General features: G+C 43.5%; 1 long non-coding RNA gene across 1 annotated transcript; it reads left to right on the top strand.

The window, feature by feature from the left end:
- The first annotated feature begins 48,671 nt into the window (after positions 1–48,671).
- LOC128331971 (uncharacterized) lies at positions 48,672–62,702 on the top strand. Its single transcript, XR_008310493.1, has 2 exons — positions 48,672–48,785; positions 62,464–62,702. It is a non-coding gene; the product is annotated as an uncharacterized LOC128331971 (long non-coding RNA).
- Positions 62,703–65,225: the final 2,523 nt, after the last annotated feature.

Below are 65,225 nucleotides of genomic sequence, written 5' to 3'. Positions count from 1 at the left end.
TAGGTTCAGATGCTCAATTTATTTTGGTTCCAATTGATATATATATTTATTTTGTGACTGCAGCACATTGAAATTGTAAGTTCCCATTACAACAAATGTTGCAATGCATAATCAAGAGAGAATAATATGAAAGGTAACAGAAAGATAAAGAGAATTTAGACAGGATCCATTCTCTGAAATACTTTATGTATTGTTTGGGTAAGCAAGATTTTTATAGCACAATTTTGAACAGCAAAACCAAGTCCCCTTCCAAAACATGTTGGCCCTATTTAATGACAGAATCATATGCCAGTTTGTGATATAATTCATAAAATCAGCATCTGCTGATTTGTAGTTCACCAATTGTAGTTCAGCAATTTGTAGTTCAGCAATTGTTGCAGCGATTTGTAGTTCAGCTATTGTAGTACACCGCTCTGGGCTCCTTGGAGGAAGAGCGGAATGTAAAATCATCATCATCATCATCTGCATTCCCAGTGAAGATGAAGTTCTGGCATGGGGCACACTCATGTGACCTGGAATACCCACATGATCAAAATGTCCATAATTACTAGGGCTGTGTGGTTGTATCTGTCCAACAGGAATATCAGGCTGATATGCCCACTATCAGGCATTAGTGGAAGGATTTAAGATACGACAACGTTTCCAAGCCAGCTCTGATGTGGACTTAAAGGGCTGCACCCTCAAAATGGGGGAGGGGCAATGGTAAACCCCCAATGAGCACCTACTGGCCAAGTGAGTGCTTCCTGGGGTGATTACCTTTTCTCCCCACCTCTTGATTTTAGGGGCTGCAGTCTTAAAAGCCCATATCTACAGCTGACTTAGAGAGACTCTCCAAGTCAACTCTGGGCTGTTTTTTATCAGGTGTTTTCCAATAAGAACTTTCCATAAAATATCAGGTCAATGATACCCAATACTAATGCGATTGTGTCAGGGAGGCCATATTGGCCTACCTGGATTTGATTTTGTTTTGCTGGGGTTTTCTGCAAATCATTGTCAGATCAGCATTGATCTGCTATTTCTGGTGATGCATGGGCCTACTAATTACCGATATGGACTGAAAATGTTATATGGACTAAACAAAAATTATTGATGGCTGAATATGGCCTTTTCTGCATTGACTTTTTTTAGTACAAATAATCAAGTCAAGGGACAGATACTTTTTGTGCTATTTCAGCTATTCATCTATATCACACAAAGGAAGGAACCTGTGAAACTTTACAAAAGCAATTTTTTAAAATTCCATTATGGTGGAGTGATCACTTAAATGAAAATGCTTTGTTGTATTTCCATACTACTAAACTACCAATAAAAGCCACCTAATGGCACAGCAGGGAAATGACTTGACTAGCAAACCAGAGGTTGCCAGTTCAAATCCCCGCTGATATGTTTCCCAGAGTATGGGAAACACCTATATTGGGCAGCAGCGATATAGGAAAATGCTGAAAGGATTCATCTCATACTGTGCAGGAGGAAACAATGGTATTCTGCCAAAGAGAACCACGGGGCTCTGTGGTCGCCGGGAGTCGACACCAACTCAACAGCACACTTTACCTTTAAACTACCAATAGTAGGGTTTTTATTAAATGCTATCACAAACTGGTTAGCACATTTAACACCTATTGCATTTGCAATCATACATTTTTGTACTACAGCAAAGTATACTGTGCTGGGTAAATATTCCTAAGGGAATGTGCTGTCAGAAAATTCTCCATGCTTAAGTGCAAAAATTAATCACCTAGTAAGACATAATAGCCCATTGTTATTTTAAAGTCATTTGTAAACATTGATAAATAGTGCCTAAGGTTTGCATTTAAGCAGGCGTTGCTGAAGACTGCTCTACAGCTGGAATTAAAAGTTTGCATCAGAAGGATGTGCACTGTGTGAATTATCATGTGATCCTATATATGTTTACTCTGAAGTAAGTCCCGCTGCATTCAATATGGCTTCCTTTCCAGTAATTCTGCATAGGACTGTAAGCATTCTTAGAATTGTGTTGCAAAGGGCCATTGTACAATTTCAGGCCAGCCGCATATGCCTTACTGGCGATAGTCAGCTCTTCTATTAATAAGCATAGTATTGATGGATAGTGAAGAAGAAGCACAGGACTTTAAAGCTATAGGACAGAAGAAAAGGATTGTGGGTTAAAAGAGTCTACCCCCCAAATTTCCTCTAAGCTGGGGTTGAAAGCTTAATACAGCATTACTGGGGCAGAGATGAAAATAATTCACTAAATAGAGATTCGTTATGCTATCTGTATCCAAGGCGCCTCTCAAGAAGCCAAAGGGAAAGCAAAAATTCAAACCTTTCCATGACATAATGCTGTGCATTTAATTGCAGGACCTAGCAGAAGATTCCCCATTCCCCACCCACTTGCTGCCAAGGGCTATCCTTATTGTAACTGCTTATCTAGGTCACAAGGAATACCTCCGTGTAATTTGTTTTTCCAGGCCAATGGAGATTTGTGTGTCATTGGAATGCCCTGCTTAATATAACCTCCCTAGTATGTATTTTCAATTGTTCTTTCAATGCAGCATGAGTAGACATAAAATGCCTGTAGGAAAAAGAAGTATTTTGTATAAGACTTTCTGGAACATTTATAAAGATAGTGTACATAAAGCAAAAGCCAGATGACTTACAATAAGAATAGGCAACTGAATATGGCTACAGCCTGATTTCCCATCTGGGCTCTGAGCAGTTTTATCTCATGAAACTACAGATCTGACAGTTGGTCTTCAGTACCAGAGAAGATACCAGAACAGGTAACAATGCAGTGATTAGCAGAAGCCAGCATGGATTTGCCAAGAATAAATCCTGCTAGACTTATTGTATCCCCCTTTTTGATAGGATTAATTGCTTAGTGGATTGCGGGAATGCTGTGGTCATAGTTTATCTTGATTTCAGAAAAGCTTTTGACAAAGCTTGTAATATTTTGATTAACAAACTGGTCAAATGCAGTCTAGATCAGGGCTACTCAACTGTGGCCCTCCAGCTGTTTTTGGACTATAGGCCCCAGGATCCCCAGACTCAGTGGACAATAGTCAGGGACAGAGGCACTCTCACCTCTGGACTTTAGGGCCAAAGTCCAGGGCCTCCAGTCCCTGGCGCCCCCCTATCCTCTTTAGCCTGCCCTGGGTGGTATGGTCACCCGGCAGAGTATGATGATGCTTAATTTGCAGGCTCCAAAATTACCTAAATGTACCTCTGGTCAGGGATGACGGGAGTTGTAGGCCAACATCTGCAGTCAGACTGAAGTTTAGCAGCCCTGGTCCAGACTATAACACCATCAGGTATGGTTGCAAACCCATAGTCAAAAGAGTACTCACCAAACCTCTTCAAACTGGAGGAAGGTTTCAAGAGAGGTCTTCAACATTGTTATCAAATTCTTAGATGAAGGAGTAGAGGGAATCCCCAGCAAATGTGCAGATGATAGAAAACTTGGAGGGATAGCTAATACAACAACAACAAAATATTTATATACCACTTTTCAACAAAGGTTCCCAAACTGGTTTACTTAGAGAAATAAAAATAAATAAAGGTGGATCCATGACCCCAAAGGGCTCACAATTGAAAAAGAAACATACGCTAGACACTAGCAACAGCCACTGGAGTGATGCTGTCTGTGCTGGGGCTGGATAGGGCCAGTTGCTCTCCCCCTGCTTAATAAAGAGAATCGCCACTTTTAAAAGGTGCCTCTTTACTCAGTTAGCAGGGGAACTGTCTAATACCTTAGACAGGAATAAAATTCAAAATAAAGCACATTTCTCTAATCAGAAGCACATAACAAGAAGAATCTTGTCTTAGAAGGAAGAAGGCCAGTTATAATGTTGTAGTTGGACTTTGACTGGTGTTCATGGACCTATTTTGGAATGCTGGTGAGAGACTACTCTTGGGCTTGCGTGGAGACTAGAGTAAATTAGTCCATTACAGTGTCCATTTGTACAAAACCTTGGTCTGGAAATAAAGGCTTGAAAGAGGAATATGGTACAATCAGATTTATTTAAGGATTATTGGGGTACAGGAAATGAAAAATGTTTAGGCAATTGATAAAAGTCAATAAAACTTTAACTAGCAATGTAAATCAGAGACTCGGTAAGAGGCATTTTTAGCTTAAAGGTCTGAATCATGATTAAATCAACTTGAAGCTTGCCATAGAGAAAGGAAATGGAGTGCAGAGTTCAGATTTAGGAGGAAGGAGGGGTGGTGGTGGAGATTGTTAGTATACTTTCTTCCAATTCTGTCAGGGTGTCTGTCACCCTTGCAGGATGGGGAATTCTGGGGACCTCCTTCTCAGGGGCCAAGAAAAAGGACAGAGGAGAGGAGAGGCAAGTGTGCCACTCGCAAGCCAGGAATCCAGGAAAGCAGTGGGTTCCAGGAAAAATCCAGGAGAGGTTGGCTCTCTAAGGCACCCAAGCATGGTGCGTGGTTTGGATCAGGAGACAGGTCCAAACCAGGAGCTGGAAGCCTAGCTGCAGCAATGGCCATGATAGATGGAATTGCCAGAGCCAAAGCACACGAAGATGGTGGGCCCGAAGGAGCACACCAATGACTGGGGCTTAGGGTTAAAATAGGCACAAACGTCCCTTCGGGCCAAACACGGGCCACACCTCCTGGTTGCAGGGGATGTTATCCGTGGTTAACAAAAGAATACATGCTGTATGATTCAATCACAGGTCTGTAGAATCTTGCAGGACAATAGAATGAAAAGGTTTGAAAAACCTGTATGGGACAAAGCAAATGGGTGAACTCAAAGCTTATCTCGTGGGTCAGGAAAACCTTCTAGGTGTGGAAACTGGAATGCTTTTCACACTAAGGAGCATCTTCCCTGGTCCGTGCCATACCATTAAAGCTGCAATAGTGAGGTGGGAGTGATACAGCCTTATCTGAGCTCCTTTTGAGGTGATTAATTGGACTAATCCTTTGTGCCAACAGCAAGAGGAGTTTGACTACTCTTTGAGAAATAGTCCTTCTCCTTCACTCCTGTCTTACTCAGCCAGCACCCTACTCCATATTGCAAAATAGAGAAGGGCATGGGGGTACCTTTCTGTCACATGTCATACTTGACTGGGATAAAATTGCCCCATGCTGCTTGTGCTAAGCGACTAACTGAGACTTTGCCAAATATGGGCAGGTGGAAGGCTCGCAGTCCCGCAACTCCTGGTAGCCAAGATGGAGACTGCAAGCCTGTAGGTCTTAATCATATAGAGGGGAGCGGCTTGTAGCCCCCAAATAGGCTGTTCTTGTAACACTGGAGTCAAAATCCTCCCTCAGCCATGAAGCTCACTGGTTGACCATGATGCCAGTCACCCTTTCAGAGTCTAACCTACCCTATGAGGTTGTTGTGAGGATATTTGGGGGGGGGGGAGTGGACTCCGAATCATGCACACTACCCTGAGCTTGTTGAAGGAAGATCAGGAGGCAAATGTGATTAATAATGACTATCACACAGATCCTGGTTAGAAAATTAATCAGGAATAGAGAGCCCTATGGAGCTGATCGTGTGAACCAAGAATTTCAGGACAATTGTGGTCAAAATGCTCCAGTTAACCAGCATTTAGCCAAGATTGAATCCTAGTTATCTATCTTGGTTAAAGGCTGTTCACTGGAGTGGTTTGATCAAGATTGATCAGGTGGGCAAAGGGGTGGCAAGCATTGGCCACGATCCTTGAGGGAGCATACCCAGTATGATCAAGCCTTTTCTGATCAATCAGCCACCCTCAGCATGGAAAAGGCATTTAAACCCATTCCTCATGCCACTTACACCACTGTTCTTCCAAGGGCCCCATAGCCATACATTCTTGCACAAGCACAATTACTGGCACTAGGGGATGGAGAGGGGCAGTAGTCTCCTTTACTTCCTGGAAGATGTCATGATGACTTTCTAGGAGTGAACATGTATATGAGGGTGGGCAAAGGATCCTGGGGTCTGGCCCACTCTAACAAAGGATGTTCTTGGAATGGTAGACCTGGGCCAAGCAGTCCAGGAAGCCCCTACACACTCCTGCCTTCATGTCAGCTTGCCATCTGGGGATTAGCCCTCTAATAAGAGGGCCTGTCCACTGAGGAGGATCAGAGGCTCCATGAGCTTCAGGTCTCCATCAGACTGTGCTCTCGTTAGGTAGTCCATCCACCTATAGGAGCCCCCAGTGATGTGGGGCTCCCCAGAATCTCTGGTTAATAATAGAATTCACATTGTGCACCTTCCCCTCTTCCACACAACCCTTCCCAACTCACAAGGAGTCTGGCCGGCTCCCTATATCCAGGCAGGTGTGGGTGGCAGAGCTGGTAACAACTTGGATGGCATCTGGTCCCTGGGTTGGGACCAGCATTGCAGCGTATGTAGATCAGCCACCAGAGGGCATCCCAGGGCAGGGTGCCCACCCCTTTCAGCAATCCCTGCCAAGGCAGGTAGCCGTGCTGGGCAAAAGGGAAACATTGCTATGCGTTGCAGGGAGGCCAGAGTGCAAGAGGGATCGCTTGGACTGCTTCTACACAGCCATCACCAGGACAGGGTCTTGCCGGGGTACCTTTCCCTGGAGCTTGCATGGATTCAGCAACTGGGTTGTGCAACAACAGCCTTCCGGCCCGCATGCATGTCTCCATGGCCTTTCACTCTCATGAGAGAGTGGTCTGCTCCAGAACATTATCTATCATCATCACACAGGAAGAATCTCTTCTGTAATTGGATCGAATAATGCTCCAGATGTTCTTCTCATGAGTTTTGTTCTTCTCATGAGTTTTCTTCTCATGTTCTTCTCATGAGTTTTGCCAGAGACTGCATGCTTGCACCCAAGGGGAGGGGACTTGTTCCAGCTTCCCCTACCAAGTGGTAAAAAACATAGAACAAAAATTATTATTATTATTATTATTATTATTACATTTAATATCCCACTCTTCCTCCAAGGAGCCCAGAGCAGTGTACTACATACTTGAGTTTCTCTTTCACAACAACCCTTTGAGGTAGGTTAGGCTGAGAGAGAAGTGACTGGCCCAGAGTCACCCAGCAAGTATCATGGCTGAATGGGGATTTGAACTCAGGTCTCCCCGGTCCTAGTCCAGCACTCTCACCACTACACCACGCTGGCTCTAGGGGCTATCTTCTAACCTAAACTTGGGAGTACCCTGATGATAGACTTTCATCTGCCAACGTGCAACCTCACCAGTCTGGGACACCTTCAAGCCATGGAGCCAAGGCTGAACATTTTGACACACATATAGATGTGTTCAGTGTTTCGGGGAGCACTGTATGCAGTTGTTGGGAGCAGCACTGTCCATGGGCAACTCAATAATACAAGCACTGTTCAGACATCCAGGGAATTAGGTGAAGTGCTGACCAGCCACACTCCACATTCAACACCTTAAAAAGGATACCTTGCTGGGCAGCCACACTTAATCAGGTGTGTAATTAATGAAAGAGTTCCTTGTGCATGTGCTCCCTCCTCTTCCCCGGATGGAAGCTGTCAAAACATCTTGAATGGAAACTGCAATTAAAGTCCCTGCCTGCTGGGCAACGGATCAATTGCAGGTTGCTCAAGTAACACAAGCAAATAGACAGATGCAGACAGAAAATTTGTGGGGATATGTGTCAACTCTTACTTTATATGACTGGACAACAGGGCAACCTCCCTGTGGCCAGGCAATGGCAGGAGGAGTGCGGAGACTGCGTAGGGTGGGGGAAGTGATCAGAGAGGCGGCCAGTGAGAAGCGTGGCAGGCATGGAGCTGCTGCATTTCCGAGCTGGTCTGAGCCACCCTCTCTATGGTTTCTGGAGCAGCCACAGGACAAAACCCAGGTTACGATGGTGGCAGAATCTGGGCGACACGATGCTGCCTTGAAACCTGAGGTTTCAGCAGTGAAACTCACTGCAAACTGAAAGTTAAATTACTGTTTGGCAACAAAAACCTGAAGTTGCTTTTGTGATGAAATCACGGCTTCACACATTCAGACAACCATGAAACCAAACCTCTGGCACAGTTGCCTCCAGTTTGGCATTATGTCAGAAGATGGTCATTTATCTCAGAAATCCTCACAATTAGAGTTGCCATGCCCCCCGAAATTCCAGGTTTCACCCGGATTTTAAGCATCTCACTCAGATTGCTTAGCTCACCCAGATTCACCTGGATTTCAGCTTTCTTTCTTTCTTTCTTTCTTTCTTTCTTTCTTTCTTTCTTTCTTTCTTTCTTTCTTTCTTTCTTTCTCTTCAAAAAGCTAAGCTTTAAGCCCTGGTAGAAGCAGCGTTATGGAGCAAAACGTGCTCTCACTATTCTGCTCAAAACATATGTTCAAGCCAATTTACATAATATGCAAATTAGGCACCTGGATTTGGAAAGCCAGAATTTGGCAACCCTACTCACAATGATTCTGCAAAATTCTGCTCTCTATAGTCCAGATGGGATATTGAGGCCAAGAGACAGTGAGGACACAAGGAGACTGTCCCAGGCCACTTGAGATGTTGGACCCTTCAGAAAGAAACCACATCCATCTGGATTGACAGGTCAAACTCTAGAAGAGTAAATCACAGCTCTTTGCTCCTCGTTAGGCTCTTCGTTGCTTGAGGGGAAGGCTGCTTGTTCTCATGTGTGTTGCCTGCCAAAAGGGCAGGGAAACATTCAGGAGCTGAGTACAAGCACTAACCATACCACCAGAACCCATATTTAGGATTTTTAACAGTTGTTAATTGCTGGTGTGTATTCTCCATCTACCTGGGGGATATTAAAAGAAAGGACCAGTTTCACACAGAGCAGGAGAGCCATCTGCCTCCCAGCATGTTGGCAAGGTGGAAATTTAATTAATAGGCCTCTAAGCTTGGAGGATGTTACGCAGAAGGGAGGTTGGCATTTCCCTGATCAAACAGATATGAGCATTTGTGATGAATGGCTGAGGCTCCAATTGTGGTGGGAAATGTATGAGGCAACCTGGGACACATAAAAGGCAAAGTGATGTGTCAATTTGTAGTCAAGTGTGAGCAATAAAGCCTGACAGACCATTACTCAACTAGATGGTAGGAACTGAGTGGAGAATCCTGATTTTGCCTCAAGGGGGGATGACGAAGAGGAGACAGAGAAAGGGCATGTAAATCAGTCACATTCCATTTGTAAAGAGAAAGATCATAGTTACAATGGTCCTTTCCACTGCTCTTTACAAAACCATGTGGCTCACAGAGCTCGCTCCAGATGAATGGCTTCGGGCAATAAAACTCATCAGTGCTAAATCCATTAATGGGACTAATGCACTGGACTGACTGGGAGCAGGCAGCACCAGGAAAACATGGTTTGGCATCCACATAACAGCTGCTACAGTGCCACGACTGGCAGTCAATAAAACATTATGGAGTCACAAGCAAGAATGCGGCATTCTTGTTGTGGCTGCCTGTGCACCACAAAGATGGGTGCCTTTTGAGAGCAAGTGTGCCAACAGCCACTCGCTGTGACTAAATCAGAATTGTCTTCAGGCAACCAGGCAAAGTGGTTTTTGTTAAATGAAGAAAGCTCTTCCACAAGTGTAGGAGTCCCAGCTTTTCTTACAAAGAATAAGCAAGTGTTTAGCCAGTATCGTTGCTGGGAGAAATGTTAAAGAGGCTGAAGGGAACTTTTTCGAAAGGCTCTGAGGCAGGGGTGTGGGCCCTGGGACAAGAAGTGAAGATAGACACACACACACCCACACACACACACACACCTGCCCATCATTTTATTTGGAGAGGCAGGAGGGGGAGCAAAGAGCAAGCTGTCACTCACCTCACAAGGCCCCCTCTCCCCCAGGGGCCCAGGGACATCTGTCTCCCCCCACTTGTTCAATGATAGCTACACCCCTACTCCAAGGGTCAAGCTACACAGAATGCTAGAAGTGTGATTGTGCTTCAACCTGTCTTTTTAAAACAGGAAGAAACAACAGCCATGAGGACCCTGATACAGACTGAGACTTTGGCATGGGGCAAGGGAGCTTTAGCCCTTTCTCCTACACTATGCTTATGATAATAAAGATACTGTGGTTTATTAGTAATTATTATTTGGTCTCGTGGTAGCAAGCATGACTTGACCCCATAGCTAAGCAGGGTCTGCCCTGGTTGCATATGAATGGAAGACCTGATGTGTGAGCACGGCAAGATATTCCCCTCAGGGGATGAAGCCGCTCTGGGAGGAGCAGAAGGTTCCAGGTTCCCTCCCTGGCTTCTCCAAGATAGGGCTGAGAGAGATTCCTGCTTGCAACCTTGGAGAAGCTGCTGCCAGTCTGTGAAGACAGTACTGAGCTAGATAGACCAATGGTCTGACTCAGTATATGGCAGTTTCCTATGTTCCTATTATTAGCAATTAAAGTTGCTGTCAGCACCATTGGCAGCTTCCATCCCAGAAAAATAGCAACTTGGTGAGGAAATTTTTTATCAGGACCGCAATGTGGGAGGGAAGGATTTTTTTTAAAAAAAACCTTTCTCCATGCTATGGTCCCAATCAGGATCTTACCCTCCCAGCTGGCACTTGAAAGGAAGGCAAGATTACTATGAATTACATATTCCATAATGTAATCTGGGTATTGGAGAACCATCTGCACCACTGACAAGGGCAGATTAAGCTTTTTGCCGCCCATAGGGAACTTCTACCTTAAACAAAAAAGTTTGCCTTTTTTTAAAAAAAGGTAAAAGTGCAGAACCTTTTCCTCACCGATGCCCACTCCACCCTTGCTGCAGCAGCCAGTGCCTACAGAGAGGGCTGACAATGTTTTAGGAGGGGCAAAAATTGCTGCACCTCAAATTTTGCTGCTGCCGGCAAAGGCCTACTCTGCCTCTCCATTAATCCACCACTGACCACTGAAGGCTCTAACACACAAGCTGGTGGTGCTGCCCAAGAAGGCAGTATCAAAACTACTGGCTTCTTGCACAATCACACGTCCTGCACTGCTTCCATTGGGAATGATGCAACATGCGATCATGCAAGAGGCTGGTGGTTCTGGTACTGCCCTCTTGCATAGTACCACTGCTGTGTGTGTTAAAGCTAGAGGTGTACACGAACCGATTCGGCGCCTCCTTTGGGAAGCGCCAAACCGGCTCGGGCGCCCGCAGCCAAACCACAGTGCTCGCTCTAGCAAAGGCTGCGGCTGCTGCGGTGCTGTTCCCTGACGCCTGTGCATGTGGCGTTAGCATGCACGCAGGCTGAAGGAATCAGCGCCATAGCCACTGCGGCCTTTGCTAGAGTGAGCGTTGTGCCCAGAAAAACAGTGGAGCAGGTAAGGATCTGCTTACCTGATTCTTAAGGGAACTGACCCCCACCCCGCCCACGCCCACATGAGCCATTCGTGCACATCGTTAGTCAAAGCCCGGCCCCACAGTGGCACAGGCAGTTCTGCAACCCCCACATCACACTGTGTGAAGTGTATGCGCAGATATTTTTAGCATCACATGCATGTGCCGTAAATCATTTACGCACACAAATAAATATTCAACAGAGCTATCAGCTCCTGCAACAAGGCAGCATTTGGCAACTAAAGGAAAGATTGTGCTGTCGAGTCGGTGTCGACTCCTGGCGACCACAGAGCCATGTGGTTTTCTTGGCAGAATACAGGAGTGGTTTACTATTGCCTTTCTCCCCGTGCAGTATGAGATGATGCCTTTGCCGTTGTCACTGAAGTGAGCATCTGCCTCTAGCACCTTCCTATATTGCTGCTGCCCAATATAGGTGACTACAAATATATTTTTACTAGGCACAGACTGGGCAGCACACCGGCAGGGATTCGAACTAACAGCCTCTGGCTCCCTAGGCAAGCTGCTTTCCCGCTGCCCCACCGCAGCTACTTGGCACAGTATATACTGGCCCACATGTTGTGCAACTGTAGAAGAGCATAAGAAGGTCTCCCGTCTTGCAGGAAGGCTGCAATGTGTCTGCAGCAAAGGCTAGTTCTTCCACAACTAAGCATGGGCACAGAGGCATGGGGAAGCCATTTTTTGCTTCTCTTCCCTCCCTCCAAGTCCTTTTTGCTTACAGAAATATCTCCCTGAAGACTGTGTGACTTCTGGAGGGAGGAGAGAGAGAAGCAAAAATGGCTTCCCCCACCCCCTCCGCCCACACTCAGCTGTGGAACAAGCCTTTACCACAAGTACTCACTCTGCAGCCTCTCTGCGAGGGTGCATTCCTTCTTCCACTCTCCTCCAGTGTGGTTTCTTGCAATAAGCAGTACTAGGGACACAGCTATATGGTAAAGTTGGTATTCTGCAAACACAAAGTCCAATGTTCAGTCCTGAGCTGCCAGGTAGGCTGGGAAAGATTATCCTTGTTTATTAACATTTAACATAGCTTCTTCAAATGTATTCTTCCAATCACAGGACTGGAGAGTTACCAGGTGCTGAATTCAAGTTACCAGCATTCCTGCAAGTGTCCTGTTGTCAGACTTGTAGTAAAGTAGTCAGCCTGGCTTTGACAGATATGCTGGAATTTCTCCAAAGAAAAGCAGACTTGTTTTTATCCAGACATTAATAGATTCTATTTTTACCTCTAACCCAATTTTGAAAGAAAAATAATAAAGTCTTTTCAGTTATTCATTTAGATTTAAATATTTCATTTAATTAACATTTGGTAGCAACACATCTGAGGGTTCTTGAAGAACACCACAACGTTCATTACTCTTCCCTTTCTTCCTGAAATGATTGAGGTGTAGGAAAGGTTAGATGAAAGATCTGTGTTGAGGCGACTTATTACTTTTCTGTCTGTCACAGTGGTCAAGGGAATGGAAAGTCATTAATCACCTATCAAAACAGCAGATTAGGGTTGCCAAGGATTTTAAAAAGGATCATCAAAGCATGGCAATTATGAATAAGACAATGTCAGGCTGCTTTTTGAAAACCAAGGAGCAAGTGATGGGAAACAGATCATGGCCGATAGGAAGAAAATTGCGGTAAAACATTTCCTTGCCAAATACAATCGAGAAAGAAATAATATAATTGTATGAAGGTAGAGGCAACAGGCTCCATTGTCTGCAAATATTCAGCTATGCTATGCTTGTATAACTAGGTTACCTACAAACCAGGTAGGTTTCCATCATATTTGTAGAATAGTCTAGAGTAAGCACAATCACATGAGCAAGTACTATAGTGTGGAGTAAAACACTCACTTCAGTTTAATTCCTAATTCAACATAATTACCTCACTTCAACACACTGTCAGGTGACAGCAAGAAGATCTGCTTGCCTTCCTGAATTGAGAACCGCCTGCTTAGCCGGTGCGAGTGTCCATTCGTATTGCAATGCACATCTAGATGCCAACACCATCGGCACTGCAGGCATGGGTGTAGTGTCCATTGGACAAGGGAGGACAAATGTCCCCAGGCCTAGGGGGCCACAAGGCTTGGGGTACACCCTGCTGCCACCACCCTTTCATGCTGGGTGTTGGTGTCCTGCAGCTGGGGCGCACTCGCAATAGGAAGAAGTGCACTGGGCTTCCTTTCTCCACCCCCCATGCTTCCTCCTCCCCACACGCATCCTCCTCCCAGTGGACCACCTTTCACCGCCCTTGCCACTGCTCCGCCCCCTGAGCCATGCAGGGAGCCGCTGAAGGAAGAGATACCTGGCCCTGATCCACCACTGGTCCCAGTGGACGGTGGCGACCCCACACCCACGCTGCTGCTGGTGGTGGCAGCCACCCAGCAGATCTTGTCCTGCAGCCGCTGAGGCTTGATGTAGAGCAGGAACAGTGGCTGCAGGAACAGCCCCCAAAAGAAGGTAAGTTGACATGCGGAGGGGAAGTCTTGGGTGGGTTGGGTGGGTTAGGTTGGTTGCCGCACCCCTTACATCTGACATCAGACCCAGGGGGCATGCCTTGGGGTGCTGGGGTGCATATATGCTTTGCACGTGCGATGGAGGCCCCCGCCTGCACTTTGTCTCCCAGCCTCTGGGAAGCTTGCTACGCCCCTGACAGCAGGGACAGGTGTGGCTGCACATTCCCATCTGCCTTGAAATGTGAACATTTCCACCCACTCAAACCAACTGCATTCAGTCTGCAAATCTCTCTGAACTGGATGCAGTGGTTTAAAATCAAGTTAGGCTGCCCTACACAACAAGTATCTGGACAGCCTTAGAAACAGCCTATTCAAGTGGAAGCTGCAGGGACCTATTAGCACTCATTAACCTTTCAAGAGGATGTTGAGATTACAGGATGTCTTCAACTAAAACGCTCTGAGTTAAGCGGTTAAGACATTGGTAAATGGGCCACCTGGTTTCAACTTTACAGCACTCACTGTGGGGAGGGAAGTTCTGCTAGATGGCTAAAGATGTGTGAAGGAGAGGAAGTGACAATGGTGGCTCAGGCTCACCTTGTCATCAAGACTGGCAGTAATGGTGGTAGCTGCTGCTATATCTGTGGAGGGATTGGTGGTCCAAGAGCCTCCCCGCACTGCCACCACCAACACTCCTCCTCCTTCTCCTTCAGGCTCAGCTGTTACGTTGCGACAGCAAGAGGGAGACAGTCCAGCCCATTCCCAGCCCACACACTCTTCCTGCTCAAGCTCCTTCCTTCCCCATTTCTTCTTGCCCAGGAAGAGGAGATGGAGGCATCCATCCACAGAAAAGTGAGAAAGAGCCCAGAAGGAACTGGGAAAGGAGTGGGTGGCAAGGGTGAGCAACTTCTGATTATCCACCATCAGCTTCTCTGTTGCTTGGCCAGTGTGGTGTAGTGGCTAGAGTGCTGGACTAGGACCGGGGAGACCCGAGTTCAAATCTCCATTCAGCCATGAAACTAGCTGGGTGACTCTGGGCCAGTCACTTCTCTCTCAGCCTAACCTACTTCACAGGGTTGTTGTGAAAGACAAACTCAAGTATGTAGTACACTGCTCTGGGCTCCTTGGAGGAAGAGCGGGATAGGAATGTAAAAATAATAATAATAATAATAATAAAAACAATAATGACTGCCACACTACCTGTTTTGACAGCAGCAACATAGATAATCTTGCCTTGGTTCAGGAACCAAACCCCCCATTAGGTTCCAAATTAAGATGATTTGGTTTAAGGTATAGTTTTCAGGAACCAACTGTGTTGAAAATCTGAGGACTTCAGATTCTGCACATCCTATACATGCTGGGGATACACAGGATTAAGTAGTTAAATTAAAGCTAGTGGGAGAGCTTCTGCTTTGCATGCAAAAGATCCCAGGTTCAGTCCTTAGCTTTTCCAAGTATAGTGGGGCAAGATCCCTGCCTGAAACCCCAGAGGACTGTTGTCACTAAGTGCGGACAATAATGGGCTAATATGGATTGCTGATCTGATACTGTATTATTTATTTTATTTTATTTTATTATCAAATTTGTACACTGCCCCAAACTTTCATCTCTGGGTGGTTAACAATAACATAAAACAAGTAATCTTCTATCAAATTTAGAGCTTCCCCACCATCTTTTTATATTCCTGTTAGAAAATGGACGGAATATTTCCATGCTCTATATGCTAGAGAAGGAACAACTACAAAGTTCTCACGAATAGAACAGGAACTGGATCCTAATTTATTACCTGACTGGACCCCTGTATCATACACAAAGATTGCCTCAATAGTGAACCACTTTAAAACTGGTAAGGCCCCTGGCTCAGGCAATTTGCCAGTGGAGGCCATCAAGAATAATATAGATTGGTGGCTGCCGGTACTAGCCTCTTTGTTTACAGCTATTGACCAGACGACCTCGCCCCTTAGTGAATGGGGATTGGCGATTGTAATTCCTATATACAAGAGAGGCCAAAGACATTTACCATCAAATTATCACCCTACTAGCCTTCTTAATGTTATTGGTAAAATGTATGCAGTCCACCTACTCAGCAAATTTCAGGACTGAATGGATAAAGAGCAGGTGTTGGCTGATGAGCAGGCAGGCTTTAGGGCCAATCACTCTACTATTGAGCATGCTTTAGTCTTACAACACCTAGCCGAGAAATATTCTAATTTACCCCGTTCCACTCTTTTTGCTGCCTTTGTGGATTTTAAATCGGCATTTGATTCCATATCCAGAGATAAATTATGGGAAAGGTTGTTTAACTCCTCTGTTGATCGTCATTTGCTACTTTTAATTTATAAACTTCATAAGAATTCATGTTTGAAGGTCCGATGTAATTCAGCTGGAATCCTCACTAACGAAATTCCTACCTTTCAAGGAGCGAGGCAAGGCTGTATATTTGCTCCAGCTCTTTTTAATTACTGCATTAACCCTATTGTGGATTTTATTACTAATCCATCTTGTCATCCACCTAAATTGGCCAATAGACAGGTTAATATCCTGCTTTATGCAGATGATGCAGTGATTTTATCTCAGACTCCTGTTGGGCTCCGTAGAGTGCTTCGCTCTCTGGCTATCTTTTGCCACAAATATGCTCTGGAAATCAATTATAGCAAGACCAAAATTCTGGCCTTTGCTAAGCGCCCGAAGACCTTGAACTGGTCCTTGGATGGACATAAATTAGAACAGGTTAAGACCTTTAAATATCTAGGGGTTGTTTTCCAGGCCTCCACGAAACGCCAAGCACATCTGCAATATGTTACCCAAAATGCACGTAAATCGGCATTGGCCATTCAATTTCATCAAGATGGGGCTCAATTTGTACCAGCTGCTCTTAAGTTATTTATGGCTAAAGCCTGCCTCCGGTTGCTCTATGGGTCGCAGTTGGGCCCATATACTAACTGCATACCGCTAGAGGTAGTTCAGACAAAGTTTTTGAGATCTATTTCACAGATTCCTAGATGTGTTCCCAATGTAATATTGAGGGTGGAAACTGGTATGCCTAAGATGGAAACTCGGATGTGGTTTTCCATTTTGAGCTATTGGTTAAGCTTGTCTTTTTTCTCTACAGGCCTTGTTCACCTAATCCTTATTGATAATTTTAATTCTAGTTGGAAGCTGTCAATATCCCATCAAATAAGTTTATATGGCTTTAGTCTGGACGTTCTATTAGAAATGGGTTTCTCCCGTGCAAGACTGATACTAAAGCAGCGGATCTATGATATGGAAATGCAGATTGATAGATCTCTAATTTCCAAAGAAGTTTTTCTGGGATTACAGATGTATAATACTAAACCTGCGAATTACTTGGATAAGATTACGATTACTAAGTATCGCAGGATGTTTACACTGGCCAGATTTAATGTGCTACCTTCAGCTGAACTAGAAGGTAAATTTAAAGGGATACCAAAAGAGCAGAGATTATGCCCTTGCGGTTCTGGAGAACAGGAGTCTATTTTTCATATTCTACTCCGCTGCCTCTTTTATAGGGACTTACGATTTTGTTATATTTCCCCATTACTGGCTGATTTCCCAGGTCATACAGATGTATTCTACATCAATTATCTGCTCTCAGATCAGAAGGAGGAAGTAACAATTAAAGCTGCTAAATTCTGTGAGGCAGCTAAGAATGTTAGACAACAGATGGTAAACCAGATTATGTAAATTGGAAACTGCTGATCAGGATGAGATAATATTGGATCTTTGAATATATTATTATTATATTATATGTGTATTATTATGTATGCTTTAAATTTTGGTCTATGACCGCAAATAAACATGATGATGACATAAAACAAGTTAAAAACATATACAGAAACTTAAAACATTTTAACAATTTAAAAATAAACCAGAGATTAAAACCTAAAAATTTAAAAAGCTGAGAAAGCTTGGGTGAACAGATGGGTTTTTCTGGTATTAGGCAGTTTGTGTCCACCAGAGCTAAATCAAGACTTCACTTTGGTGTGCATTTATTTTTAAAATTTATCCTTCACCTTTCCCTAATAAAGAGGCACAACATACATTATCCAGCAAACTTTACAACCACTTTGTCAAGGATAGGCCATTTATTATCTCCATATTTCCAATGCATGGCGAGGGTGGGTCTGAAGCTAAGAGAATATGTTTTTGTCTTAGATTCATCTAATGAATTCATGGCTGGATTGAGATTTGAAACAGGTATTCATGATCTTAACCACTGTGCTACCTCACCTTTCAAATGAGATGGGGTGGGGATGTGTTACACACAGAATCACTGAAAAGACAACTGTTATTACATTGTAATTAACATAGTTCTCTAGTAGCCTAATACAAATTATCTACAGCTTATGTGTCGAGGATAACATTAAAGAAAGTGGTGTGCAGTTAGGATGGAGCTCCTGGCCTTGGACTCAGTTGTCTCACTAATCCAGAATTCCAGAAGAAATTACCTCTCTTTTTATTGTAGACAAACAAACCTGCCTCTTTACTGCTCTGCAGAATACAGAAACTGAAATAAACCAAAAAGAAAAGTCCAAGGGTTGGGGCGAATTCCAGCCCATAATAGAAGGTTCTAATATCTAACTCTTTAATGGTCATTATACTAAAACCCTGTTTCTAAAAAGAAATTATTCCATATATATGGAGTATGTATTTGACCGTTGGCATTCAGAGGGACAAGTTTAAGAACCATAAGAGGCAATAATTCCCACCGATAACCATAGGAAATATCTGCTAAAAGGAACTTTGAAGTAGTTCCTTAAGTTTGACTGTCTACTTCATTTTTGGCTGATTGTCAAGTTTTAGGCAGGTGGCTTCCAAATATTGAATTCAGCCAGGAATTCACAAAAATCTGCTTCATAGAGAAGAAACTGGCCACAGAGCCTGAAAAGCATTCCTGATCAACAAATGCGGACTATTCAGATACACGTTCCTCCTCACCTTGAGCCTGTTAAACAACAGCCTGCTTTGAATAAATCTCACTTTCTAATCAAAGTTCATTATTTGGCACAATAAATTTACTGCCAAATTGTCTGCTTATTTTATCTGGAGCACGCAGCCCTAGACTGCACAAGAGCATTAATCTTCAGAGAGCGGGAAGAGATATAGCAAGGTCCGTGTCTCATTTCCACTAGAACATTAAGTAATGCTATTTCTGCATGACTTGGCTCAGCTGAGACCCTGAAAGGCCAATAGCAAGTAGGACGGCTGTGATTAGGGTTCAGACATTGTCATTCAGGAGACATTAAGCTAATTACAATCCTGCTAACTGCCAGTTGTTCTGTTAGCATTTAAGACAGGCAGCCTGTTGTTGCAACAGGTTTTAAACATAAACCTTTGGAGATGCTTTCTACATTACTACATGCCGCCCCAAGTGGGTATTGTAGAATCCAAGGGGAAGAGTTGTGGTATGCAAGGACAAGGCAGTGGAGTGGAATCAGGAATATTAATAGTTTAACAAAACAGATATTAAAGCTATTCACACACGCATGCAAAACCCAGTCCAGTTTTGCATGTGTATGTGTGTGTGTGTGTGTGTGTGTGTACTGCTGGGATCAGGCCCGATCCCTGTGGCACCTCAGTGGCAAACCTGCCTACAGAGCCTCTCTCTAAAATGAGGTTAGGAGAGCGAGTGCTCTCCTAACCCCATTTTTTAATTGTGGCGCTGGCCGACTAGGGGGCTCCTGGTCAACTCCAGGGAGGGGAAGGGAGCAGGATCCCTACAATGCCCTGTGCACTCTCATAGTGCATTATGGGAGTTCTGGGGGGGTGGGGCAATGTGGGGCGGAGCATCCAGCATCCCAGTCCTCGGAGCAACCTGTAGCAGCTGGTAATTATCTGAGCAGGTGATCTGCCCACCTAGAGGAAGGGCCTGCTCGTCTGCGGGGAGGCAAGCTTTTTGAGGCTTCCTCCCTGCTTACCCTCTTGCCCTTTCTCACTAGTGGTAACAAATGGCTCATTATGTACAGAGAGGCAAGTGCAGACTGCTTTTCCTTGCTCTTCCTGCTGGCAGTTTGTTAGCCCCAGGGGCGTAACAAGGCTGGAGTGGGCCCAGAGGCAAAATTTTAAAATGGGCCCCTCGCTGATACAAACACACACACTTCACAATATATAGTCATGTGACTTGCCTCTGGGGGGGGCCCTTGAGGCATGGGGGCCCCCAGGCAGCTGCCTCCCCTTGCCTAATAGTAGTTACACCCCTGGTTAGCCCCACCCCTACTCCAGGACTGGAATACAAGTAACTTAAGCCCCATTCAAAAGCTGGCCTGGATCAAGGACTGGATTAACCAAAATCACCACAGGTAGGTATTATACAAACTGGACATTGCCCCTACGTCTCTGCATTTAGAACCACCTTAATTTTCCTTCTGTATTAGGCCTTAATGTTTGTTATCAGAATGTGAAAGCTTGTTCTGAGGTAAAATTTCTGTCCTTACTTGGGTTAGGCTTGTGTAGAGAAGTAGGAAATCCTTCCTTTGGCACTGTTCTATACCATCAAATATTGCAGTATGAAAAACCTGGCCTTGAGTTTACAGCATGTTTTTTAGTTTTCCTTGAGTTGCTCAGGAACGGAAGTTGTTGAGAGAGATGTGAAATGAAAAATGTGTATAAAGAATCTTATGTTTATGACAAAACCAATTCATAGTACTGGAGTAGGTTTTTTTATGACATAGGTTTTGCATAGCCTTGCATATAGTATCCCTGCCCTGTTACTCCTACAAAAGACGGAGGATCAGCCAAATGAGATGCTTTTCGCTAAGGATAACAATGTCACATCCTTCCTAAAAGGCATTGTTATTAACATGAAGAAAGAAATGGGATGAATAATTGCAGATACTTAAGAAATCTCTTGTTAGAAGTACCTCTCTACTGGATTTCTGAATGTATCTCAAATATAAAAAAAGTAAAACAATTTATTATCTACGAATCAAGAGTGGAAATGTTTTCTAATGGCACTTTAAAAAGACAAGTTCAGGAAGAATGTTTGACGCATTAGAGTTTTCACTTGGCTAAATAACGTCAATTCTGTCCATGAAAGCCATTTTGAGCCTGACAAATTCTATGAAAACAGATGAACAATATACATTTTAAGAACGAGAAGAAAAAAAGTTATCCTATATATTGTAGTATTACAAATATTGGAAAGTTATTGTATTTTTTAAGTTAGAAGTGAGGTTATTTCCTGTCCTTTACACACACACACACACACCGTGTGTGTGTGTGTGTGTGTAGTTGGACTATCTAACTGAATCCAGTGGTAAACATCTCAGCGATGCTCCAGTCTAGCTCCAAACTAGCAACATTTTCTTTGCTCCTTCATAATGTACCTCATCCTTTTAATTGCAGTATGGATGCATCAGAGTACATTTTAATCCTTTCAAGCATGTATGGTAAAGAAATGCAATGGTCCACAAAAAAACACTGGTGCACTTAAGAACCATTGCTCTAGATGAAACTAGATTTTAAAAGTAAATTAGTTTCATTCATTAATTCATTTCATTATTCCATACATACGAACTCAGTGAAAGACCACAGGCTTTGAAAATATGAACTTTCAGGTTCAGTCATAGTACCTTGAGTTAAAGGATCCATGTAGCAAGCCTGGGAAAGACAAAAGCCTAAAACCCTAAAGTTCAGCTGAGCTGCTCACATTCAGTGGAGACATGATTGGGCTAGGGGGGGAGGCAACTGGTCTGCCTGAGCATAATGCTGCTCATGATGTCCTTTTCTTGTAACAATTGACTTTTAGGTTGGGAACTATTTAAGACAGACAGACAGACAGATAGATAGATAGATAAGATAGATCTATGATGTACATTAACTTTAAGGTGTTGTTGTTTGCCCAAGGACATCCATTAAGCTTAAAGTCTGAGAAGGAATGTGAAATGAGCTCTCTGATTCAGGTCCAGTATTGTATCATTAAACTTGCAATGTTTTCCCACCAAAGGATCTTTTCTAATTGTCTGGTTAATGGCATATCTAAGTAGTTCAGATAGGTTGTGCTCTCTCTTGCTCTTGCTCTTGCTCTCTCTCACACACACACCGCACATAAGCTCCCCTGCTGCTGCTGCTGCTGCTGCTGCTACGACTACTACTTATATACTTATATACTGCGTTTCAACAGAAGTTTCCAAAGTGGTTTACATAGAGAAATAAATAAATAAATAATAAAAAGGTTCCCTGCCCCCAAAGGGCTCACATTCTAAAAAGAAACATAAGGTAGACACCAGCAACAACCACTGGAGGGATGATGCTATGCTGGGGTTGGATAAGGCCAGTTGCTCTCCCCCTGCTAAAGATCACCACTTTAAAAGAATTGCTATACCATCCAAATGGTTCTTTTACTGGGTAAGCGAGCCAAAGAACATCACCAGCGGAGAAGTTTTTAAAAGGCTTTATTTGCTCTGCAGAAGCAAAGGTTCTGGCCGGCTAGTGCCCAAATTCCAGAACCCCAATCATCATTTACAACAGATTTTTATACATTACAGATCACATAGGCAAGTAATCTCTTTAATACATGATAACAGTATCTTCTCATTTCATTTCCCGTGTAAACTTAATTGTACTTTGTTCCTACTTAAGTAACAGTTTCAGCTGGGGAGGAAATTCCTTCTTAACTTTTTATCTTATTGTGTGTTTTAAACCTTTCAGCATGACTAGATTAGTTTTATAAGTTAATCAATTATATCATAATCACCACTTTAAAAGGTGCCTCTTTGCTCAGTTAGCAGGGGTCCTCAGGGCCAACAATGACTGGGCTGGAATGTGTAATCCCCTGGCTTCTAAGAGTGGGTACAGAAGTGTCCTGGAAGGAAATCTACTCCTTCCTTCCTTCCTTCCTTCCCAGATATGCTCTACAAATAGGATGTGCCCTAAAGTTTAGGGCCAAGCAGGTTCTCCAAAGCAAGTCATTGTGCATGATGCTTCTTTCATTGCAATGAATAACCACACTCATCAATGCTGAGCCCTGGCAGCCTCTGTTGCAGCCTATTGACTTCCAAAGACTTAGTCCTCTGAGAGGCCAAGGTCACATAAAGTGCAAGCTGTTGTTTTGTGTAAAGATGGGATTTTCATCTCTCTGCAGTACATATTATATGAGCATTGCACTATCCATCTGTTAAAAGAAATAGGTTCCCATGTAACATGACCCTCCAGGTATGATGGCTCACAGTCACAGTAACCACAAAGGCATGACAAGAACCTCTCATAGCAACTCAGGTGTGCCTCTTGTTCCCTTGTCTAATTTCCACTATGCCCCAAAGGAAACCATCAATTAGTAAAAGCCTCTTCTGTGCTTTGTTGGCATTTCAAACATTGTGGAAAAATATGAGAAAAGATTCAGTGGGGAGGAGGGGAGTGCGCACACACGCACACCTTTACAGAAGGCCTAGAAAAGCAAGGAGAAGTGAAGTGAACAGGGGAAAAAATAACAAAGCTAAAACTGGATCAAATGACAAGACAAAACACAAAAAGCCAACCACTCAACCCAACTGCCCTGTCCAATTCAGTTGGCAGTTTCAACACTCCAAAATCCTATTGCTGATATGCAGTTCCACAACATTAAGTATTTAGGAGACAAATATAGCACATTTTCAGTGGCAGAGGTTGCAGTCTGACATTGCACTCCCACTGACATCCCGTTACTTCAAGCAGGTGGGGATAGGACTGGGGTAGAAGATTTGCATATTTATTTATCAAATTTGTACACCACCCCAAACTTTCATCTCTGGGCGGTTAACAATAGCATAAAACAAGTTAAAAACATATACAAAAAACTTAAAACAATTTAACAAAAATAAACCAGAGATTAAAACCTTAAAAAAAATTAGGAAGCTGAGAAAGCTTGGTTGAAAAGATGGGGTTTCAAGTGTTTGGTTTTTTTTTTTGTTTTTTTTTAAATTGCCAGAGATGGGGAGGATCGTATCTCAGCAGGGAGCACATTCCACGATCTCCGGGCAGCGACCGAAAAGGCCCGTCTTTGTGTAGCCACCAAGTGTGTTGGCAGTAACTGAAGATGGACCTCCTCAGATAACCTCAATGGGCAGTGGGGCTCCCATAGTGAAGAAGACGCTCTCTTAGATACCCAGGGCCTGAGCAGTTTAGGGCTTTATAAGTTATAACTAGCACTTTGTATTTTGTCCGGAAACCTACTGGCAGCCAGTGTAACTCCATCAGTAAAGGAGTAATGTTGGCTCTCCAAGATGACCCAGAGACCAACTGGCAGCCACATTCTGAACCAACTGAAGTTTCTGGACTATGTACAAAGGCAGCCCCACGTAGAGCGCATTACAGAAGTCAAGTCTGGAGGTTACTAACAGATGTACCACTGTTTTGAGGTCATTGACCTCGAGAAACAGGCACAGCGGGAGTATCAGCCGGAGCTGATAGAAAGCACCCCTGGCCACTGCCTCCACCTGAGAAACCGGGGGTGGGGGGTGAATCCAGAAGTACTCCCAGACTGTGAACCTGTTCCTTTTGGAGAAGTGTGACCCCATCTAGAACAGGTAGATCAAAATCATCTCTAGATTTCTGACCCCGCACAATAAGTACATCCATCTTATCTGGATTCAGTCTCAGTTTATTCTCCCTCATTCAGCTCATTACTGCTTCCAGGCAGGCATATAGGGAGGATATGCCAGCTCCTGAAGAAGTTGACATGGAGAAATAGATCTGGGTGTCATCAGCATATTGGTAACACCCAGCTCCAAATCCCCTGATGATCTCTCCCAGCGGTTTCATGTAGGTGTTAAAAAGCACTGGAGAAAGTATGGAGCCTTGAGGGACACCATACTTAAGTTCAGATTTCGAAGAGCAACAATCCCCAATAGACACCATCTGGAATCTATCCGAGAGGTAGGAGCAGAAACACTGTAAAAGTGCCTCCCACCCCCCAACACCCTCAGACGTTCCAGGAGGATACTATGGTCGATAGTATCGAAAGCCGCCAAGAGATCCAACAGAGTCACACTTCCTCTGTCAATTCCCAATTGGAGATCATCCATTAGGCCGACCAAGGCAGTCTCCATCCCATAGCCCACCCAAAAACCAGTTTGAAATGGGTCAAGATAATCAGTTTCCTCCAAGACCACCTGGAGCTGAGAGGCTACCACCCTTTCAATTACCTTGCCCAGCCATGGGAAGTTGGAAACAGGCCTATAATTGCACAACTCTGAGGGATCTAATGCAGGCTTCTTTAGAAGAGGTCTCATGATTGCCTCCTTAAGACAAGGAGGCATCCTGCCCTCCCTCAGCAAAGCATTTATGATTTCCACCAGGCTGTCTACAACAGCCTCCCTACTAGATAGAACAAGCCATGTTGGACAAGGGTCAAGAGAACAAGTGGTAGGCCTCACTGCTCCAAGCAGCTTGTCCACATCCTCAGAAGTTACATACTGAAACCAATCCAGTCAAATCACATAAGAGGAGTTGTTGGACACCTACAGTTCAGACATCAAATTAATTGTGGAGTCTCCATCTAGGTCAGCCCAAATCCGAGAGATTTTATCTGCGAAAAAATCTTTAAACACATTGCAGCGGGTAACTGATGACTCCAAATTCTGGTTCAAGGGAGGGGGAGCAGATACTAGTTCCCTCACAACTCTGAACAACCATGCTGGACGTGAACTCGCAAAGGCAATATGGGCAGAAAAGAATCACCTCTTTGCCACACGTATTGCCTGAGCATAGATCTTCAGATGTGCTCTATGTCGCAATCTGTCGGGTTCGAGTTGAGTCTTTCTCCACTTGCGCTCCATTTGCCTACCTTTCCGCTTCAGCCCCCGTAGATCTTCTGTATACCAAGGGGCCAATTTTGAAGCAGGTTGGAGGGGACACTTGGGATCAATTGTATCTACTTCCCTAGTGAGCAAGTTGTTCCAATTCTCAACCAGGGCATCAACAGGATTACCAGCAAAGCCAACAGTGAATCCCTCCAAGGTTTCTTGGAATCTTACTGGATCCAATAACCTCTTCGGGCGGACCATTCTAATAGGCCCCTTGCCCCTGCAGAGGTGGGAAGTGGTTGGATGGACCACCTTAACCAGATGGTGGTCCATCCATGACAATGGGGAAATCACAGGAGTCCCCACCCACCGAACACCACCCTGATCAGAGTAAAAGACCAAATCAAGCATGTGACCTGCAATATGCAGGTCAAGACCACTTGGGCTAGGCCCATAGTTGCCACTATGAACTCCTGAGCTGCCCCAGACAGATTGGTCCTGAAATGAACATTGAAGTCCCCCAGCACCAAGAGTCTGGGAGACTCCAACAGGAGTTCCGTGACCAAGTCCGTGAGCTCAGTAAGGGATTCCATTGAGCAGTGGGGCAATCGGTACACCAACAGAAGTCCCAATCTATCCCTGGTCCCCAAATTCAAATACACACATTCAATATCGTCCGATACCCTAACAGAGGCCCTGGCAAGGGAGATGTTATCCTTATAGACCATAGCCATTCTACCTCCCCACCCACATCCCCTCACCTGTTCCTCTACAGAATATCCTGGAGAGAGAAGCTGGGACCAGACTGGACCACTAGCCTCCCACAGCCAAGTCTCAGTAATACACACCAGGTCGGCTCCTTCATCCATGATCAAATCATGGATGAGTTCAGGTTTATTTTGGACCGACCTGGCATTACAGAGGAGCAGGGTAAGACTATGTGGGTTATTGGCAGTGCTCCCTGAGGTTAAAGAGCTGGCAGAACAGCTGGAAGTGGAGACAGCTACAGTATTAAATTTCTGACTACCCTTCCCCTGGAACAGCCTGCTGACCTGCCAATGTTACTTCTTCTATTCCCCACCACCCCCTGGATAGCTGCCCCATAGTCAGCTATGGGGTAGAAATATTTCATATTTTTGAATATTTGAATATTTTATGAATATTTCATATTCATAAAGAATCAGAAATATTTGCCCTAGACCAAATCTTATTGTAGTGTGTGTGTGTGTGTGTGTGTGTGTGTCCTTGGCCACCTCATCATGTTTCTAAATTAATATTTGATTTGGTCAATTTAGGTAATTTACAGGGAATTAAACTGTAGGATAAGTGTGACATCACTTACAATATTTAATAGTGCTATTAAAAGCAAACCAAACATGAGTTTGAACACATTATTCCCCTTTCTTTCCCTTTGTTTTGTGAATAGAAACCACAGGACCCTTACTGGCTCCAATGTGAGGAGGGGGTTCATACTTGCCCCTCACACTACAGGATTTTTCTGATAAAAATCCTCCTCCCCCCCCAAAAAAAGTTGTTTTGTTTTGTTAGCTGTCATCGGCACTATTAAGGAGAATTTTCGCTGTCTGGGGTGAGGATTTGGAAAGGAGGAAGGGTGGTAAGCAGTGCCTTCTGTGCCCAGCCAGAGAGGTGGGGTGGGGAGAGGCAGCATTCAGTGGTATGCTCTGTATACCACCACGGGGAATAGGGGCTTGAGCTGGCCCAGGTATACCCTCCTCACACTTTCTCAGACCAAGTGTAAAAACAGTTGCCATGTACCACATGTTTACAGGCCAACAAACATGGGTGCTCAACTTCAGCCTTCCTGCAGATGTTGGCCAAGAACTCCCATAATCTCTGGCTATTGGCCACTGTGGCTGGAGATTATGGGAGTTGTAGTCCAAAACTGCTGGAGGGGGAGGGTCCAACATTGAGCAAGCCTGACTTAAAGGCATATAACTGTAGTGATCTTGGGCAGGATTTCCTTCACACAGAGCACTGCTTGGGCACGGCAGAATTTGTAGGGGAAGAATGACCATTCAGTCCCCAAATAGCAGAAGAAAACCAGTTTTGTGAGAAAGCAGCAAAGCAAGAGGTCCGGAAACAGTTCTTTAGTATTGAAGAACTACAAGGATTTGTACAAGGATTTGTTTCCAAAAGGATAGGAAAGCTGAAATAAATCTGAAAGAGGAGAGAGACTAAACAAACGGCTGTCTCTGGTGAGAAAAAAATGGAGACTAACACTAGAAGAACAAAGAGGGGAGGAGTCCAGCACTTCTTTCCATGACCTATCCCCACCCCCACCTCCCATGGTCACTATGAGACACTGCAACTGAAATCTGATGCTACCAGGGTCCTAACTCCAACAGAATTTGCAAAATTTTCCTTGATTTGGACTTCCCTAAAAATGAGCTTTAAAAAAAGTTAGAATGTGTGGTCCAATCCTTCTCACTACATCCTTCTGCATACAGCCATCTCCTTGATATATTATCTCAATACTGTTCTTGTTGTCATGAACACCAGCTTTCAACACCAGCTTTGAAACAACACAGCTGTAGTAACTCTGAAATCCCTATAGTACCTTGTTCAAATATATATCTATTAATATGCCCAGAAGGATTTTTACAACACTGAGTCAAAATCTAACTTTTTGCTATCTACATTCGTCACATCCTCAGCCTCTCTATAGGGAACAAATGTATTCCTTTGTTTCTGTTGATCTTAAAATAATGCTGACAAAACTGGTAGAATCAATGTAATGACCTACTGTCCTTCCCCACACACACACTTCTCATCTGTATGCACATCCAAGGTAAAATGTACTGGTTTGAGTTTCATGTCAAATGCTTCAGTGATTTGTTCTTTAAGAATAAGATCAGATTACAATTCAGGACCACCCCAGCAACTCCACAATTAAAAAGCAGCATGTGTGCAATGCAGAAAAAGTAATTGTCAGAACAGAAAGAAAAATCATTTTAAGGATTCTGCATTTATTAAGTCAAATGATGGTGTTTCAACAAATATCTTAAAACTTCTTAGAATTAAACTCTGTAGTGCAAGCTCAGGATGACTGAACAGAATCCTAAAACGTTCTGCATTCATTTAAAAATAATTAAAATATATCTAGCACTTCTTTACAAGTATCGGAAATGCCTTTGTCTACGGGGAGATTAATTACATACAAAAAGTGTCAGAGTGGTAGTTTAACATACTAAAGTCAACCAGTCATAATATGAATATTCTGAATAAACACCCATAAATGACAGCGTGCCCTTGCCAACAGTGACATGACCATCCTCCCTCAACATTTCCATTAGAACGTAATTCCAGCAGTAAAGTAGATAAAACAGGCCCTACTGGATCTGAATTGCTTCTTCTTATACTTTTCCCCCTAGGAGTACTCTTCACTGATTTCTAGGAAAATGAGACATTGCTAATGGAAAACAGATGCATTATTATAGAGTTGCATATGCTTTCCACTCCCACAAACACTGAGAAGTTCCAGGGGTGCTGGCTAAGTTCTGGTCTCCTCCAGGGAGAGATCACTGGAAGCTTGTGGTGTTTTTGTAATATTTGGTTTATTTTAAAATATACAGGTTGGACACTAGATGGAGTTGAAATAGCAGAGCACTCCTGCACACAGCGACAGTTTGCATCAGATCCCCAAAGGTGCTTCAGGTATCTCCTCTGTTTCTTTGTTCCATCTCTCCAAAACACAGTCCGTTTCTCCCAGTCTTGTACCCAGGCTGTCTGTTTTTCAAGCTGCTGCTTTTTGTTCCCTAATACACATATACATGGAAGAGTCACTTACACTCTCACATTACCCCCTCCCATCAAGGCCTCCTCTAGGCTTGTGTGAGTTTCTTGTCCCTAGGAAAAGATGCCAAATGGACCCTTGCCTTGCTTTGCCTTGCCTTACCTCCATAACCTGGTACTTGAGCATCTGCCAGTCTTTGATCATGTTTGCGGCCTCTAACCCTTCTGATCCACATCTACCCAATCTGGCACTCAACCCTAGCCTGTTTTGACCATGTCTGCCATCTTAGACCTCTTTGACCCTCATATTGCCTGCTCTGCAATTGAACCCCAAATAGCTAGAGCCTGCCTTGGAATCAGGCCCAAGCCTGGCATCCCCAAAGTCATTCTACAAGTTTGGAAGATGGGATATCCTTCTCAATCCCAAAATCCACAAATTTGGGCAGGACATGATGTCCATTCAAACCCAAAAACTCACTTCTTGAGAGGGATAATCATCTGCACTTTTGTCCTTCACCTTGGCCAAAGTCTGAGGACCATCTGCATCCCAGAAGTCAACCCTCCATAGGGCAAAACAAAATATCCACCCAGCCCCCCAAAGTTAGTCCTCCTTTAGCCAAAACTAGAAGCAACTCAGCATCTCAGTTTCATAAGCATGGGATAGGAGTGTGCACAGACCCAAAAATGCTGTTCGGTTCTAATTCAAATTGAATTTGAACCAAATTGTGTTCCTCAGAAACCGGTTCAGTTGAACCGACCGGCCAGTCTGGTCCATTCAATCAAACTAGTTTGGCGGTTCAGGCGGCAATACTTGTAAAGGGGATCCCAGTGAGGATTCCCCTTTACATGTAAAGGGGTGGGAGAGCCAGGTAAGAATCTAAAACAACCTTTCTCGCTGTTCCCCAGCTGCTGGCCCACTCCCCCTCAATGTAGAACCAGTTTGCATTGAACCGGGCTTGGTACAGTTCGATCGCAGACTGAACTGGCCCTGGCTTGGTTTGCAATTGAACCGCTGAATTGGCCCTGTTCGATGCAAACCGGTTCTATATCTATCAATCAATCTCTATTATTATGGTCATAGACCAGCATAAAGTATCTCGGGTGATTACATATGGTAAAAGTGCATATGGATAACAGAAATTAAAGTACATAAAAAATACACAAGAAGCCTAAAAAGGCATAAAAGTAATATAAAGGCACAAAAGGCATAAAAGGCCATTAAAAGATGGGGGGCATAAAAAAGGAATGTAAAAAGCTTAGAAGACATAAAAAGACAAAAATGCATAAAAGTGTAAGTAATAAAGCTAGATAATGGTCAGGCTATAAGGTTATAGGGGGCAGTAAGAGAAGAGTCTAGAGCACACAGTATTGAATGAGCCTTTGTTCATTCAATACGGCATATGAGTGTAGAGTGTACAGAGTGTAGAGCCCACTGAGTCCCCAGTGGTCAGATTAAGGCTGATTGGACCCACTGCCTTCCATCTGCTGGTGCATGCTGGTCACTGCCGCACAGAACCTGGCAACGCTATATGTGATAGCAGGCTTAAAAATCAGAAAGCAGGAAAGAGATGTAGAATTGGCTCAAGCCCCGGATACTTCACTTTATTTATTTATTCATTTATTTATTTATTTATTTATTTATTTATTTATTTATTTATTTAAACATTTTTATACCATTACTTGAATAGCAGTGGAAAGATCAAGGAGGCGCTAATGTCTCTGTAAAAAACAAACAGTGGAGGCGGACATGCTCAGTAGTTTCAATCTGCCCTGAGCCACAGGGACAAAGTCACTCAACAAATGGAGTGCTCCTATAAAGGGCCAGTTCTGTATTGAATAGTTCATGCACAATCCTACCATGGGATGGGGAAGAACCACCCCAAGACCCATAAAGTTGCCCTTCTCCTTTGACCTGTCACTTTGTCTGAATGATATCCCGGGGTGGGGAGAAGGTAATGGTCCAGGAACATTTTCAGACTGTCCAAAAAAGCTAGCTGTCTGTTACCCAGGAGCCAGAAAAAACAGATTGCAGTCTAGGTGAAAATATTTATGCTGTTCCCTGATGAATCCTGAACCAATTTGTTTCACAGAAGCAGAAACCCTGATTAGACAGGCTTCCCATCTTTTCTGGAATGCAAATGCTTTTCATCTTGCGTCTACTTATTTTACAGATCCGTTTTCCAATTACAGAGAGGGCTAAAAGGAATTTAATACTTATTCTAATTGAGTTAAGATTATCTTCCTTCCCTAGTGAGAAATGAAATCATAGAAGGTATGGGAGTTTTAGGCAAACAATATGAGACTGGAATACATCCTGCATGTAAGAAAATTGACTTGACACCCGTTTTTTCAATATAAAGAGTAAGCTGTACTATTGTACAGATGTACCATGTGAAGAAAAACTAGTTCTTAATGGTAAACCAGGCAAGTAATAGACTGTTTATCAAAGACTGGATCACACAGGCATGTTCATCTCTTGCCATCTGTAATATGAAGTGATGCTTCACAGATAAAACTTCCATATAGGCTCACAGCACCTCAAACACAATGCTTTCGAATGAACTCTGTTCAAACATTGATCATAAGGCAAGAGTTATCTTTTGAAACACTGTTATTTCTTAATTCTTTTCCTTTGATGAAGTGCATATAGCTCGAAACGCATTGGGATTCTGCAAAAAAAAAAAAGAATATTTTTCTACACTGACTTACTCCTTCTGTTTTGGCTCAGGTTTTTTGGTGATCAACTAAGGCAAAGGATGCAGACTTCATCTATGTGTGTATGTGTGTATACTCTCTCTCTCTCTCTCTCTCTCTCCCCTGCTATATAGTGTTATTTTAGTTTCTCTTGTGTGTGTTTAAATGTATCGGGAACTGTTCAGAGTTTATGGAATTAAGGATGATAAAAACCCAAACAAAAAGAAGTATTTATGTAGCTCAGGGCCATGCATATGACAATAACAGTCCTATTCACATGTTATGTTCAGTGCATGTTCACTCTGTGTACAGTTTATGCAAATGTACAGATCTGTACAAATGTACAATTTGTTGCCAGTAAGCTGTATTTTGGGGGTAGCACAGAGAGCACCCCTCTACTCCAATGATGTTTCAGCCACACTGGATCAGGGGCTCGTGATCTTAGTGCATACTTTACCCTGCCTAGTCAGAAGACTTGGCTCCAAACAAGTCAATTAGCACAGGCTGTGCTGGCAGCATGCCTTCAGGTTTAGCAGCTAACAAGACTGAAAAGGATGTACCAGCCCCTTTGATAATGAGGCATTCCAGGCTATTCAGACCCTACTCGAAAGGCAACTCACTGATGGGAGGAGTCTCCTTGTCCAAGAGAGATAACAGTAAAGCACTCTTTGGGAGTAACGCAGATAAGCAGCACATTTCCCAAAACTCATCATTAATTAACAAATTGGCTGGTAATTTGACCAGGGGAGAGGCTCATAAAAAACTATAGATGTGTAATCCTTTTATACCTGGAAGACATCCTGGTCATAAGAGAGTTAACCAAGCACAGCTCTGTTCACCACATTCACCACATTTGTATTGCTCTATCTGGCCTTTGTTGGGCAAGATACACTCAGAATGATTATGTTCAAGTAGCAATGAACTTCTTTGTCTTTCATGGAATCTGCCACCCTCTGGGTAAGCAGAATGGCTTGGGAACGTTTCTCAGGGCATGTTTCAAGGTATATCTTCCTCTGGCCAAAGCACATGGAATTTGTTTGGATCACTATCCTACATAGTCACACACACATAAATTGTAGCCCTTTGCTCCTCTTCTTCACCTTCCTGCCTGTTACATGAGGAGGTCTCTCCTCCAACAGGCAATGAACACACCAGCTTACTTAGGAAGGATAGGTAAAACGAACCTCTTGCCCTTCTAAATCTCCTCGCTGCTTATCTGCCTCCCTCTCTGCTTCCCAGGCACTATTCACAGCAAGCCTTAAGCCAGGCTCAGATCTAAGAGCCTTAGCCAACCTAATTTCCTCTTAATTAGGACTTTAGCTAAATTATTTCCAATAAGTCTCTCAGTTAAAATATCAGCCAAGATTGAGTGTGTTGTCTAACCAAACCTTTGCCTGTTGTACCCCCATTTTACCCTTAATAGAACCTTTGAACTGTATTCCTGTTTCCAATACACCAAAACTTGCTCAGATTGATACTGGAACCGAATTGCTCCATCAGGCCAAGCTAATTTCCCCACTTCAAGCCAAAAACAGAGTTGTGGTGTCTAGCCAGCACCTTGGGGCAGTTCTGATAACAAATTGTACACATTCAGTGCGATACAGTAGTACAGTCCCCATCTGCACCCTGCATTTGAGGGGGCCTGTTACCAGGTTCATTTTCAAAATGAATGCAGGTTCAGTCATTCACCAGAAAGCAGGTACACTCCACCAGACACCTGTATACATGTGCAGAGTAATGTCTGGAAAGGGCTAGTGTGGCAGTGAGATGCTTGATTTTTATTAGTAGACACCGGAAGACCCACTAGTGGAGGGAGGCCAGCTGTGGCCCATGTCTGGCTGCCATCATGTCCCCCCTCACCCTGTCCCCTATGTCTGATGTCAGATGTGGGCGGTAGGCCACACTACCTATATCTGACATCAGGCACGGGGGCGTGGTCTTGCTCCCAAACGGGAGTTAGATCGAGACCAGAGCTGCGTTCACAGCATGACCAGGTGCAGCCCTCCCAGCCCCACTCAAAAGCTGCTATTTCTTCCAGGAGAGAAGCTCCCTTAAAAAATAAACAAACATTTGGACCTTAACCTAGAGGTACTTTCAGTCTGGAACAGTTAGGATCCCCCCTGGAAAGCTTTGGGAACCAGTGTCTAAAGCAGGTGGGAACACGACTTCATGTATTCTAGAAATAAAAATAATTGATGTTTTTGTCCATTTCTACATAACTCTCTCTTTTTTAAAGCCATCCGTCATCTCTATGGGCCTCTGCACATGTTTGCAAGATCCATCTTGAGATAAATATGTTTTATGCCAGGTAGCTGTCATATGTTACTTCAGGTTTGCTAGAGTGACATCACAAAAGCCCGTTGACAGATGCTTGCTTCTGGCCACGGCTCAGAGACTTGCCACTGCTTTGAGGGGTAAACACAACAGATACTTCTTGACACCTCCAGCAACCCAAAGGACAAACTGGTCTGCATACAAGCTCTGGGTGATCAACTGAACAGCTGTAGGCAGCACCCATCACTCTTTCCCTGGGGGACCACAGCTGACAAGCTGGAAGGCTCCTGACTGCCAGCAATGTCCCTGTGGCAACCACAGCTGTAGCACTGCAGAGCGGTGAGCCTGTTCAGCCAAATGGATGGATGACGTATGAGAGCAAAGGGGCAACTTAGCAGGTGGCTTCTGGGGAAGGGAAAGGGGAGGGAAATACACATCAAGCTACAGGTTATCCATAAAGAGTTTCAGTACCAGACGCGGACACACACACACACTAATACTGAGAATCCCTCACACAGGTCTTGCCAGCTTGCAGTTCTTTCAGCATCTTTAGGAGCACTCCTTTTCTGCCTATGGATGTGTTCAGTACCTTTCTAAACCAAGACACGTCCCTCTCCTCTCATTCTACCCTTTGGCCAATGAGAACTTGGTATTGTATTAGCATATCTAGCCATTTGGCCATCGAGCCACACATTCATTAAAAATGCACATAAAACAGGAATGTCCAATGCTAGCTACTGAAATGAGTTTGTGTGACTCTTGGTGGCCCTACCAAATTTTAATCAAGGTCTAATTAAAAAGAAAATGGGTCACAGTTTCACATGTAAGAGGGGGGGCACACGCTGAGTCACTGCATCATTGCATATAAATATTGTTGGATCACTATCTTGAGTACATTCTAGAAAGTCAAAATTCCCATGCCAATCTGCCTTCTGAGGAAGATAGTAATGCCTCAGTTTCCCCCTTGCACCTACCCATCAATGACTGCATACCATCCAAGAGCATATTCTCCCTACTGCTAAGTGAGTGAGATTTATTATAGAGCTTGATCATCCTTGCCATAAAGCACGTTTAAAATCCCTATGCTATTTACAAACAAATCCTAAAACCTGATTGTTAAGGGCCTAACCTGCTGAGACACCTGGTGTGTGATTTGGGTCTATGTACTTGTTTTTTCTTTGTTAAGCAACACACATGGATCCTAACTGTACTGGGAGTACAGCATGGGTGTGTGTGTGAATTTAACCCCCTGTTTCCTTCTGTTGGCTTAATCCAGATTACAGGGGTGGTTCAAAACATTTTGCTGCCTGAGGTGAAGGACAATATGATGCTGCCTCTCACATCTGCAGGTGGGTGCTCGGCATTCTCAGACCGTGTTGCCAAGGTAGCAGCAGCAGCAACGATAACATGTGAGCACTTTCAGACTATGCCACCAAGACAAGACAGGACTGGCAGGGGTGTTCCAACTCAAATAGGGAGGAAGAAGAGTTATCCCCCAGGATAGAAAAGAGTGGAAAATGAACAGTGTGCCCCAGCAAGGTGAGGAAGGGTGGCAGGGGCGTATCTAGGGTGGGGCAGGCAGGGCACGTGCCCCGGGCGCCACTAGCAGGGGGGCACCATTTGGTAAAATTAAAAAATTAAAAAAAATTGGCTCCTGAAAACAAAATGGCCACCGTGCATGCTCAAATGGCCTCTGTGAGGCCCTAGGTCATGCCAGGCCTTGCAGAAGCCATTTGAGCATGTGCTGTGGCCATTTTGTTTTCAGTGGCCTTAAAAAATGATTTTTTAAAAAATGGCCACTGCATATGCTCAAATGGTCCCTGCGAGGCCCTAGAGGCCAGCGGGGGGAAGGGGAACCTTTGCAGACCCTCCCATGGCCTTTAAGAAGCCCCTCAAAGGAGCTACAGGTAAAAATTAATTATTATTAATTGATATAATATAAGACACTGTACACATATTCAGATTGGCACTATGTACAGAGAATCAGGGCTTGTGAACACTGAGCTGAAGCTTATGAGCTAGGATTGTGTTCATTTGCTCTTACTTTGCTTCTTATGATAAGTGAGTTAAATGTGGTGTCTTAATAATATGGCTGTTAATGGTGAGTTTGTCTTTGAATCAGCTTGAAATCCTTAGTATTAAGGCCACTGGGAGTTTCTTGCTCTCTTTCTCTCATTTTAACTGTCTTTCTGAAATACTAGAATATATTCCAAGCAGTGACACAGTTTACTCTGCATATCCTTTAATTATTTTCAGAGTATCTGGGAAAAGTCAAATTCTCTGTTTATTTTTAAAACCTATGTAATAGTGATGCTATAATGCCTAGTAGAGAATTAGACAGGCACTTCTGTTTAGTTTTCCAAGTACACCTCCACATAGTATTTGGGTGTTTCATGAGCCCCAGCATACTGAAATTTGTAGTTTTCCAGCATATTTTGGTCTGGCTACGTCCACTGCTAAATAGTTTTTGAAATATTAAAAGATTAACGAGCTTGACTTGTATTTTTCAGCTGATATTATGGTGAAGTTATCTGAAAGATGGGTGTCAGATGTTTGGACAGGGGGTGCAATTTCAGTGCTTGCCCTAGGCGCTATTTTCCCTAGATATGCCTCTGATTATTAAACATTATTCTGAAGTGACATTAAGTTTTAAAAGTGTACCTCTAACACACAGACACACAACTTTACCGTTCATGGAAGTGACAGGCTTTGTTGAAAACAGGGATTGCCAGCAAGTAGCTCATGAGGCAGATTCAGTCTTTTTTATCTGGGCTTTGGAGGCCCTTCCAAATTTTATTCATGGCACAGTGAACATTTGACCACAATTTAACTCATAAGGAAAATAAAAATATTTTCAAGTTTTAAGAATATATTCCCATGTAACAATTTTTTAAAATATATGTATCTGATATGATTGAGTGTATTACTGTTGCTTAAATATTTTTAGTCTGTTTCTTTCTGCAAATTTTAATTTAGTTTGCAACAGTCTATGGCCAAAATGATAAACTGAAACTGAAATGACATATTCTATATTTTAATATTATATCTCTCTTTTAGATTTTCTTCCTCTCTTTCCCCACATTCATAGGAGCCCGGTCTACACATGAAGTATAATGGGCCAGTTTAGACAATACATCAGCTAGTCCCTCTGCATTACAACAGGGAGGAAAATGTTTGTGCACTCCAAAAATGACTGTGATCTCCCAAAATGCTAATGTTCATTAGCCTTTGCTTAAAGTCTGCTAAAAGTTCCTAAGCAATTTTAGCAGATGTAACATCTGAATTTTGTATGTGGTGGGAATGATCAGAACACACATTCACTGCATTCTTTTTTTAAAACATTCCCATTACACTCAAAAAGTTATGTCTGACTCCATCTTTAGTTACTTCAAACATGAAGATATAGGACTATACAGTTTACTCAAAAAGGTTATCTACCTAGCTTGCAACTTCCTGTTCCTTCTCTTCTTCCATGAAAGCTTCCCCCTGTCAAAATGAGAGTCATATTTTAGCCTACTTTCTGAAGGAAAGAAGACTTATGAGATTATCATGTCCATCTCTTTCCTACTCAATAACATTTGTGTTTACAGTCATAAAATCACAGCAGATTGGAGCAGGGTTATATTATGGGATTTTAATAACATAAGAACAGCCCTGCTGGATCAGGCCCAAGGCCCATCTAGTCCAGCATCCTGTTCCACACAGTGGCCCACCAGATGCCATTGGAAGCCTACAGGCAGGAGTTGAGGGCATGCTTTCTCTCCTGCTGTTACTCCCCTGCAACTGGTACTCAGAAGCATCCTGCCTTTGAGGCTGGAGGTGGCCTATAGCCCTCCAACTAGTAGCCAATGATAGACCTCTCCTCCATGAAGTTATACAAACCCTCTTAAAGCCATCCAGGTTGTTGGCTATCACTGCATCTTGTGGCAGAGATGGATAGATCTTGATGGATGTATTGCAATCCATCATCCTAAAACAAGATAGTAGCCACACAAAGTATAAGCCACACACTTCAGAACTTGTGTGTTTACAGTCTGATACAAATCAAACCACAACACATCAGAGTGTCCTTGGCTATTAAGATGAAGATATTTCTCTTGCAATTCACCACCTTGAAACAAAATGGTGGTCAACCAATGCATAAGCACCACTCCTTTGGAACATGTGTGTTTACAGCTCAATAAAAATCTGATTTTGATGTTGAAAGAAGTGAAAGGTAGGCTCAAGTACTGCTACTTAGAACTTCTGTTAGAGCATACTGGATACTATACACAGAGCTGGCTCAAAAAGTTTTCAAGTTCAGGCATTTACTCAGGCCCAAGAAGAGCAAAAGGCCCAATGGTTCTGCCACTCTCACTCTGTACAGTGCACTCAACTCAGAAGCAATGTGAACTAATGCTCTTCCAGGAGGCTTTTCAGACAACAGGCTTTATCATGGGTTTACTGTGAGGCTTTACTGCAAATTCGGGGCATAATGGATACTACAACACAAAAAAAATTTTTTTACCTTGGACATAAATCGGGCTAGGTTCCAATAAAAAAGGAAAATCCCAAATCATGTGTGAAATGCTCTCTGAAATATTGCATGGACCTTGGGGTAAATCTGGCCAATATGTGAATGCACACCCACCCTCCCAAAGTAAAGTCACAGTCTGAAATAGCTCCAGGTGCCTTGAGTGCGCTTTGCTCATGTGCCTCCAGAGACCTGACACTAGCACTATCCACACACCTCAAAATATGTTACGGAATTCTCGGTGGTACAAAAGAGGCTCCATGGCAGATATGCAGATGTTCCTTAGCAGCCAAGTCAATTTGGAAAGGATTTTCTTTAAACGATAGTTTAGAAACTATTGTTATAGACAAAATTAGCTGACTGCAGCATAATCTGATTTTTACGTACATGCTAGTTATAATATACTGAAAAATAAGCCACACTCAGATGAGATCTGGAATGTAGAACAAAACCAAAACCCATGCATCCTGGTGAGCTAAAGAAGGCAGTTCATAGCCTGAATTTTTGCTGGAGCATCAAAATATAGGTGCTAACAAGTGGGCTGCTACAGCAGTCCAGGGAAAGGGTTAAAGCGTCATCAGCAAAGGCCTGTAAAATGAGCAAGGCTGGTTTCCTCTAGTCTGTCATACAGAGTCTGGACCATCCACATCTATCTCTTCAGGCAAGACCGGGAGTAATACTTTTCAGAAAATATTAGTCACGCTATCACTCCGAAAGGTTAAGAGAAGGATTTACTTATCTGTAATGATTTATGGAACTGACAAGCCAGTGTACAAATGTGGCTGGGAAATGCGTAACAGCAGGCAGAAGAGCTTAGAAGCAAATCATTTTGTCGGGGCATGGAGCAGATAGATTCCTTTCTGTAATGAAACAAGTGTTCTCATTTATAAATCAAGTTTGCTGGAATGAATAAAATGGAAAAGGGGACTCAAACTTTGAGCCATCGGTCTTTATTATGCCCTAGGTGCAGTTTTGCCCCCCACTCTTACCTGTGTAACAGAGAGAGAAGCTGCGAGCCATTACTCCTGCACATTTCAGTCATCGCTAAGTGATGCTTCCTTGCCCATAATACATAATATCTGCCGTGAATCATCACTATTTCCTGATAATATCTGGATCGCCATTGTTGGCTAAGTGCTCTTCTGAGACACAGGCTTTAAGCGGCAAATGGGCGACACCCTTTGGGGAGATGGACATCACCATAAATGCTGTCACTCACTTTAACCGCCCAGACGTTTCAGAGGCTGTTTTGTGCAAAGCTGATGAAAGCTGTCTGTTGATGTGAGAAATGTGATGGGCTCCTCCAAGTGGGATTGCCATGTTTATCCAGCCAGAAAAGCTACCTGCATAAATTTGCCGAAGCAATTTTCCAAAGGGTAATAAACAAACATTGAACTTTTGCTGACATTCATTGCAGGTCTTTATACATTCTGTTTAATCTACAAAAGTTGGCTATGGAGTTCATGTGCTCAAATATCTCTAGAGCAGCAATTCTGCTGTCCCTCATTTAAGGCCTTGCAAGCTCTTTACCCCAAACAAAAATTGGTGGTAACTATAATATTGATGTGCTGTGTGCTTAGCAAATGATATTCATGAATCACTGCTGTCAGCAAGGCCTTGATGCTCCTTGTAGAACATAGCAAATATTACATTTCATGGAAAACATTTGTGGCATTTTAAGCAATTATAAAGTAGTGCAGGTTGAGTATCCTTTATCTAGATTGCTTGGGACCAGAAGTGTTCTGGATTTTGGATTTTTCCAGATTTTGGAATATTTGCATGATGAGATATCTTGGGCATGGGATCCAGAGCTCCAAAACAGACACCAACAGAGCAGGCACCAAACTGAGCAGGGAGTGGAGGAGGGGGGCTTTCCTTTTTCCCTCTAGCGCCAAAGCGAGAACATCAAAAACATTTAAAAGCTTCACAATAAAAACAGAGCCACAACTAGGGAGAATTACAGACAAAACCCCTGTCACCAACAGCCTTCTGAAATAAGTATGGTAAGTTTTGACTTCATGTTTAAAAGCAGCAAAATTGGGAATCTGCGAGCAAGTGAGCTGAGGCATTTTGTTGTTTTGTTTTTGTTACAGCGTGGTGTCCGGATTTTGGAGCATTCCATATTTCGGATGTCTGGATAAGGGATACTCAACCTGTAAATAATTTCGAGCATGAATAGCCAACCTGCAACATAGCTATTGCAAGCCCTGGTGGCTTGTACTGTGATGTCAAGCACTGCAGAGCTCAAACTGGAAGCCCTGTGGATCAGGTAGTTCCCAAACTACTGGAACTGTTGGCTAGAGAAGCCATTCCCACTAGAAATATGCTTCAACAAACCATAGTCCTCCTGATCTGAGGATTGTTATTGGAAGGCTAATCTGATGTTACTGAGATATATCCCTCAGTTCTTGAAGAATTTATGTCTTCTATCTAGGAGGCTTTACAGACAGGGCTTCTACCCCAAATCTCCTTCAGAAGAGAGCATGTGTGTTCATACACCAGCCAAACTTACCCCGGAGTCCCTTCAAGATCTTTGGACCCACTCCACACACAAATGGGACTTTGTCTTGCAAATTCTAGCTTATCTCGATGTATTTCTGGGTTTTTTAAATTCTGGTTTTAAGCTACTTTTTCTGAATACGCCAGAGCAAATAAGGAGAGGCACTGATGTAGAATCATTAGCGTGATAAGACTGATACTCTCTTTAGAAATGCAGATATAGCTCCTTAGAAATCTCCCTCCAACCTCTGCCATTGGCTAGAAGGAAAACACAGAGGCATGTGCTGTGAACATGCAGAAACAAAAACTGAGAGCAGAGGGGAGGTCCTGCTTCCCTTGATGCTGCAGGTGTAATTCAAAGTGGCTTCGCTCAGCATTTACCCCACGGCTTTTGAAGCCATGTGCGAATAACTCCTAGGAGAGGCTGCCCAGACCTTCCTCTGCACCTCCAGATTTCTGGCTTCTCTACCCTGGATCTAAGAGATTTTCCTGCCATCAACCAGTTCTGGAGGGCTATCATTTTCTGCCATCGAGAGCTGCTGCATGGGATGGGAGACTCAATACCCTGACTAGAGGGTGTTATGAAGTGATAGCAGAGACCTAGGGCTGTTACCTCAACACTGCACAGATGTGCTACTGCTAAATAGGTGCTGGATGTGATACAAGTAGATCTCACTAGATGCGTCTTCCAACTCAGCATCTGTGATCCCTTCTTCACTGCATCATGGAATATATGGGTAAAACAATGGCTACCACAGAGACGGCAGCATGGTAGAACTCTAGCTGGAAACTAGTTGTTAACAAGCAAGAAAAATTCTTATTTAAAAACCAACAATGGGTTTTTTTGAAAACAATTCATGCCCTGGTACACTTGTTTTAGAACAAATGGAAATGAGTATGAGGCTCATTCATAGTTTTTCCTATCTATTCTGAAAAACAAATGCACATGCCTAATAAATATGACCAAGGGGTACATTTTTCTCATTCAGTTTGAAACTCATCCAGTGCTGTTGGAGCACATGCTTTGCATGCAAAAAGTTGTACGCTCATTCCCTGATGCCTCCATGTAGGCAGAGGCGTAACTATAGGGGGGGCAGGGGGGCACGTGCCCCGGGCGCCATCTTTTTTGGTCACATGGGGGGCGCCGCCATGACAAAAAATATTTATTATTTATTATTTATTTTTTTGTTAATACAAATGTTTCCTGCTCAGTGCAGCAGCACTGCAGCAGTCAAGGGAGCGCGTCGGCGCCCCCTCCCCCATGAGCGGTCCCTTCCGCGCTGCCCACACCCCCCCATTGCTTTGCTGGCGCCTGGCAGCCAGTCAGTGGCCTGGCTTGGCGGCGGCGGCGGTGGGCGCTTGTGAGGAAAAACCTAAGTATAATGTAGTATGTTGGGGGTGCAGGGGGCGCCATTTCAATGCTTGCCCCGGGCGCCGTTTTCCCTAGTTACGCCTCTGCATGTAGGGCTGGGAAAAAGGGCTTTCTGAAGCCCAGAAGAGCCTCTGCCACTTAGTGTAGACAGTACTGAATTAGATAGACTAGTAGTCTGACTTTGTATAAGATAACTTCATATATTCATCCCAAAGTTGTCCATCCAAACTAACAAGGATTTAGGCAGTAGAGTGCTTTGAATTTACGATAAATACTGAGTTGTCCCTTATGTATTTTCTATTATATGTATTTTTACTTTTAATATGCAATCACGCCTTATACTTTATGCTGGTCTATGACCGTAGTGGAGATTGATTGATTGATTGATTGATTGATTGATTGATTGGGGCAGTTTACTTTTTTCCCCTTCAACCAGGCTTTTAGTGATCTCTGAATGTTTTAAATTTTTAAATTGCTGTTTGTAATAGTTTGTTTTATTTTGTTTTTCTTGTTTTTGTTTTTGTGAACGGCCTAGAGCCTTTGGAGTCAAGCGGTATATATTTTTATACACACACACACACTAATTAATTAATTACTGAGTTAGGATTTATAGAGAAAACACCTTTAATAATAGACAGGTACTTATGAGTGTATTTGGCTCTTGGTCCTGACAAGAAACAAAATATGACAGGATTTGTGTAACTTTAGTTCTTGTGTAGAAAAGCAAATAGTGGATTTTCAGTTCATTTACTCCAACACATGATAAGCCGCACCTGCCAAAATTCCCTCTTTTCTCCAGCTGTTACAAATAGAAGACTTTCACCCTCCTTTGCATCTGGTGAGCCTAGGCATGTAATGTATTGAAGAAGGAGGAATACATGCCTTGTATGTGATCAATATATATATATAAGAGGATATGATTATGTGCTAAACTGAAGTTACAGTCTAGAAGAATAGTAAGGAACCAGTGAATAATAATAAGAAAAATATGCCCTATTGTTACACAAAGCGTAATCCTCAGCACTTTCCTCTTCCCTTTAAGTCCTTTCGTGAACCCCATCAGTTGCCTTGTCAGTTCTACTTCACCACCCTTATATTAACCCCCAATATCTCCTTGTTTAATCATAGCTGTGGTATCCTTAGGGACATATTTTCAGGGAGCACAGGTGTCTGCAAAGGAATCACTGAAAATCAATGCTCCCAACTGGTGTGATGGAAAACACTTCTGCCAGCTCAGCATTAGATTGGATGTTGGCCAATATTCTGAATTAAAAGGTCTGATCCGGAGAAAGTTAATTGCATTCGCATTTAACACCCACTGAAGGCAACTGGGACAAGTTAATAAATTTAAATTCATTTCTATTGATTAATTTTAGTGAGATTTAAACGCAGCTAGCTTACTTTGAATGGGAGCCAAAGTCTTCTAAAGAAAATTTGACAGTTTTAGCCTTGTTTATAAGTTCAAATATTTCTAATTAATTAATTAATTCCTTCAATTTCTATACCACCCTTCCAAAAATGGCTCAGGGCGGTTTACACAGAGAAATAACAAATACATAAATAAGATGGCTCCCTGTCCCCAAAGGGCTCACAATCTAAAAAGAAACATAAGATAGACACCAGCAACAGACACTGGAGGTACTGTGCTGGAAATGGAGAGGGCCAGTTACTCTCCCCCTGCTAAATAAAGAGAATCAACACATTAAAAGGTGCCTCTTTGCCACATTAGCAGGGGTGACAGGCTCCTTATTGATTACATTTCCTACCATACTTATGATGACAAATATTTGGCATTATTGCAACTGTATAACCACTCTTGACTAGATTTACTCTATATCCTTTTACTCTATTATCCTCTGTGCCTCATCTGCAAGTATGTTGTACTTCAACAAATAGTGGTTGATATCCTAAGGCAAAGGCAGTGAGCCGGGAAAACATGCCTGTGCTGGGGAAAGCTTCCAGAGCTCTGCAGCACGGAGCTCACAGGATGAAGGGGTGATTTTGCCTCTCTCTACCTTACACCATCCAAAAATATGTCCCTGGTGGCTGTATGACCCTCAGGAGGGCACAGGCCATTTCTGGGGGAAGCAGAGATCAGCAAAAATCAGCCCCCACCACCATGCTGTGCACTTTGCACTGCGAAGCTAAGAAAGCTCTCTATGGCATGAGCATGTCTTCCCAGAGCCCTGCTGCTGACTTAGTCAAGACGTCAGCCAGTATTGATTAGATTTATACCCTACGTTTGAGTTTAATGAAGGTCAAGATATTTGTCATTTGAGAACTTTCAAATCTTAAAATAACTGGTATTAAATAGATGTGCAAGTGTGTAGAGGAAAGAATTTGCATCCTGATCCAGCTGGGGGCATACAAACATGGAAGAAGAATTTCACACATATGTGCAGTGAAGTCCTATGCATGTTGACTCAAAGCTAAGTCTTGCTATGTTGAATGGAGATTACTTCCAGGTGAACACTGAGCCGCACTCCTGTTCCTCCTCCTCCATCCAGTTGCTTCCATCCCCCTCACCCCTCTTGGTCACCCCTCCATCCCCTCACCCCTCTTGGTCACAGCTGAAGCATTGCTGGCACCTATTGGCCAAGCTGCAGCCCCCTATCCCCACCCTCACCCAAGCCCTGCTCCTGCGCCTCCCCACAGGAGCAGCAGCAGCAATGGTTGTCTGGGTCCTTCCTTGCTGCCTCCACCATCATGGCCGCTCGTTCCCCTCAGGCTGCTAACAGGTTCAGGCCCGCCCCTTGCCCTTCCTTCTTCCTCTCTTCCTCTCCCTTCTTTTTCTCTTTTTCTCTCTCTTCCACTCGCTCTTCCTTTCTGTCTTTCTTCCCCTCCCTTCTTTTTTTCTTTCATTCTCTATTTCTCTTTCTCTCTCTCTCCCTTCCTGAGTTAACAAATCTTGTTCATCTTGTTTCCTCATCTAATTCACACAGTGGCAGCCGCCTTCTCCTAAAGGGGCTCTTTCCTCCATCACAACCCCTCTCTTCACAAACCCCTGCCCACTATCCTTTTAAATATATAGATTCTTCTCCTCTACAATCAAGAACATCTTCCAGCCAGTCACAGTTGCATTCCCACTGACCTTAACCATCACAGGCTCCTCCTCCCTATCTGAATAAGGAAGCTCCACCGCCCAGTCACCACAGTGCCACAAGCTCTTCCTCCCTGTCTGAATATGGAATCCCCACTGCCCAATCACCATGGTGCTTCTGCTCTCACAGGCTCCTCCTCCCTATCTGCATATGGAATCTCCACTTCCCAATCAGCTTCTGCTCTCAAACTCTCATGGGAGCTGCCACACACAGGATTAGCCATGAGTATGCCTTAGAGAATTATATATATAGACAAGCACAGCAGCATTAAGCATATGCTGAATATAACATGTAGTTTGACCTTGATGAGACCATACATATGCAGCTGCTATGAACACCTAGAGGCTGTTCTCATGAGCAGCAAAGACCAGGCTAGGGCATCTAAGCCTGGGCTTGGATGCCCATGAGAAATGGCAGGCGCTGAGTGGCTCTTGGCAGCAAACCTGCCTAGGGAACCTACCTCTTAAATGAGGTTAAGAGAGCGAGTTCTCCCTTAACCGCATTTCCTTGATCTCTGCTGCTGAAGCATTGAAGGGTCCCCGCCCATTGCTGGGGAGATCCCCACAATGCGCCACGCACTTGTGCAGTGCATTGTAAGACTCTCTGAGGCAAAAATAACTAATCTCTGGCCTCGGAACAATCTGCCCTGCTCCGCGCTGCACGGATCAGGGCTGATCATGTGGAAGCACAGAGCGCGCTTCCACCAGGCTTACCAGGATCGTATGTGGGGAAGGTTTGGGAAGCCTTCCCCACACCCGCCCGCCACCCTGCCCACCTGGTCATGAGAACTCCGAGAGTTGTATTGGTTCCACAATACATAGGATTTTGTTTCCAAACTTATCAGTAATTATTCTGTTTGGCATCACCGAAATAAGACCTAATTTTAAAGTGTGTTTTTGTTTGCATTAATATACCTGTCCCTTTACATAGGTTAATATTTAATAAACAAGGGAGAGAGCTTATCAAGCAGAAGTGAGAAATGAAGCCTTTTTTCTTTCCTTCCAGCCCTGTTCCTTCTGAAAATCCTCCAGAAGTTACATAGCAGTTATATGAAAACTGACAAGTGCTAATGCTGGAAAAGCTGAAGTGGTTTTGTTAGGCAGTGTGCAGGGACTCTCAGAGTTAGGCCTGTCATAAACATGTCACTTTGGCACTTTCCCCCATCTGAGAGCTAATGAGCTCATAAACTTTTTAACAATTCTAACAAACTTTTCCTTTCATTTTTCTCAGCTTGACAGAACCTGCCTAGATCAGCTTGGCACATGGCTCCTCAGCATTTGCTAGTTATTTTTCATATTCCCAGAGACGAGCAGCCCACTGTGGATCTGTGGATTGCATTATTGCAACAATGTCTGAAACATGAAGTAACTTCCATCTATATCATTTGTCTTGGGCAGAATTTGCTAGAGATCAGCAAACTGGATTCCCCACCCCACAAAATCAAATGCAGCTACCAAAAGGATATTGCCCCTTCCCCACAGTTTCCAATCCAGACACAATAAATGGCCCTCTCATTGAATCAATTCCTGACCAGGGATGTATGCATGCAAACTCTCCTCCTGGGCGCTTTCCAGATTAACCTCTCAACAGCGGCAAAATGCTTCCGTTCAGGCAAATTGCATTCAAAACGTAAATAGCAAAGCACCCAGCAAGGGGAGCAGTCTCGCAAAAACTAACAACCTGAAAAAACAGCAACTTTGTAATGCCGGATATGCAATGTTATAGCACTATATCACAGCAATTAAATGTCAAAACAAGGCATTGGAAATATGAATGGCATCCTGCTGTCAGCATAGGGACTGTGGTGTCACAACACAGGAAGTGTGGAAGCACACTTCAGAGATACGTTGTGACCTCGTTGCAGGGTCTAATCTGGAAAGCGCCCAGGGTCAGAAAAGTGTGAGGGAGAGAGCCAAGAGCAAGCTGTCAACCAGCCACAAGCCCTCCTCCCTCGGACCAGGTGCCCAAGGACATTCCCACCACCACCACCTTATTCAATTGCAGCTAATATGCCCCTGATCCCCTCTTTCCCTGACCCACATTCCAGAATGCCCCAGAGTAGACTGGAAGAACAGTTCCTACACTGGAGAAGCCAGTAAGAGGTTGATTGCTTGCTTGTCAAGAGAGGAGACTTCTCCCATCTTTCAGCTTGTTGTTGTGCTCTTACCACCTGCTCTAGACTGATTTGCCAACTAGCCATTAAAACCTGGCTTGCTTCTGCACAGCATCCTGATCCGCAAAAATAAATAAATAAATAAAAATTGCTGCTGAAGCTTTTCACATCATGGAAATGATGTAGTAGCTACAACTGCTTTTGAAAGCACAGAAGCAGACACCTATACAATTTTTGACAACCCTAGCTTTATAATACCGTACACCACACACACAAATAGTTCCACTTCCCAACATCCTCTTAAATCCAAGTCTTTTAGTGTAGGTTCAACCACCACTGTACCTGATGCTCTGTACCTGAAGAAAAAAGATGTGTTGCCTCAAGTAGTAATAGAAACAAGCACAAGCACATTGTACCTTTAACTTCAAATAGCTAGCAAGTCCCCGTTCATTGCTAAAGACTCTAAAATAAAAAGGTACAAGGGAAAAAGTCATCGTGAACACCAGCAGATATAGCTTTGTTTTCCTTTTCCTCTCTCTTCCCTATTTTCCACTGTCTGCTTTTTCTTGCCTCTCTCCTTCCTTTTAATATTTTAAATCTCTTTTCAGTCACAAGTTGTTTAATCTGTTATTTATATTTTCATCTCAGTAAAGTAATATATTAAAACTTGGGGGAGGTTTTATCTAATCAAATATTAATTTCATTTACAAATCTGATCAGATCTTATATGAATGTCTGCATTGCCTCCAGTCTGGAAAAACTTGGTTTGGATTTTTATCAAGCTGCCTGCAGTTGCTGGGACTCATAGAGGTTAGGCCCATCAATAAGGCAAGGCTGTCAAGGAATGCAACCTTGTGCTCAAAAGAACATCATTAAACCTCCAATTGTTGAAAGCTGGGAGTGAATGGTTGGAGACCTATCACACCATTAGCTGCCCTTTGTAGCTTCCCAAATTGTTCAGCACCAGCTGCTGCTCTTGGAGACGTGCGGCTGGTGAGAATGGAACTAATTGTCTGAGCCAAGAAAACAGCAAGGTAGGAATGCCCTGTAACAATTGGCTCCATGCTGTACTGTATTCTTTCACTTCCCAGACATGCAAACAGAATTACCATTGGAAAGCACTTGGTGCTTTGAAGAGTAGAAGTAACAACATAATGCTGAAAATTTGGCAGGAAGTAAAACCATGAAATAATAATTTCTTCAATAAATGGACATATGGGTCAGCATTTTAAGAAACTAACTTTTAGAGAAGAAATTATTCACAACTCCTATAAGCTGCCTTTGCTTTATTCAAAGGGGAATATCCTCTCTGTATGAAAGGGGCTATTCATTTAGTTTGTATAATTCTTTCTCAGTTCAGTTCAAAGTTTATTGCAGCCTATGACCAGCACAAAATTCTTTCTCAAACAGAGAGAGAAGCCAAAGAAGGCTGCTTTCTATAAACCAAAGGCTGGAGGAATTTTGAGAGTGAGAAAGCACAGAAGCTAATACACAGTATTAATAACTCATAGAAGTATAAGAGGGGTGTGGAAGGTAACAGTTTGTGCATGGTGCTCTTAATACAAAATAATACCAGCTCTCATTTGTGTGTGTGTGTTTTAAGGTTGCTATTGTTTTTAATGGCCACGTGATCGACCTGTGCATTTAAACAGCAGCCTGACAACAGAAAAGAGCAGGTGGAGTTTGTCCCATCTCAAAGTTAGGAAAAGTTTCACCTGCTTATTTTCTACATGTTAGGCTGTGTTAAGGGTTTGTACAAGCAAAACAGCACTAGCCGTGTTTTTAATTCCTATCAGAGTCCCGCATACCCTGGCAATGCATTTGACAGATGTACTGAATAATTAATTCCTCACTAATGGCTTAATTCCTTAACAAATTTCTGTGCAGGCATGTTATACAGTACCTGCAGCTTAATGCATCATCTGGAGCTGGGCTCACTGATCTGAGTTTTGCTTCCCCCCTGCCCCCTTGCTCTGTTTTTATGACACAACCTGGAGAACCTAGAGTCACATTTAGTTAGACATCTGTTTTGGCTTGATCAGGGCTGGCCCATCCACTAAGCAGACTTAGGGAGTCACCTAGGGTAGGGGTTCTCAACGTTGGGTCCCCAGATGTTATTGGACTTCAATTCCCATAATCCCCAGCCCCAGTGGCCTTTGGTTAGGGATTATGGGAGTTGAAGTCCAACAACATCTGGGGACCCAGCGTTAGGAACCCCTGACCTAAGGCATCAATTCAGGGGGGGAGCGCACTACAGTTCCCTAGGCAGAAACTGAGAGGGCAGCTGATCTCTGGCTTGCTTTCTTCCTCCTCTCCCCTCAGCATGCTCTGTCCCCTCACTTCCTCTTCTCTGTTGCTGCTGAGGCAGGAGCCTCCATCCTGGTTTCTCAAGATCCAAAACAGAAAGCAAGTGGTGCACATGATGGTTGCCTTGGCTGTAGTCAGGCCTGGTTGGTCACAGAGGGAAGCTCCTTGCATCACCATTCAAAGCTGCCTGAGGAAGACAGAGAGTTTGGTTGGCCCTGAAGATAGGAGGGCCTGCACAGCTGAGGGGAGGGAGGGAGTGGCAGCTGGAGAGGAAAAGCTGATGTTGGGTGGACTCCAATCTCTTCAATTCTTTTCCCTCCCTCACTGTATTCCTAAACCAGTGTGTGCTGGATATCTGCACGGGCTGATCATTCAACCTGATGAATGAGCAGTCTGTGTGGTTCAAGTTAAAGTCAAACCACCGCACTTCTTGATTGGGGGTGACACCAAAGTTAGACTTCATCCAGGGCACCGAAATCCCTAAGGCCGGGCATGAGCCTTAGCATATAGATGTGTTTCTTTTGGCAGCTGGGGACATAAGTACATGGCATAGGTGTACACCTTAGCCCTATTCAGATATTAGTAAAAGAGGCCCCTACATGCTTACAGGAGGACGGGAGGGCTGCTCTTGCACAAGCGCCCTGCTGCTGCTTATTTATATGCAGACTCGCTTTGCTGGACGAGCCTCATTTTGCTGGCTGGGGTGGGGAGTGGGGAGAGGAGATAGAAAGGCAAGTTGGAGCCTGGCGGGAATGCTGGGAGAATCCCTCCTGGGGCCACAGGATGGAGATGGATTGCCCCAGTGTCCAGGATGGGAAGGCTCTCCCTCCAATTTGTACATGTTGATTCGGGAACAAGCAGTATGAACGGTGCATGGAAAAATTCAGTAGGAACTGAGCGGAAGAGCATCAAAGCATCCCTATGCAAATGGCCCCAAGGTTTCTTTGAATTTAATTACTATTATATGCATCTGATAACCTCATAACTCACTCTAGAATACCCCTCTTAATTCCACAGTTAAGCCTGCCATCAGGGAAAGGCCCAGGCTTTCTTTTTAATGTACTAGGTTTTAGCTTGAAGCGAATGGAGGGAGGGGGACACAGAGAAACATTTTTAAATGACATGCTTCACCTATAGTGTGAAGTGGTACAGTTTGTTCTGCCATCTTATTCTCCTGCCTGAGTAGACCAGACCTTAGTCAAAAGAAAATAAGATTTGCCTCACCTGATGCAGCCCGTCGAAGACAGAGGAGACATTTTGATACCATTTCCAAATAATATTTGCATTCTCTGCATCAAGAACATGTAACTTCCATTCTTCAGAATTTGTACCTGATATGTCCTTAATAGGGGAGATAAATTCAAATAAGAATTTTCCCTCAAAGGCAGCCCGCCTCTGAGAGCAGAAGAGTTTAATCCATAAGCACTTATGAGCCAATGAAGCTGAAACACTATCGAAGCCAGAGGGCTAAATCCATATGCTTTTGCCAACACATCTGTTTGACTAAGAAACCGTATCACCTTCTACTTTTACAAGCCAAACTGCAATGGGTGTCCTCCAGGACACACATGCTAGTAGTAGTAGTAGTAGTAGTACAGAGGTGTAATTCACTACATACTATTTCTACTCAAAGAACAATCTTATTCACTTTGTTTTCCTTTTGACACTGATCTTGGATTGGAATAGCACGGAGGTTCACTCCTACAGCACCAATGATCTTCTTCCTCCTCTTCTGCTGTTTTGCTTTAGTTTTCCTTCTTAACAGTTCATCCTAATTCTTGCTTTCTGTAATGTCTCCCTATGGCTGTAGGTCCCTTAGATGTACTCATTTTGTGAATCACCTTCATAGTCTCTCTCCACTAGGTTCTTGGGGCAGAAGCAACCAGGACACAAGCTTGTAACAACAGGCTTCTTTACTGAACACAAACAACAGGATAACTCTGGTGACAAACTCTTTGGACACTAAGATAGACTAGAATACTGGGTAAACTCCACCCATGCAGTTCTGGAGAAAACTAGCAGGATTATACACTTTCTTAAAGGCATGGTATCCACATGTCCAGGGGCGTATCTATGGGCAGGCAGGGCACATGCCCTGGGCGCCACTTCAAGGGGGGCGCCATTTTTTTAAAAAACACACAATTATTTTTAAAAATGGCCACTGCACATGCTCAAATGGCCCCTGCGAGGCCCTAGAGGCCAGCGGAGAGAGGGGGAACCTTTGCAGACCCCCTCCACGGCCTTTAGGAAGTCCCCCAAAGGGGCTGCAGGTTAAAAAAAATTAAAAAGATTAATATAATATAAGTCACTGTACACATATTCAGATTGGCACTATGTACAGAGAATCAGGGCTTGTGAATACTGAGCTGAAGCTTATGAGCTAGGATTGTATTCATTTGCTTTTACTTTGCTTCTTGTGATAAGTGAGCTAAATGTGATGTCTTAATAATATGGCTGTTAATGAAGAGTTTGTCTTTGAATCAGTGTGAAATCCTTAGTATTAAGGCCACTGGGAGTTTCTTGCTCCCTTTCTCTCATTTTAACTGTCTTTCTGAAATACTAGAACATATTCCAAGCAGTGACACAGTTTACTCTGAATATCCTTTATTTTCAGAGTATCTGGGAAAAGTCAAATTCTCCATTTATTTTTAAAACTTATGTAATAGTGGTGCTGCAATGCATAGTAGAGAATTAGACAGGCACTTCTGTTTACTTTTCCAAGTACACCTCCACATAGTATTTGGGTATTTCATGAGACCCAGCACACTGAAATTTGTAGTTTTCCAGCATTTTTTGGTCTAGTTATGTCCAGTTTTTGAAATATTAAAAGATTAATGAGCTTGACTTGTATTTTTCAGCTGATACTATGGTAAAGTTATCTGAAAGATGGGTGTCAGATGTTTGGACAGGGGGCGCAATTTCAGTGCTTGCCCTAGGCGCTATTTTCCCTAGATACGCCTCTGCATATGACACACTTCCCTGCCCCCCAATGCGAAATAGAATGAATACATGGTAAACTTAAAATCATTCAACAACAACAGAATTCAGTTTCTTTTAATATGATGCCTGCTAACAGAGAGCCTTTTTTCAGAGATGTCAGGAATGGAAACTGGAACATGTAAAGCTACTGATGGCCTCTTCTATATCGAACTACAGACAGGAGAAGCAACCATGGTGATGCCTCTTAGGGTTCTTTAACTAGCCCCTATGGAGCCTGAGAGGACAGAAGATGACAGTGAATTAAAGTAAAGTGTGCCATCGATTTTGACTCCTGGCACCCACAGTCGATTTTGACTCCTGGCGCCCACAGTCGATTTTGACTCCTGGCGCCCACAGAGCCCTCTGGTTGTCTTTGGTAGAATACAAGAGGGATTTACCATTGCCATCTCCTTCGCAGTATGAGATGATGCCTTTCAGCATCTTCCTCTATCCCTGCTGCCCGATATAGGTGTTTCCCATAGTCTTCCCATAGTCCGGGAAACATACCAGCAGGGATTCGAACCAGCAACCTCTGGCTTGGTAGTCAAGCCATTTCCCCGCTGCACCATTAGGTGGCTTGGCAGTAAATTAGCAGGAAGAAATTCACAGGAATAGGCCCTTTTTTCAGTGGAGAACAATGGGAGCATTGGTTCTGGCCTCACACATGGCCACATCAGCATTGACAAACAGTACAGGGGCCCTCAATAAACATTCAGCTCAGGTATCTCACAGACCTTACGTGCTCTGAGGTCAGGAGATACTCATAATATAGAAAATCTAGAAAATAAATTTCTGGAAACCCTAATTCATGAAGAGAATAAGTGTCAGCATTACCGAGTGCTTAGGGTTATTAACAAGCTCCATTTCTAAGATGCCCCTAAGTCTCTGCTGCTGTCTAGAATTGCAAAGATCTGTGGAATTTATTACATATTTTGTTGAGTTATCCTGGAGAGCTTCTGTGACTTGATCTTGTGTGTTTGAGAAAGGAAAGCTTTTTCAGACCTTATCTTTTAAGTAGCTCCTCGTGAACAACACTATTTGTCTCCACAAATCCCCAGTTAATGCCCTCCAGTACGACAAGAGTCTTGAACAATGTGTGTCTTAGCCACTTCAGAGGGGGGGAAAGTCTTATGAGAAACACACAGTTAAGAGTATTATACACTGCAGTGGGGAGAAGTCCCCTTCAGAAACTGTCAGTAGAAATGAAAAGGCATTGGTCTCATAAGAAAGCAATCAAAAACCCCATTTTCAGGTGACACTTCTATGAAGTTTTATATAATCCCTTCTGCACCCTTTCTGGAATTTCCCATAAAGATGTCCAGGGTCTCAAAACTCCATTTTTATTGTGTGTGTATTTTCTTCAGCTATGTTTGTCAACTGTTGCCTTTAACAGCAGTTTGATCTGCAGATGCTAGGAGGTGATAATGCTTATCTTAATACTACAGAATGCTGTACCTAACAGATTTCTGCAGTTGCCTGTAAAGGCCCCAAAGTTGGCTAAACAGTTATTTTGGTTTTTGTTCATGTCTTCTATATTATGTTCAGCCCTAAAATGTTGCACATCATTTACTCTACAGGTTGTGGGTGGTTTGGGTTTTTTTAATTTTTTTTTTTTTCTTGGAGTGGGGGCAGTGTTCCTCCTAATGTTTTTCATCTGTGTGCAGATTGAGTTTTGTTCTGGGCGGAGGTATCAAGGCAGTGTGTGTGCATGTGCATTTAGAGTGGGACCTTCCTGATTCAGCCTAAGTGGGATCTAAAATTAACTTAGCAGAATTTTTTTTTTTAAGGTAAGTGTGCACACATGCACACGCCTTAGAGGGAACACAGCTGGGGTGTTGTTAGAAGTGAGAATTCGAAAGCATTGCTCTTAGCACTGCAGTAACCTCTTCTGGCCACTTGAGGCATGATGAGATGTTAATAGGTTTGTCTTGGTCACTTACAGTAAGTTAGTTGTTGTTGAAGGCTAGTACCTGTTTGGGTGTGTGGTTCGATATCTCTCTCAGTAAATGATGCTTAGTTCCTTTAGAAACCATATAGAGATTGAACTTCTTTACCACCAGAGCATACTCTGCCGTGTGAGGATTTTAATGTTTCTCCTCACACACCCTCAACAGTGGGTTCAGTTTTTTTGTGGGGTGGGGGTAGAGAACAAATTTAAAAACTAGAAGGGGTTCTAATATTGCAGAGTTCAGTGTGGGCCTGGTTCTCAAATACTGAAGACTGGTAGAGATAATGAAAAGCATTCATTTATTGACTGTTTTTGAAGTACACAATAAAGACACGTATCAACAGCTACAGAATGGACATTTACATATCCAGAAGCAAGCAGCTAATGTGATGCCCCTTTAATTCCTGTTTCTCAATTTGGGACCCAGTTAGGTGACCTGACTGGCAATTTTAACTAGAGATGCTGCTTAATTACAGCTGGTAAAGTCTGTGATCACCTTAATGAGATGTAGAATGGCCAAACACCAAGGGATTCTGTACCCTTAACAACTGTATAGTAGAGGAGTAGGGGGTGGGGTTGTGCAAATGCTTTTTTGGTGCAAAGGTGAGAAAAACTACACCTTCATTTGCAATTTGCTCCTTCAATTGCATGCCCTGTGTAGTTGTAGAGCTCTATCCCCACTATGTGGGGTAGAGCTGTACGAGATAGGACGGCATGGAGTGCATTGATCCATAGAGTGACCGAGAGTCGGACACAACTGAATGGATAGAGAGAGAGACCCCACTATGAATAGGGATTTGCACAAACCTGTTCAGTGGGGGATGGAATAACTTTAAGGGCAGGGGAGGATGCACTTACCCCCCACCCCCCGGAATGCATTTCCCCTGGTCACTGAAAAACTGGTCTGGCGGGATGGCAGCATACCTCCCTGATGCCCCATCCACTCCTCGGACTGGAAGCGACAGGAGGTAGTGTGCGCACGTTGGCACGTGCGCATCACACTCGCTTGTGCGCACGTCGGGCACACACACAGACACACACATACAACTTCCTGTCACTTCTGGTCCAAGGAGCAGACGGGGCGGCGGGGAGGTATGCTACACCCCGCCGTCGAACCAGCCCCTGCCAGTTCCTGCATATCCCTAACTATGAATTTGGTCACCCTCTTGATATGCTGGTTAGTGGCATGAAGTAGAGAGATGTCTTGTTGTCCCAAATCAATATTTTTTGGCACAGTATTCAAATTTGGAGCTTACTTTGTTGGAATATAGTACTGTGTATAGGAAGGAGTTTTTAGCTGTGAACTGTGGAGCAAGATCTAGACTCTACATACCACACTGGCCTCTGTGAGTGACTTACTAAAGATCTTCGTTGAGGACCAGTGAGTGGCAGATATAGAGCCTTTTATTTGGCCTTGCAATGCATACTCTTGAAGAAGCAGCAACAGCAGGGGCATCATTAGGCAGTGGTCCATAGGGCTTGGGCCCCCAATGAATGACTCAGAACTCCAAATCATATCAGCCACCTCCTTCTCAAAGGTGCGGTGGGCAGTCACCTCTGCCGCTGCTCCAGGAGCAACCATTGCTTCTTGTTTCTGTCTGCTTTCTAAAAGGGCTGTGGACAAAACAGACACTTTAGCCCTCAATACGGCATGTGTCTCTTCCAGTTTCCCTTTGGGGAGAGGTCAGACATAATTAGGGGGAGTGTGACTGAGTTTCTCAAAAGGAGGGTTATGGGCCTGGGGCTTGGATCTTTTGAGTACCTAGCAATGCCCTGAGAAGAAGTTCCAAACTAAAATGTACATGACTTCTGCTCATGTGTGTGGCTGGAGAGGATCTTTTACCATTCTTGCCACCCAGAGTATGTTGCTGGGAGATCTTAAGGGACATATTTTCCCCAGTCACAGTGAGTTGCAGAGAGAAGGGGAAATTGACAAAAGTCACCTCTCCTTCTTGCATGAGCAGAGCCATTCTGCACAAGCCAATCTTAGTCTGGATCCTGCCCTGTGACTTTACTTGCATAAGCAGTGAGTGTATATAGGTGAAACTCGAAAAATTAGAATATCGTGCAAAAGGTCATTAATTTCAGTAATGCAAATTAAAAGGTGAAACTGATATATGAGAAAGATGCATTACATGCAAAGCGAGATAAGTCAAGCCTTAATTTGTTATAATTGCGATGATCATGGCGTACAGCTCATGAAAACCCCAAATCCACAATCCCAGAAAATTAGAATATTGTGAAAAGGTTCAACAGTAGGCTCCAGGTGTCCCACTCCAATCAGCTAAATCAATCAATCCATAACACCTGCAAAGGGTTCCTGAGCCTTTAAATGGTCTCTCAGTCTGGTTCATTAGGAATCACAATCATGGGAAAGACTGCTGACTTGACAGTTGTGCAAAAAACCATCATTGACACCCTCCATAAGGAGGGAAAGCCCTCAAAAGGTAATTGCAAAAGAAGTTGGATGTTCCCAAAGTGCTGTATCAAAGCACATTAATAGAAAGTTATGTGGAAGGGAAAAGTGTGGAAGAAAAAGGTGCACAAGCAGCAGGGATGACCGCAGCCTGGAGAGGATTGTCAGGAAAAGGCCATTCAAAAGTGTTGGGGACTTTCACAAGGAGTGGACTGAGGCTGGAGTTAGTGCATCAAGAGCCACCACACACAGACGGATCCTGGACATGGGCTTCAAATGTCGTATTCCTCTTGTCAAGCCGCTCCTGAACAACAAACAATGTCAGAAGCGTCTTACCCGGGCTCAAGGAAAAAAGAACTGGTCTGTTGCTCAGTGGTCCAAAGTCCTCTTTTCTGATGAGAGCAACTTTTGCATCTCATTTGGAAACCAAGGACCCAGAGTCTGGAGGAAGAATGGAGAGGCACACAATGCAAGATGCTTGAAGTCCAGTGTGAAGTTTCCACAGTCTGTGTTGATTTGGGGAGCCATGTCATCTGCTGGTGTTGGTCCACTGTGCTTCATTAAGTCCAGGGTCAACGCAGCCGTCTATCAGGAGATTTTGGAGCACTTCATGCTTCCTTCCGCAGACGAGCTGTATGGGGATGCTGACTTCATTTTCCAGCAGGACTTGGCACCTGCCCACACTGCCAAAAGTACCAAAACCTGGTTCAATGACCATGGGATTACTGTGCTTGATTGGCCAGCAAACTCGCCTGACCTGAACCCCATAGAGAATCTATGGGGCATTGCCAAGAGAAGGATGAGAGACATGAGACCAAACAATGCAGAAGAGCTGAAGGCCGCTATTGAAGCATCCTGGTCTTCCATAACACCTCAGCAGTGCCACAGGCTGATAGCATCCATGCCACACCGCATTGAGGCAGTAATTGCTGCAAAAGGGGCCCAGACCAAGTACTGAATACATATGCATGCTTATACTTTTCAGAGGTCCGATATTGTTCTATTGACAATCCTTGTTTTATTGGTTCCATGTAATATTCTAATTTTCTGGGATTGTGGATTTGGGGTTCTCATGAGCTGTACGCCATGATCATCACAATTATAACAAATTAAGGCTTGACTTATCTCGCTTTGCATGTAATGCGTCTATCTCATATATCAGTTTCACCTTTTAATTTGCATTACTGAAATTAATGGACTTTTGCACGATATTCTAATTTTTCGAGTTTCACCTGTATCTTAACAGATATTTTTAAAACACACAAAAAGATCTTTCCAGGTTCTAAAGTTTTGCCAGATTATCACCATCTACAGGTACAATGATCTGGCTGATATTCAGGAGCTAGAGGTGATCCTCAATTCAATAATTCCTAAATCGCATGTTGTGTAATAGAACTTTGACTGCCTTCTATCAGATGGGTGGATGGGGTAAGAGAAGGCAGTCAAATACAGGCAATTGAGCATCTATTGAGGCATCTATTTATTTTTTTATTTTATCTTAGTCGTTGCCACAACCTCCTGTTGTTTGAGGTGTGGTTGTTTGATGGAATAGCTCAACCACAGGAGCAGACAATGAGGCGATTCTCATGATCGCCCAAAAGCGGGCTAAGGGAGCCGAGCCCGCTTTGGGGCAGTCATGTGCTGCAACGGGAGCTGCGTGGCTCCCGGCAGCTAGCCCTCAAACATGCCCCTCCCCTAGGATGAGGTTAATGGAGCAAGCGCTCCGTTAACCATGCCTTTTTGCTTGTATGTTGCCATGGTGCGTGGCAACACATGAGTAGACCCCTGACCGGGAGGCTGAAAGCAACCTCCCAGGCTCAGGGGTCTCTCTAGGATGCCCCACACACTTGCGTGGGGCATCCTGGAACTTCCATGGGGCCGCACAACCCCTGATGTCCGCAACCCCCGCCAGCTCCATGATGGAGCTGGCAGTCGTGTGGGCAGCCTTCCCATCGTCTGTGGGGAGAGCGGACTCTCAAACCCCCGCAAACCCCCTTCAGGTGAATCTCACTGATCATGAGACTCACCTCAATACATTACTTAGTCTTCGCCAAGCATAATGGAGAATGGTAATATATTATTTGTTTTCTCCCCTCAAGCAGAAAAAGTACATAGTAGACATACTACCTTTGAGTATCTGCAAAGCAATAAGATGAGTAGGCATTATAAGTGCACAGAAGCAAGCACACAGGCACGTGGATCAGGCAGGTATGCAATATTCTGTACTGGAAGACGCACTTACATCATCACTCCTTCTTATAAAAATATCCACTTTTCAGCAGGCATTACAGATGTATGGAAACAAGTATAGGCCAGCCATGCTAATCCAAAACCCATTAGCATCCTGGTTTTCGCAAAATGGCTTCTCTTGGCCAAATCCACACTACTTCTATTCACTATCCTGGCACACTTTCTCTGGATTCAGACAAAACTGATTTGAGAGCCCAGGTGGGTATTATGACTTGTATTCCAGGTGCTTGGAACAGTTCACTCCTCTTTAGTGCATCTGTGGTCTACTATCAACTATCAGACAATGCCAGCATAGGGATTGGGTTTTGTATAATAGCACAGCATGACTCACAGTAATATGTACTATGTTCTAAAATGCACAGTTTTGGAAGCTGCACTTGTTGAGCTATTTAAACGAAGTTATTAATATAAAGATGAATACGGAAACTGTTGCAACAGAACTCTGTCACAATCTTTTTAGTGCAACTATGCCATCTTCTTGAGATTGCACAATTCTTCTCATTATGCAAGCACTTTCTGAATCAGAATGTCAGCCACTATTGTTTATGGATAGTCAGCTGGGGGGTGTTTGGAACAGTAATTTGGGGTCAGAAACAGGGAAACATAAGAGCAAAAGCAAACGGATATAAACAGGTCCCAGTGGTAGTGTTTTGTAACCACTGCTACAGCAGCAGAAGCATCTTCCACTGATACTGCACTGGCTTAATGCATACACCTGCTTAGCTTGGTTAACACGCAAAATCTATTGCTCATGGTAATTTGAATTCAATTAAATTGCCTTCACTTTTAGTCCTTCGGGGAGCCTGCATATTTTGAAAGCTTTCAGCTCACTAGATCGCTTAATCACAGACCATCTGCACATTGCCTGAAGAAGCACTTTATCATCATAGAAATAATCAGAATAAATAACTCTCTCTGTGACTGCATTCTTAATCTAAGGAGGGTCACTATGCACCTTAACTTCCATTTTAAAAAAGTATTTATTAATGTATGAAAGCAGGCGCAGACATATTCTATCACCACTGTATTTGTACCTGGAAGTCACCACTTCTTGAAGGAGAGTGGGAGGAGAGGCTGAACCTAGGCAAGAGAAACTTGGGGCCAAACTACACATGAGGTTAAATGCTTCAGCATGTAGTTACAAGCTTAAGTAAACTTGCCATATAGGGACACACTTTGGATCAGAACCTCAGCAGGATGTATTTAACCTGTTACATCTGCACAGTTTCTATTGAAAAAAATACACACATGCCAGTAGCTATATAAGTCTAAAAGTGCCATTTGCTATCAGTTCTAGCAATATCCTTTTAGCAAAGGAGTTAAATTGCTTCTTGGGGACGTTTTTTGGCAGGAAGCAGCACAACAGCAGTAAAGGGCAGAATACCCCCTACCTCAGTACTGTGATCCCAACCCAAATCACAGCCACATGCAGCCTATGTGCACAAGTAATACATCAGTAAATGTAAGCCTATAACAACACACTGACATATTTTATCTCACATCTAGCTTGGTCCAAAGTATTCTCAATCTTTCTTTTCCATCATAAGACAAGTGTGCATAGGGAAAACACTTATTGGGAAGGAAGATGCTTAGGCCTTTTCTTACCTGCCACTTCCCACCTGCTAATGCCCCTGGTGTGGATTCTGGTTATGTAAGTTCTGAGTACTGCAGCTTCCTGAGAGATCCATGCTGACAGCACACTTGTCACGTCACTGGCTTCCATTTCAAAATTGTTTATAAAATTGAAATTGCTATACAGGATGATAAGGGCCTGTAATAAATTAGAAATGAGTGGCCTGTTAATGCAATTCCTTATTTAATAAATGTATGTGTCAAGCTCTCAATACAGCCATCTGCCTTCTGCTGCCAAAGGAGGTTAAGGTGGCCTCAGGGTTTTCAGCCGGGGAAGCTTTAGGGCTTACAGGCAGGGCTTGTTCCATTCACCAGCTCCACCCTAATGTTGCTATCCCCCAGGTGAGTCAGAATCTCAGGGCCCATCCTTCCACACTGAGACCTCCTTCTGGACTGGCCCCTCATCACTGGCCAGTCCTCCCTTATATAGCTCCTAACAGCTGGGGCAAGTCTCATGAGATCTCCCCTTGAGATCTCACGAGAGCCACTCCCAATCCTGGGCAACTACATTGTCTGTTGATAGCGAGGCAATATTTTCCTGCTTGGGCCAGTGTGAATGGTTTCAGGTGGGCATGTTGATGTCTACTTCTTTCCCAGCCCAACAGAGTCCTTCCTGGAAGACCCAGGTGGGGGAAGCCCCGACATGAAGCTCACCGCTTTTACCTGCAGTGATCAGCTCCACCTCAGGAATTCTCCTACAGTATGTTACTAGATCTCATGACTATACAGGGTGGTGGTCAGCCCCTTAATGTTGTATTCATCTGGTCCCACTAGTACAGGTCTGCTGAACTTTGGCCATCCTGCAGATTTTGGCCTACAGCTCCCATAATCCCTGGCTATTGGCCACCATGGCTGGGGATTATGAGAGTTGTTGCCCAAAAACAGCTGGTGGGGGGAGCCAAAAGTTGAGCAGTCTTGCACTGGTATGATGAATACAATTGCCAGATTAAAAGGCAGTAATCCTTAGGATACAAGTTTCAAATGGATAAGCAAGCAAGGGGTTAAAAGTCCCTAAAATCATCTTCATGAAACAACAGGGTTAAAGGGCTTGGCTTTTATTCCAATACAGTAATTAAAACATCTAGATTCATGTTTATTCATGGACATATTATGCATGTTTCCTATACATGTGTCTGTTGCTAAAAGATACGGACGCTTATAATATGTATGTATTTACTAGGTAACTGATGAAGAACCCTCCATGGCACAAACAAGCATGCAAGTGTTAAATAAAAGACTTGGGAAATAATCCAGATACTTGAAATGAGGAATACAGAATCCTGTTTCTTGGCAACTGCCCTTATAAACATCTGGTGGAAGCTGTTGCTACAGAAAAAGAATACTAACCTTGATGGAACATTGGCCTAATTCGTTATGATCGTCCCTATGTTCTTCATAAAGCAGACCCTATGTCTGTCAGTGTTACCTCTCTTCTCTTTATTATATCACATCAGAAGAAATTAACCACCTAAGACACTTGGCTTCCTGGTGACAAAGTCTGTCTCCATGGTTCATTAAGGCCTATGTAATTACAGCATTGTGGGGAAACTGTCCAAGAGCTGAACTTGGGCTATAGCAGACTCAGGCCCAGTCCAGACAACATGGGAACCCTCAGCTACACTCACCTGAGGACAGCATTCCTCATTGTATGACTGTGAGACAATCCCGCAACCATGGTTCCATTGCTACCTTCAAACCGAGGATTGAACCCTCAATTTGATGTTAGGTAGCTTGCTGGAACTGGAGCTCCGCTGACCCCATTGTGTTGTTTGAATGCAGCCATCTGGGGTTTGTGCAAGCACATCCCCCTCATATCAGGGCCAATGGTTGCCAGCAGAAGTGTAAGAGGGAGGGGATTACACATTGAGGCAATGGAGCTGCAGCGGCCAGAGTTTCTGCAGTATAATTCTTGACTTGAGGTTAACTACCTTCCATTTCACCGGTCATTTGAGTGGGCTCTCAGAGAGGAATTTTCCATAGCTTTTATTTGTTTTGTACCATTTCCTTCTTTCCAGTCTCCAGGTTTAGGGTGACTTAATGTATAGTCACCAACACTGCCAGCTACCAGCACCTTTTTAAGGAATTAAACTCCTGCCCCTTGACTTCAGAAATACTAGTCCCTGTTCAGCAAGAGCAACAGCTTTAGCAACCCATCCCATAGAGAGAAGCAATTAAGAGAAGAGATTGTATGGGAGATCTAGAAATTAAGTAGTCAGGGCCACAGGTTCATATCCCAGTGGAGCTGACTCAGCCTTTTACCCGTCCAAGAGAAAATGAACTCTTTTGAGCTTTCCATGTATAGATCATTCAGGGGAGAACATAACAGGTAAAAGTGAATGGCGCCAACATTCTGCATGGCCTTATACAAATCAACAATAACTCTGCAGATGTTACACAGGGTCAGTTTGGTTCATCCCCTGATGAGCTTTTTCCCACTCCATGATTTGAGAGTTTAAACTAATTGGTTTCCTAGGTTGCATAGTTTTTTCAAAACTATGGAAATTCCTGTGCACAAATGTGTTCTATCTAAACCACCTTGCAGTTTTGTTACTCTATCCTGTTATGGATAAACAGACAATCATTTTATTTTATTGATAATTTTATTTTTCAAGCTGATACTACAGATCAGATCTCAAGTGATTGTCCAATACACAGAGAGAGAGAGAGAGAGAGAGAGAGAGAGAGAGAGAGAGAGAGAGAGAGAGAGAGAGACTGGTTCCATGTATGCCCAGCCCCTAAGAAGAGCATTTCTGTTCAGAGTTTCAGCAGCCTGGAACAGGAGCCTTGTAGTGCTATTGTGTGTGTGATGGCAGAGGAGTGGGGGAGAGTTTTAGAAGGGACAAAGTGGGAAATGACCTGTTTCTTTTCTCCACCTTCCTGAAACTTTCCTCAGTACTGACCCATTTTCAGGGCTTCTATCATCCCAGAGCTTTAAAATTGATTTATTGGCATATAATTAAATTGGTCATTGCCTAATATTGAGCCTAGGCCCTTTTGAAAAAGGTCATGTTGGCTGAAAACTGTCTAACTAGTAATTTATAGCACGCTGGCCCTACACTCTGCGGAGCCAAAGGCTACCTGTAGAAATCTTGGCAAGAAATAAACATCACCATAGGTTGCACAACTGTAACATTAAGAAAGAACATGCCCCCCCCCCCGCACTCAGGTTTGCTCCCCTCCCATCACTACTGCTGCCATTCTTGCTGGCAGCGAAGACCTGCAAGTAGCTTAGAGTTGCCTCTTATCCATAATTTTGATTGATTGGCCATATTTTGAAAGGTCTGGACTTAATAAGTCAAAACCTTATGGATGGAATGTCGCTGTATTTTCTGTTATTATGAGTTATTTTGCATAAGAAACGAAATCCCAGGTGTTAATAGGAAATGTCACATGAATTACCAACCACAGATGATGTATTTGCCACATTAATAGATTGAATGAATTGATATGCTTTCTCGGGAAATAATTATAAGGGACCATAACAACCACTCAGTAATAATAGTTTGTTGTAGCTCAGTGGTAGAAGACATGTTTGGCATGCAGAAGTTCTCACATTCAGTCTCTGGCATCTACAAACAGGGCTGAGAAAGACCCTTATCTTTCACAAAGTCCTGAGGATATTCACAAGTTCCAATATCTTCTAAGAATTGACAATTTTTTTAAAAATCCTATGTTATGTACCTATAGCATTTGAGGATGCTAGAATCACTCGGACCAACCACACATGCATGTACATCACAACTTCTGCTTGCTTGATTATTCAGCACTTGAAAATTTGCAATTAGATACAGTATGCGAACTGCCTCCACAGCTGCAATATCTCATAGTGACCACTGGGAGTTTTTAGGGTCATGTATAAAAGTGCTGGACTCCTCGCCTCTTTGTTCTTCCAGGGTTAGTCTCCATTTTGTCTCTCCAGAGATGGCTGTTTGTTTTGGTCTC

The sequence above is a fragment of the Hemicordylus capensis genome, chromosome 6 (assembly GCF_027244095.1).
Source record: "Hemicordylus capensis ecotype Gifberg chromosome 6, rHemCap1.1.pri, whole genome shotgun sequence".
Classification (NCBI taxonomy): Eukaryota; Metazoa; Chordata; class Lepidosauria; order Squamata; family Cordylidae; genus Hemicordylus; species Hemicordylus capensis.
The sequence above is the reverse complement of the archived record's forward strand: the minus strand, read 5'-3'. Positions and strand labels throughout refer to the sequence as shown.